Consider the following 71,288-nt stretch of genomic DNA (forward strand, 5'->3'; position numbering starts at 1 on the left):
TGTTAAGTCAGCAAAGCTAATGTAGAACTGTTCACAGAAAATGGTGATGAAAGTCTCTCGAGTTATTTCGATGAGAAGTGTTCATGATGCTAATACAATCGAAAGGATGAAGGTAGATTGGTAAATGTATTTGGTGACAGTTCTGTTCTAGCCCTGTGAGTGAAACCTGGATCTGATGGAATAAAAGGGACATTAACAATATCGATCTGAAATTGGACACGTGACAAGAAACAGAGCCATTATTGACAGTTGGCTTTTGAACTGGAGAAGGTTTCTCGTGAAATTAGCTTGAGGCTTGAGGTATGCAAGGTCAAGATAATTTAGGTAAAATACGGAAACGCTATCCTCATTAGCAGACAGTGAAAGGATTACAAGACGCAAATTAAACATTTTCGACAAGTGGTACAGGGGACTGGGAAGAAAAGTATTATAAACTGTGAACAACAAAGTTCTGGAGCACAACACTTACATCCAAAGACCGAAAACATCCAGGTCCTGATTAATCAGATTGCATTGTGGTGCTTTTCTGCAAAACATCCACTTGCAATATCCGACAAAAGAGTGACAAAACCCATCCCTGTCAGCCCAGGATAGAAAATCCGAAGGGATGAAGGTTTGCTTATTTTCTGAAGATTCACAAAACTAAGACTGGTTTTGGGGACTGTTTCCTTTCCACTCCCAGGAGCCACAGTGGTTGAGGCGTTGAGTTGGGGAAAGTAAAATGTGCCCGTGAGCAGCGTGTGAGGCTATTTCAGCTTCCGCTGTGACTTGACTCCGATGTTCTGAGGGACATTTATTGACGCGAGACAGTGAAAAGATTCTCATTCCCGCAGATCGGGAATTCAAACCGTATGCCGGCTTCAGGACAATGAGAAAGATTAATTGGGGTGTGTGAAGAAGCTGTGAGCTGCATTTCAAACAGGTAGGTGGAGACATTGCGCCCCTGGCCCTGTGCGTATCTAACGCCACCATGCTGCAGAATTCCTGTCCTCTGGTAACTGACTAACACGGACATGCGCAGCAATGGGAACATTCACAAGGTCAACAACCAAAGATAACCACCGTGACTGCTTCCCTTCCACAGTCCCAACTTTGTGAAGCAGTATCTTTCACTGGCAAAGGAAACACCCTTGTCCTCAGGTGCCTGCTTCATTTCGATCACGATTTCATGTCCCTCACTGTTCTCGTCTCATTTGCAGACACTTGTATCAAAAGAAGCTCTGCGGATATCTGCTTGTTCCACCCGAACAGGCAGTGGGTTGCAGATTCCCACCAGTCCCAATGTGAGTGAAATATTTTTCCCCCTCCACTGACTTGAATCTTAAAGAAGAAGCCGGGGAGCAAGCTCCGTTTCTTGTCGACGACATTTCTCATTTTGTAGTCGGCAGGGGTCACACCTGCGTGGGGAAACCGCAATGGGTTTCAAGTCCATCGCATAAACCACTCAGCCCACGAATACAGAACCACACTGACAGCTTCACTTCCCAGGTCTGTCTGCCTGCGGAGCTGAGAAAGAGTGAATCATCGCAGAGTTTGTTTGAATCTATTCACTTCAGTGATTCGAAAGGGTTAAATATCTGGACACTGCGAGTCTAGGTGTTTCATCGCAAAAGATGTAATGAACTTTCAGTTAAAACCAAATCTAGAAATTGCAGGAGGAACGGAGAAGGTCAGGCAACATCTATGGAAAGAGAATCAGACGCAGCATTTCAGAATTCCGTTTTCTCCGACAGGTGCTGTCAAACCTGCCGAGTTTCTCGTTTTTTGTCTCGGGTTCTCAGCATCCGCAGTCCCTAACGTTAGACAATAATACAACTCAGAAACCCCTTTGTGGAGGAGGTTTCCGTTTGGATATCATTCGCCTTATCCCATTACAGTTCACACAGCCGCGAAGCGAAGGGTGAGCAGCGAACTAAGCGTCCCTGGGTGGGCTCGAACCACCAACCTTTCGGTTAACAGCCGAACGCGCTGACCAATTGCGCCACAGAGACAGGCGATGTCGGAAGCTGCGCCATCGCTTAGGGGAGGCTATTAGTGAATTCATAATTCAGCCTGCCCCACCTAGAATTACAATTGTCGTCTATCACTTTTACTTTTCCTTAATAATGCCTGGGACATTCATTGTGGAGACACCGGGGACAGTCTGATGCCACCCTCTGCAGAAAGAGAGGGGGAAGAAACAGAACAGACATGAACTGTTGATCTCCGTTGTTACTCATAACGTAAAATCCTTGTAGTGCGATCACTTCCCTTAAGCATGAAAAGAAGGCGCTAGTTCCCCTTCAGCTTGTGGCGCAACTGTAGCGTGTCTGACTCCAGATCAATCGGTTGCGTGTTCAAATCGCGTCAGGCTCACTAAAAGTCTGCTTCTTACATTTCAAATCCAGGAATGATTACGTTCACTCCCGATATCTGTTGAGCCAAATGTTCGTTGCGGAAACTTCCGATCACACGTGAGGCTTTGCTGTCAGTTTGATTTGTGAACACTGTGTCAGGGAGGTGGTGTGCCCAGTGTTTCGGTAAATGCTCAGCTCCCCCCACTGTGAGAATGAAAACACAGCCGCTTCGTTCAGTTGGTGACAGCGCGGTGTGAATAACATTATACCGATGTTTTTACAACATAATCTAGAGATTACCAGTTGTGTGTTTCAATCTATCAGGAGGTCCCAGCTCATCCTGTCATAGCAGAGTGACAGCGAGTTCAGATAGAAATGTTTACCACCAACAACAAATTCTTTCCTCTCACTGGACACTGTTAAAATTATCTTTATTCAATAGAAGGAGCGGAAACTACAGTCTGACGGCCCCTCTCCACATTAACGGTGAGCCTGAATTGTATAAACGGTGTCAGTAAAATCCAATGGACGACACTGATTTGGTTTAATAGGCTTTTTTTGCCAAGCGTAATTCACCGAGAGGATGCTGCTGTGTGAAACAGTGTGGGGAGTTACTGCAGGGCCTCCTGCACATGGAACACACCGAAACTGATGTGTTTCACCTTCACCAGTTTATTCCGATCTCGGAGAAGAGAGGTTTGATGATTCGGATCATAGGAGGCCGACAGAGAGCAGGAGAAGAGCACTCAGACCTTCACAAGCTTGTCACCACAGTTGGGTCATCGTGGCCCGTGTATCAGTATGGGACAGTAATCTGCATCTACTGACTGGAAGCACAGCAAATTGGAGTGCTGGTGGGACTATCACACAGGAGGAAACGGCTTCGACAGATCAACTGGAGTGGCTCCCAATGCGCAACTCCGCTCACCTCAACTGAATAACTGTAAACAACTTACTCAGTGATTCAAATGAATACTCGGTTTTGAATCTGTATTGTGGCATGGACCTTCGAGAATTATGTCAAAACACCTTCATTGCTGTGATGGAGTATCCTGTTGGGCAGAATATATCCGTTGTCAAATTTCCTACGTTCTGTTGGTCCCACTCCGGTTTCACTCAGAATCACAAAATGTGTGACAGCGCAGACTGAGGCCTGCAGCCCACCTTAGCTCTGCTGGTTCAACACAATATGTAAATAAGTGTCTCATTCTGTCGCCTTCTCCCTGTAAATCTGCACATTGTTACATTGAACATGCCCACCGAATTCCCTTTGGTGTCCATTGAATCTGCCTCTTTGTCACTGTCAGACAGCAACTTACTGACCCCACTCCCTGTGCGAAAACGGTCTTCCTAATGTCACTTTTACTTATTTTCCTGATGACTTTCAATCTCTGCCAAATCGTTCTCGATCCTTTCTGGCCTGGGAGCATTTTCACTGCATTATTGCCTCTGTCTAAAACCCTCATGACGTGGAAAACTTCAATGAGGCCAGCTTTCAGCCGTCTGTTCTCCAAAGTGAGTTGCCCCAAACTTTCCAATCTCCCTTCATTGCTGACATTCCTCAGAACGATACCATTCACGTTAACATGTTCAGCGCCGTCTGCAAACACTTCACTTCCCCGCTTCCTGAAGTATCACACTCAGAATTGAGCGTAATACAGGTGGAAGATTCATTCAGACTCGGATTGCGCCGGCGAAAAATCTGCAGTACTTGTTTTCACTTTGAACATGCGTTTCCCTTCGCTGTGTTCACTGCAATGGCAGCTTTTGCGCCGTCCCTAATTCAGGCAGTCCGATCTCATTTAACGAAGCGTCTTTTTGAGAAAATTGATCGGGTATTTTTGCTCTGGTCAATTTAAGAAAAGATGGCTCGCCTGGGATTGGAACCCGGGAACTCTCACACGTCTGCATTCGCGAGAAGACCCAAAGCTAGAATCATATGCCAGACTAACGAGCCACCAGCCATGGGTGCAGCCACCTCCTGAAGCACCTGTGACTTGCTCAGTACGAAATACATTGTACATTGCTCCCAGAATTGCAAGCAAGGAAGAGTTTCAAGAACATCTGCTTCTCAATCTGTCTCTGCTCCCAGGACGCTGATGTTTGTCCCGTCCCCAGGGACCGGACTCTCTCCACTGGTGGATAATTGAACCATTTTATTTCTCCTTGCAAGCTGTCCTGGTGGAAGAAGGAGCCCACACGCTCTTCTGCTCTCTCTCACTAGTTGTTGAGGCAGGAGAAGTCAGTTACAGAAATGCGTAGGAAATGGGGAACTTTGAGCTTGTTCCAAAGGTCCTGTTAACGGAGAGACCGAAAGATGCTGTATTGTCGGGACCGAGAGAAATGGAGACCCTTCCCTCAGGTAAATTGATATGAGTGCATTTTTGTGCAGCCTGCTTGGTGTTCAGAATTTGTCTTGACACAGCAATCCTACAGAGAGTCTTTTATTACACGGGCGTCGGTTTCTTTACCGCAGGAAATGGACAAAAACAGCATGTGTTTCAACTTCACCGGTTCATTGCCATCTGAGAGAAGAGGTTTAACACTTGAGATCAGAACACACCGACAGAAAACTGGACAACACGACTCAGAGCTCCACAAGCGTGCCAGAATAACTGTGTAAATTTGAATTGTGTATCGATGTGACACATTGAGCTCAGATACACGAAGTTTTGGGAAGCAGATGACAAGGTAAAGGAGAGAGCAGAGCGCCGTTATAGGGAAGAGCTGCTGAAGACGACATTGAGTAAATAAGTGAAAATGGTTTCCCTTCTGGGTTGTGATCCTAACATGCACCCGCTGTGCCATTCTCCTGCATTGCACGGCAGCTTTCCCGAGTACTCAGTGAAAAGTATTCAGCTTTTCAGTTGGCGTGTGTCTTGCACGTTCGAGAATGAAATCAAAAGATCTTCACTGCTGTAGTGTCATGTGCTGTTGTGCAGACATATCGCCGATGTGCAAATATAAACTCAGGGGGTAATGTACACTGGAGACTCTGGAGACAAAGAAGAAACCATGATCTCATTCGACGTGACAGCACTGTTCACTTCAATTGACAAAACCCTAGCCAGAGAAACAATAGCCAACCTACTGGACATACATAACAGAACACAGGAGGCCGAACCTATCAACAAGGACGGCATACTTAAACTACTGGACCTGTGCCTCACTACACACTTTACATTCAACAATCAGATATGCGAACAAATCAACGGAACACCCATGGGATCACCAATCTCGGGACTCATAGCAGAGGCAGTTATGCAAAGGTTAGAACAAACAGCCCTACCACAAATCCAACCCAAACTCTGGATCAGATATGTCGATGACACCTTTGTAATCATCAAAAACACAGAAATAGAAAAAACACACAGAATCATCAACGCCACACTCACAGGAATCCGATTCACGAGAGAAGAGGAAAACGATAGCCAACTCCCATTCCTAGACGTGTTAGTAGAGAGAACACCTAACGGAGAATTCACCACAAGGGTACACAGGAAACTAACACACACAGACCAAGTCCTAAACTATGAAAGTAACCACCCCAACACACACAAACGAAGCTGCATCAGGACACTATTCAAAAGAGCCACAACACACTGCAGTACACCAGAACTGCGAAAAGAGGAAGAGGAACACCTATACAAGGTATTCGCAAAAACGGATACCCACGCAACTTTATCACCAGATGCCTAAGAGATAGACCACGGAACGAGGATATGCCACAACCAAAAGGACTAGCCACACTACCATATGTCAGGAGCGTCTCAGAACTGACAGCCAGACTACTGCGACCCTTAGGACTCATAACGGCACACAAACCAACAGCCACGCTCAGAGAACAACTTACTAGAACAAAGGACCCAATACCCAGCATGAGCCAAACTAACGTAGTTTACAAAATACCATGCAAGGACTGCACAAAACACTATATAGGACAAACAGGAAGACAGCTAACAATCCGCATCCATGAACATCAGCTAGCTACAAAACGACACGACCAGCTATCCTTAGTAGCCATACACTCAGACAACAAGCAACATGAATTCGACTGGGAAAGCACTACTATCATAGGGCAAGCCAGACAGAGAACAGCCAGAGAATTCCTAGAAGCATGGCATTCATCCCCAAACTCCATCAACAGACACATCGACCTGGACCCCATATACAAACCACTACAACGGACAGCTGAAACTGACACCTGGAAGCGGCAAGAACAAACCGCTATAAATACCGGAAGAAACATCAAAGAAGCGCTTCGCAGGAGGCTCCAGAGCACTGATGATGTCTCCTAGCCAGGGGATGAAACGTTTGCAACAAAAACTTCCAGCTCGGCGAACAGAACCACAACTCTGAGCCAGTTGAAACTTGCTCAGCGTGAAATACATTGCTCCAAGAATTGCAAAGCGTTTCCAGAACATCTGCTTGTCATTCTGTCCCCGGGGCGCTGATGTTTGTCTCATCCCCAGGAATTGGACTCTCTGTACTGGCAGATAATTAAACCATTTTGTTTCTACTCGCAAGCTGTTCTGGGGGTGAGGGAAGAGTCCATTCGCTCTTCTGCTGTCTCTCTCAATCACTTGAGGTGAGAGAAGTATCTGTTACACTAATGCGTGGGAAGTGAGTAACTTTGAATATGAATTTCCTCCAAAGGTCTATTATCGGAGAGATAGAAAGATGCTGTGCTGGCGAGACAGAGAGAAATGGACACCAAGCACTCTTCCCTCAAGTAAATTCACATTGTTGTACAGCCTGCTTGGTGTTCAGAAATCGTCTTCACGCAGCAATCTTACAGAAAGTCGATTGCAAAGTGGACATCGCTTTCTTTGCTGCGACTGCGCAGCAGTTAACATCTGAGTCCCAAGTGTCCCAGATGAAGAGAATCCGAGTGAAACCTTCACTCACTGAGAGTCATCCCCACGGCCCTGAGCTGAGGGACTGCAGGCAGTCCAACACGGAAGGGACGGTTAAAAATGAACCAGTTTTGCTCCTTCAGCCTCCCTGTCCCAGAGACAGGCAGTGGGACGGCATAAACACGTTGCACCATTCTCGCGCAGACAGAAGCCGTTCAGCCCATCGAGTCCACGGCGACTCTCTGCCACTTGCCTCTCTCTGAGGTGATTCACAATCAGTGATATCTGTCCTCATAGGAAGGAACTGTATCTGAGTGGTGATACGGTTTCTGACATACTTATCGTCTTGTCATTCACGTCCGACCCGGCGTGGCGATTAATGCAGGGAATGGATGGAAGTACAAGGCATGCGTTTCAACTTAATTAGCTCATTGGCATTGAGAAGAAGTGGTTTTGCGAATCAGTTCATAGGAAACCGACGAAGAACAGGAGAAGACCACTCAGACCTCCATAAAGCATGTTACTTGAATCGTGTGAGTTCCCCGAGAGTATCGGTATGATACAGGGTATTCAGACACTCAGGCAGTAGGTGCAAAGGCAAGATATAGAATATAGCACAGCCCCCGTTCAAAAGGAAGCCGCTCAAGGAGACATTGCACTACAGCGGAGGATGACTTCAATCCATCGACCTCGGGACTATGAGCCCAGCACACAACCACTACGCCACTCTGCTCCTACACGCCGAGAGTTTTCCACAGGTCCCTTCGAGACTGATGTCAAAGATCTCCTCTGCTATCGTATCATGTGCTGTTGCGCAGATGTATGGAAGCTCTGTAAATATAAACTTTTTCCTAACTTCCCACATTCTGTTGGTCGAATTGTGATTCCATTCTGAATCACAGCATGTGTCACAGCACAGACGGAGGCCATGCGGCCCACCTTCGCTCTGGTGGTTCGACACAGTAAGTAAACGTGGGTCTCTATTCGTATCATTCTCTTTCCTTCTCCATGTAATTCTGCACAGTGTTACTTTAAACATGACCACCGAATTCCCGTTTGCGTCTATTCAATCTGTCTCTTTGTCAGTGTCAGTTAGGGATTTACTGAACGCAACCACTCCCTGTACGAAAGCGTTCTTCCCAACGTCACTTTTAGTTCTTTTCCTCATGACTTGTTGCCGATCCTTTCAGGCGTGGGAGCATTTTGACTACATCACTTTCTCTGTCTAAACTTTGCATGACTTGGAAAGCTTCAACCAGGCCAGATTTCAAACTTCTCTTCTCCGAGGAGAGCTGTCCCAAATTTCCAATCTTGCTTCAGTGCTGACATTCCTTAAACACGGCACCACTGACGTCAACGCAATATTCCATCATTTCACTTCCTTGCCTTCTGCCCAATTTGTACTCCAAGCGGGAAAATCAATGACTGCAGATGCTGGAAACCAGATTCTGGATTAGTGGTGCTGGAAAAGCACAGCCGTTCAGGCAGCATCCGAGGAGCAGTAAAATCGACGTTTCGGGCAAAAGTCCACACTTTAGCGAAGGTACTTTTTGAGAAAGTTAACCGGGCACTCTTGCACAAGTCAGGAAACGCGGGCTCGTCCGGGATTTCGCGCAAGTCTACATAGTAGAAGACCCAAAGCGAGAATCATACCCCGAGACCAACGAGCCACACAGAGAGCACACAAGCACCCCCGCTCCACCTCTTTCACCAGCTGAGTCTTGCTCAGTGTGAAATACATTTGACAGTGCTTCAATGCGAGAAGTGTACAAAATAAGATAGGTGAACTTGCAGCGCGGGTTGGGACCTGGGATTTCGATGTTGTGGCTATTACGGAGACATGGATAGAACAGGGACAGAATTGGCTGTTGCAGGTTCCGGTGTTTAAATGTTTTAGTAGAGTCAGAGGTGGGGGTAAAAGAGGGGGAGGTGTGGCACTGCTTGTCAAGGATAGTATTGCAGCGGTGGAAAGACGATGGATGAAAACTCGCCATCTGAGGTAGTTTGGGCTGAGGTTAGAAATAGGAAAGGTGAGGTCACCCTGTTAGGTGTTTTCTACAGGCCTAATAGTCCTAGAGACGTAGAAGAAAGGATTGCAAGGGTGATTCAGGAGAAGAGTGAAAGTAATAGGGTGGTTGTTATGGTGGACTTTAACTTTCCAGATATTGACTAGGAAAGCTATAGCTCGAGTACTTTAGATGGGTCGGTGTTTGTCTAATGTGTGCAGGAGGGTTTCCTGATACAATATGTTGACAGGCCAACAAGAGGTGACACCATACTGGATTTGGTTCTGGGTAACGAATCAGGCCAGGTGTTTGAATTGGAGGTAGGTGAGCAATTTGGGGACAGTGACCACAATTCGGTGACTTTTACTCTGGTGATGAAGAAGGTTACGTGTGCACTGTAGGGCAAGAGTCATAGCGGGGGGCAGGGAAATTATGATGCGGTGAGGCATGACTTAGGATGCGTGGCTTGGAAAAGTAGGCTTCAAGGGAAGGACACAATCGATATGTGGAGCTTGTTCAAGGATCAACTATTGAGTGTCCTTGATAAGTATGTACCTGTCAGGCGGGGAGGAAAGGGTCGTGTGAGGGAGCCGTGGTTTAATAATGAATTGGAATCTCTTGTTAAAGCGTAGAGGGCGGCCTATGTAAAGATGAGGCGTGAAAGTTTCAATTGGGGCGATTGAGAGTTATAAGGTAGCCAGAGAGGATCTAAAGGGAGAGCTAAGAGCAGCAAGGAGGGGACATGAAAAGTCCTTGGTAGGATTAGGGAAAACCCAAAGGCTTTCTATAGGTATGTCAGGAATAAAAGAATGACTCGGGTAGGAATAGGTCCAGTCAAGGATAGTAGTAGGAAGTTGCGCATGGAGGCCGAAGAGATTGGGGAGACACTGAATGAATACTTTTCATCAGTATTCACTCAGGAACAGGACATTGTTGCCGATGTGAATATTGAGTCACAACTAATTAAAATGGATGGCTTTGAGGTACGTAGGGAAGAGGTATTGGAAATTCTGGAAAGGGTGAAAATAGTAAAGTCCCCTGGGCCCGATGGCATATGTGCTAGGATTCTCTGGGAAGCAAGGGAGGAGATTGCAGAGCCACTGGCCTTGATTTTTATGACGTCGTTTTCTACAGGAATAGTGCCAGAAAACTGGAGGATAGCAAATGTGGTTCCCTTGTTCAAGAACAGAAGTAGGGATAACCCTAGTAACAATAGGCCGGTGAGGCTCACTTCTGTTGTGGGCAAAGTCTCAGAGAGAATTGTAAGGGATAGGATTTATGAACATCTGGATAGGAATAATGTGATCAAGGATACTCAGCTTGGTTTTGTGAACAACGAAGAGCCGATGAGAAAGATGTATATAGTGTATTTAAGGAGAACAGGTACCTAATAAACCCAGTCCGCCGATTTCTCAATGATGCTTCCAAGTTGACTTCAAAAATTCGGTTTGTCCTTCCATTATTTCACGTTTGATTTTGTGAGTTTTAAAAACTTTCGCAATCTTCTGACTTGAGTATTGGAGTTGGGAAGTTACGTTGTGGCTGGACAGGACACTGGAATATTGTGGAGTACTTTTGGAATATTGTGTGCAATTCTGGATTCCCTCCTATCAGAAGGATATTGTGAAATTTGAAAGGGTTCTGAAGCTCCAATGAGTCCACAGAGAGGAGAGGCCCTTCTGCTGCCCTGAGTGCGGGAAGGCCTTTCGTGATTCCTCTGCCATGCGGACACACCAGTTGGTCCACACCCGGGACGGCTGTTCTCATGCCCTGAGTGTGAGATGGCTTTCAGCAGTTCTTCCCACCTGCTGAGACACCAGTGGATCCACACCGAGGAGAGGCCGTTCTTCTGCCCCGAGCGCAGGAAGGGCTTTGCTCTTTCTTCTGACCTGCTGGCCCACTGGTGGGTCCACATGGGGGAGAGGTTGTTCAGTTGCTCTAAGTACAGGAAGGCCTTCATCAAACCTCAGACCTGCATATCTTTGGACAGGACCACCCAGAGAAAGCCCACGCAGACACTGGGAGAATGTGCAAACTCCTCACAGACAGTCACCCATCTTCCGCAACTACACTGGCACCACCCCCCACCTTTTCCTCCGTTATATCGATGACTGTATCGGCGCTGCCTCGTGCTCCCACGAGGAGGCTGAACAGTTCATCAACTTTACCAACACCTTCCATCCCGACCTCAAATTCACCTGGACTGTCTCAGACTCCTCCCTCCCCTTCCTAGACCTTTCCATTTCTATCTCGGGCGACCGACTCAACACAGATATCTACTATAAACCGACTGACTCCCACAGCTACCTGGACTACACCTCCTCCCACCCTGCCCCCTGTAAAAACGCCATCCCATATTCCCAATTCTTTCATCTCCACCGCATCTGCTCCCAGGAGGACAAGTTCCAATACCGTACAGCCCAGATGGCCTCCTTCTTCAAGGACCGCAGATTCCCCACAGACCTGATCGACGATGCCCTCCACCGCATCTCCTCCACTTCCCGCTCCTCCGCCCTTGAGCCCCCCCCTTCAACCGCCACCAAGACAGAACCCCACTATTTCTCACCTACCACCTCACCAACCTCCGTATACAGTATAGCATCCGCTGTCATTTCCGCCACCTCCAAACGGCCCCCACCACCAGGGATATATTTCCCTCCCCTCCCCTATCAGCGTTCCACAAAGACCACTCCCTTCGCGACTCCCTCGTCAGGTCCACATCCCCCACCAACCCAACCTCCACTTCCGGCACCTTCCCCTGCAACCGCAGGAAATGCAAAACTTGCGCCCACACCTCCTCCCTTACCTCTCTCCAAGGCCCCAAGGGATCCTTCCATATCCTCCACAAGTTCACCTGTACCTCCACACACATCATCTATTGCGTCCGCTGCACCCGATGTGGCCTCCTCTATATTCCGCCTACTTGTGGAAGGCTTCAGGGAACACCTCTGGGACGCCCGGACCAACCAACTCAACCACCCCGTGGCTCAACACTTTAACTCTCCCTCCCACTCCACCGAGGACATGCAGGTCCTTGGACTCCTCCATCGCCAGAACATAACAACACGACGGTTGGAGGAAGAGCGCCTCATCTTCCGCCTGGGAACCCTCCAACCACAAGAAATGAACTCAGATTTCTTCAGTTTCCTCATTTCCCCTCCCCCAACATTGTCTCAGTCGGTTCCCTCAACTCAGCACCGCCCTCCTAACCTGCAATCTTCTTCCTGACCTCTCCGCCCCCACCCCACTCCGGCCTATCACCCTCACCTTGACCTCCTTCCACCTATCACATCTCCATCGCCCCTCCCCCAAGTCCCTCCTCCCTACCTTTTATCTTAGCCTGCCTGGCACACTCTCCTCATTCCTGATGAAGGGCTCTGGCCCGAAACGTCGAATTTCCTGTTCCTTGGATGCTGGCTAACCTGCTGTGCTTTAACCAGCAACACATTTTCAGCTTCAATCAGCTTGATGCGATTTGAACACGCAATTTTCTGGTCTGGAGTTAGACGCGCTACCATTGTGCCACAAGCTCACAGACAGCTCAGGAACTCTATTCATGCTTAAGGGAATTGATCGCACTACAATGATTTTATGTTATGAGTAACAACGGAGATCAACAGTTCATGTCTGTTCTGTCTCTCCTCCCTCTCATTCTGTCTCTCGAAACAATTTCCAACTCCACCTCAATAAAAAGCTGAAAGAACTGTGGATGCTGTAGATCAGAAACAAAAAAAAACAGTAGTTGCCGGTGACCCTTCCATAGAATTGATGGTGATTGGGAAAACGTTAGTTTATATGCAGGAGATATTGTGGGAGGAAGGCGGATGCAGTAAATCATAAATTAGGACAGACCCTAAAGCGAGGGAAGAACTGTTGAACAGGAAAGGGAGTTGATAACGATCCGCGTGGGAGGGTGAATGGAGACTGTTCGTGGCTAAGAATATGTAGTGTGTAATGACAGACTATGTGATAACAAGGCTTGGTTTGTATGGAAGGGACGAGACACTATGGAGTTCAGGCCCTAGAATTACTGAATTCGATATTGGGACCGGAGGGATGGATTGTCTCCAAGTGTAATATTCGGTGCTCTTCATTCTGCTGGTGCTGAGCTTCGCTGGGACACTACAGAAAACCTGAGACAGAGATGTCGGACAGGGAATAGGGTGGGGTGTGGAATTGGCAGGCAACTGGAATCTCAGGGTCTTTTTTGCGGGCAGAACGTAGATGTTCTGTGCAGCAGTCACCCAGTTTATGCTTCGTTTTCCCCATTGTAGATGAGACCACAAGGTGAGCAGCAAATGCAGTAGACTGGGTTGTGGGAAGTGCAGGTAAAGTGCCACTTCACCTGGAAGGTAAGTTTGGGCCTTTGGAGAGTGAGGAGGGTGCAGGTGAATGGGCTGGTGTCACACATTCGGCGGATGCAGGGGAAAGTGCTGTTGGACTATTGGGGTGGGAATGGGGTTGGGTTGATGGGAATGAAGGAAGAGTTGACCCCAGGTATAACTCCTGCCCATTTAATTATCCGCCAAATAGAGGAATTTGTTGAGTCTGTACAAGGAAATTTTCTAATTCTAAATGTGGATGTACAGACTGGCGAGGGTGCAAAACCTAAGTGTCAGCAACCATAATTCTATTAACGTTAGAATCGTGATTGAAAATAATATATCCGATCTAAAAGTTGAAGTTCTAAATTGGATGAAGACTCAGGTATTAGACAAGATCTTTCAAAAGCTGATTGGGGGCAGTTGTTCGCAGGTTAAAGGACTGCTGGAAAATGGGAAGCCTTCAAATATGAGATAACAAGAGTCCAGACACAGTATGTTCCTGTTAGGGTGAAAGGAAAGGCTGGTAGGTGTGGGGAATGCTGGATGACTAGAGAAAATGATATTTTGGTTAAGATAAAGAAGGATGCATACGTCAGGTATCGACAGAGCGATCGAGTGAATCCTTAGAGTATGAAGGCAGTACGAGCGTACATACGAGGGAAATCATGAGGGCAAAAAGGAGACATGAGATAGCTTTGGAAAATAGAGTTAAGGGTAACCCAAAGGGTTTTTTTATATATATACGTTGAGGGCAAAAGGATAACAAGAGAGAGAATAGGGCCCCTCCACACACGGCCTTTGTGTGGAGCTGCAGGAGATTGGGGGGGGGGGGGGGCGGTGCGGTGGATGCTGAACGGATATTGTGCATCAGTGTTTGCTATGGACAAGGGCATGGAAGATATAGAATGTGAGAAAGTAGATGGTGACATGTTGAAAAAATGTCCATATTACAGATGAGAAATTGCTGCATATCTTGAAAAGCATAGAAGTGGATAAATCCTAAGGACCTGATCAGGAGTACACTAAAACTCGGTGGGAAACTGGGGAAGTGATTGCTGGGCCTCTCACTGAGACATTTGTATCATCAATAGTCACAGGTGAGGTGCCGGAAGGCTAGAGGGTGGCTAACATGGTGCCACTATTTAAGAAAGGTGGTAAGGAAAAGCCAGGGAACTATAGACCAGTGAACCAGACATCCGTGAAGGGCAAGGTTTTGGAGAGAATCCTGAGAGATTGGATTTACATGTATTTGGAAAGGCAAAAATTGATTAGGGATAGCCAGCATGGCTTTATGCTTGGGAAATCATGTCTCACGAACATGATTGAGTTTTTGAAGAAGTACAATGTGGACTGATGAGGGCAGAGCGATGGACGTGATCTATATGGACTTCAGGAAGGCGTTCATCAAGGGTCCTCATGGGAGATTGGTGAGCAAGGTTTAATCGCATGGAATGCAGGGACAACTAGCCATTTGGATACAGAACTTGCTAGAAGGTAGAAGACAGAGGGTGTTGATGGAAGCTTTTGCTACACATTTTGGTATTTTGTGCTAGGTTTCTTTTGTAATTTACGAGGAGAAAGTGAGGACTGCAGGTGCTGGAGATCAGAGCTGAAAATGTGTTGCTGGAAAAACGCAGCAGGTCAGGCAGCATCCAAGGAGCAGGAGAATCGACGTTTCGGGCATGAGCCCTTCTTCAGGAATTTTTAACTATAAACTATAAAAATTCCCTTAGTTATATATTGTGAAGTGTGAAGGCATTGTGTTCGTCCCCAAGTTCGACCTGAGGCCACCCTTCCTCCATCCCAGTAACTCTGTTGACAGCCTTCATGTTACATTTAAAACTAGGATCGATAGATTCATGATCAGTTGGGGGATGAATAGTTACTGGAAAAGGGCAGGAGAGTGCATGTGGGGAATGTCAGATCAGCCACAATTCTATTGAATGGAGAAGTCGGCTCAAGGGGTTGAATGGCATTTTCCTATTCCTATTGCTTATGGTTCCCGAGCCCTCAACTCTGATACAGTGTCCTGGCTTCAGTATGTGCCATTACTGAGAGCGCTGATGTTCCCTTGTGTAATATCAACAACTTAGCAGCTGCTGAAACCTCTTGCTCCTCTGTTACCTCTAAACACAATAACACAATATGCCAATGTGTTCAGGGGAGGCAATGGCCGACTTTATTGTCAGCAGACTATTCACCCAAGTAATGTTCTGGGGACCTGGGTTCATAACCTGCCACGGCAGATGGTGGAATCTGAATTCAATAGAAATCTGGAATTAAAAGTCTAATGATGAAACCGTTGTGGTTTGTTGTAAAAATCTTATCTGGTTTCCTGCTGTCCAAACCTGATCTGATCTGATCTACATGTGATTTCAGATCCGCTGTCAGCTGGTTGAATCTTCACTGCCCTTTCAGTCAATTCTTAAAGCTCACCTTTTTTAACTATGATGTTGCCAGAATGATTTATAGACGGCATAGGCTGGGACTTTTTTTTCACTGGAGTGTAGAAGGTTATGGGTGGAGGTTATGGAGGTTTGTTAAATCATAAGGGACAAAGATAAGTTGAATAACCAGGGAGTTCAAAATTTGGGAGTATATTTTTAAGATGAGAGGGAGAAGATTTAAAATGGACGAGGGCGGGGGAACCTCTTTTTACATTGAAGGTGGTTCGTGTATGGAATGAACTGTCAGAGGAAGTGGTGGATGCAGGTAACGTTACAATGTTTAAAATTATTTGGATAAGTACATATGAGCCAAACACAGGAGTGTGGGTCTAATCTTCCCCCAGATATTCAAAGTGACAACCACTCAGAGGGGGGACAAGGCCATGCGATTCGTTGTTGTGCGGCATGTGTGACAGCTGCAACAAGACGTCCCAACTCCTGTGCTCAATGTTCTGACCAATGAAAACAAGCATGCCAAAAGCCTTCTACACCACCCTGTCTACCCACGACTCCATTTTCTAGGAACTAAAAACCCGTAACCCGAGATCTCTTGATTCAAAATGTTGCATATGAAAAAGATTTGCTGCTTGTTGGTAGACGTTAATATTTGGTGCATGTCTCTCCTCTAATTTGGTATCTTAGACTGAATGCCATCACTGATGAAGTCCAGTGTGCCAAAACCTGAACTTCAAAATCTCTCTGTTCAACGACACTCAAGGTCCTACCATTCACCATGTAAATCCGAACTTGGTTTGACTATACAAAATGTAAGACCTCATACTTAGCTATATTAAACTCCATTTGCCAATAACTTTAAACTTATGCAATCTAGTTCTGGACTCGCCCTCCCCAGGGAAAAGACCTTTTCAATTTACCCTATCCATGCCCTCATGATTTTATAAACATCTATAAAGTCACCCCTCATCCTTCAAAACTTCTGGGAAAATGACCCCAGTCGATTCAGCCTCTTCCTGTAGCTCAAACCCTCCAACCCTGTCAGCATCCTTGTAAATGTTTTCTGAATCCTTTCAAGTTTCACAACGTCCTTCCTGTAGCAGAGAGCCCAGAATTGCATGCAGTATTCCAACAGTGGTGTAATCAATGTCCTCTCTGAAGACGATTTAAAAAAATATACCTACAAGCAAATCAGGTTAGCTGGGCATGACTTTCACATAGCAGTTTGTTTTGGCTGTCCTTCATTAATCTATGTTTTTCTTCAGTTATGAGAAAATATTCTGTGGGATGTGATAATTGTGACCACATCCAACATTTGCTCATTAACCCTCATGGCCCTTGGACAGAGTAATTGTGACTACATGCTAGAAGGCAGTTGAGAGTCAACCACATTATAGTCGGTCTGGAGTCACAAGGTGTGTGTGTGTGTGTGTGTGTGTATGTGTGTGCGGGGTTCATGAATGGTAGGTTTCCTGCCTTAAAAAAGAAAGTTTCTCGAGAAACACAACAGTTCTGGTAGCATCTATGAAGAGACAACAGTGTTACTGCTTTGAGTCCAGTGGTCCTTCAAAACTTGACTGGATTCAAAACATCTCTCGAAAGATTCTGCCAAACCTGCTAAGTTTCCCCAGCAATTTTGCCTTTTGTTGCTGATCTCCAACATCTGCAATTCATTATTTTAGTGAATAACTGTTTCCTGTTTGCCAAGACCGAGAGAAACTCTCACTTCCAGATCTTTTAATTAGTTGAACATAAATTCTACCAGAAGCCATGATAGGATTTCAATTTGTGATCTCAGAAGACCTTGATCTCTGGGTTGCTCAATCATTATCACTGGATCCCAGTCTTCCTTTCAATGAAAGTGTTCTCCTGAATATTTTCCTTTATTTATTCATGGGATGTCGCACTTTGTCTCCCACTATTGTTCTGGTAAACATCAACTTCACTTTCCTGCTGTTTCCCCATAATCCTCAATTCCCTTTCTGATTAAAAAAAATCTTAGTTTTGAATGCACTTAACAATCCAGGCTCAACAGCTGTCTTAAACATGCAATCCCTTATTTGCAAGTTATTCCCTCAGGTTCTAAACTCACCCACAAGGGTTAACGTTCCCACATCTAGCCTGTCACATCTCCTCAGAATCTTGTTTGTGACAATAATGTTACCTCGAAATCTTCTAACTTCTAATAACCACAGGCCCAACCTATTCATTTCTCCTTATAAGACATTATTTCCATTCCTGATATCGTCCTGGTCAACCTTCTCTAGTCTGCCTCCAATGCCAGTATATCTTCCCTTAGCTAAAAGGCCCAGACCTTTTGCTTAACCTGTCGATATCCCTCTCCATGTCATCCTCACCACCTGCATTCCCATCATCTGTCTCTACTGCAGTCTTGGCAATAGTACATTCACTTCACTTTTCCAAGTAATTCATATACATATTGTAAATAATTTTGGCCCCAGCACTGATCCCTGTGCCACATTGCTAGTTACAAGTTGCGATCCTGAACATGCCTCTTATCCCTGCTGCATCATTGGTTAGCCAATCATCTACCCATACAAATAGACTGTCTCCAATATCATGTGAATATCATTGGCTCTGCCAGCAAGTCTTCCCAAACTGTCCTTGAAAAAGTGGTGATGAGCTGCCTCTTAAATTGCTTCACAAATATGATGTGGTCTATAATGAAGGTTCTGGATCGAGTTCCAGGATTTTGATCAATAACATCGAAGCAATGCGTCTATGTCACAGTTGGAATGTTGTGTTCACACTTATCTCCTCTTGCTAGTTGAAGTGATGGAGTGGAAGTTGCTCTTGAAGAGCCGCCACTCATATAATCAAGCCAGACAGATCGATTGTGGCCAGACACTCGGCCATTTTGACATCTCATCAATCTACATTCTTTCCATCCAAGTTTTAGTCACATCAAACTGCCACGCAATGCTGTTATGGCCTCAGTAAACTATAATAACGGGAAGATCGCTGGAATGATTTTCTACACCCGACTGCAATATAAACACAGATCATTGTTTCCAGTTTTGGTGGAACAAAAGACATTGTACTGGTGGATAATTACAGTTAGTGCAAACACCGCTAGCCATCGATAAATATTAATCCTGTTCACTTCAATGGCCAATTTCAATTCAGAAACCAAGTGCACTCGGCTGCTTGTAACATAGACAGCATGACAAAATGGCTGATAGGAGGAGAAATGGGACATTGAGGAGGAGTGAAATGTTTGCTTTTGGTCACCTCCACAATTGTTAGAAAAACAGGTTGAAAGGATTCTTAAAAGGTGGCTGAAGTAATGGTGTGGCTTAACACTTCAGACAGCGCAAAGTGGAAGACTACTTTCTAGTGGAAGAAAAAGACATTTCTTATTTCTGAAAGAACTGGGAAACAGAAGAGGGGATGAAATCTGACTTGGGAGCTATTTCCTATTTATTGAGGATGTTGCTTCATCACAGTCTTGGTTTAGAGCATAAGCTCTTGATCAGGAATAAAGGGTGGCCCAAGGGGACTGAGAGATAAATGGGAAGGAAGTGGGGCTGGAGGGAAGGTAACTGGGAGTGCAATAGATAGATGGAGGCAGCAATTGATGGTGATAAGTCAGAGATGAGGGTGGAGCAAATAGGTGAGAAGCAAGGTGGACAGGTTTGACAGGTCAAGAGATTGGTGTCGAATTGGAAGGTTGGATCTGAGACAAGGTACGGGAGAGGAAATGAGGAAAGTGATGAAATCTACATTGATCCCATGTGGTTGGAGGTTCCGAAGGCAGAAGATGAGGTGTTTTTCCTACAAGCGTCGGGGAGCAAGAGTTTGGCAGTGGAGGAGGCCCAGGACTTGAATGTCCTTGGTGGAATGGGAGGGGGAGTTTAAGTGTTCAGCCACAGGGCCGTTGGTCGTTTAGTGTCAGTGACCCAGATCTGTTCCCTGAAACGTTACGCTTGTTGGCATCCAGTGTCCCCAATGTGGATGAGACCATATTGCGAGCAATGGCCATTAACTTATGAATAGATTTCATAAATCTTAGCCTGCCAGAGTTATTTTCTTTCATTACATTAAAGAAAAATTTAATTAAATTGTGTGACTGCATGAAACGGTTTGTTGGTCAGATTTGAATCATCACTCCCAAATGAGACAATGCCATGAATATCAGTGAACTGCTCTTTTTGTTAAAAACCACAAGTTCTTGATTTATTTTCTCAACTTACTGGGATTCACATCTGCACATTCAATGTCAAACTCTGACATCAGAAATGAAATTACAGTATTAATTTTGACTTACAATATTCAAACAAACAAGTTAATGGCACACAGTGAATACCATGTCTGATTAATATGAAATTAAATTTGACCAAACAAATCTAACATCAAGATGGGAGATAAGAAATGGAGGAAGGGCAGAAGGCAAGAAATGCAGCATCATAGAAGGTGCTCCTCCAGGGAGTGTATTTTACCAACTACCACAGCTAAATATAAACACTCTGATATGATCCTCCGGTTTTAATGTAAACCATAGCCCCATACAGTAGGTACCATTTAAATGAGTAAAAAATGCAAGCCTTGAGCAAATCCAGCCTCCAGCCTTACCCCCCGCTTCTTGGTGCTTGGACCTTCCTCCAGTTCCGGGGGGTTGTTGAACCCCTGGGCTCCAGCTGCCACTCCTCCATTGAAGAAGCTTTTGGGAAACAGATGCAAAGGCAAGATACAGAACGGAGCACCTTTGCAAATGAAAGCAGCTTACAGAGACATCACATGGTTTTTAGCCATCGACCTCAAGGTTATCTACCCAGCATACTCACGCAGCACTACTGACAACATCGGTACACAAGGCAGTGACGAAATTTTTCAGCACACTGGCCTTCATCAGTTAGGGAATTGAGTACAGATGTTGGCAAGTTATGTTGTACTTATACAGGACGTGGATGAAGCTGCACCTGGAATATTGTGACCAGTTTTGGTCCCCTTGGTGTTCTGACTTCTGACTTTTTCAACTCTGCGTTTGTGTTGAACTTAATTGGATATTTTGTCTCACTTAGCATGTTTAAACAGTATCGCTCAGAGGCATTCATCTGAAACTTTTCAGGAGGTGAGCTCAACAAGATTGAAAAATTCCAAATTACTTGGAGTCTATTTTAAACTTACATCAGGACCAGTAGTCAGAGACACGTACAGCATTGAAACAGACCTATCGGTCCAACTTATCCATGCTGACCTGATATCCTAAATTAACCTAGTCCTAGTGGTTGTTGGGTGTAGGGGAGACAATTGCAGTCCAGCAGAAAACAAAAACAGCCCACCTACTCTCCCACTGCACCCAGTGTCAGAACTGCCAGAAGGTTCTGTCCTGGGGGGTGACCCAAGGCAGTGTCACCGGTGGGGTCGGATTGCTGGGAGCGCTGGTGCCCGCTCAGGTGCTTCTGCAAGTTGCAGGAAAACATGAATCTCTTCCCACACTCGGGCCAACTGAAGGGCATCTCCCCGGTGTGGACGGACTGGTGCCTCAGCAGGGCTGAGGAATTGCTGAAGGCCTTCCTGCACTTAGGGCAACTGAACGACCTCTCCCCCATGTGGACCCAGCAATGGGCCAGCAGGTCGGAAGAAAGAGCAAAGCACTTCCTGAACTCGGGGCAGAAGAACGGCCACTCCTCAGTGTGGACCCACTGTTGTCTCAGCAGGTGGGAAGAACTGCTGAAGGCAATCTCGCACTTAGGGCCAGAGAACAGCCTTCCCCGGTGTGGAAACAACTGGTGCGTCAGCAGGGCAGAGGAATCACTGAAGGCCTTCCCACACTCAGGGCAGCAGAAGGGCCTTTACCCCTCTGTGGACCCATTGGTGCTTCAGAACCCTTTCAGATTTCACAATATCCTTCAGATAGGAGGGAGACCAGAAATGCACTCAATATTAACCCAAAGTGGTCTAACCAATGTCCTCTACAACCACAACATAACTTCCCAACTCCAATACTCAGTCAGAGGATTCCAAAAGCTTTCAAAACGCACAAAAAACAAACAGGAAAGAATGGAGGACAAACCGAATTTTTGAGAGTCAGCTTGGAAGCATCACTGAGAAATCGTCGGACTGGGTTTATTGGGTACCCGTTCTCCTTAAATACACTATATACGTATTTCTCTTGTGCTCTTCCTAATTTCTCTGTGCTGCAGTGTGTCATGGCTCGTTGAAATAATGTCCTGACGCAGCTTCGTTTGTGGGTGTTGGGATGATTGCTTCTGTGGTTAACTATTTGGTTTGTGTTTGTTGTTTTTCTGTAGATGCTAGTTGAAGTTCCCCATTGATTGTTCGCTCTACTGTGACATTTAAGAATGGCACTTTGTTGTTGTTCTCTTCCTCTTCAAACCAGGAGCCCCCCTCAGGCCATAGTCTCACCACTTGGAAGACCAATATACAGACTAGTCAAAGGCCTCCACTGAAGACTAAAACACCAAGTCGAAGACTCACGCCACTCCATTTACTCCACCCAAGAATTCCTGAATATCAATGACCCGAAAATAGAAGAGGATGGAATAATGATGTCAGTTGACAAAGCAGCCCGGTTCACATCCATTAACATCAACGTGGCCAAAGAAAACTGAAGAAACTATTCGAAGAACCAAAGACACAAACACAGCACCAACTTCATCAGCAAAGATAGCACTGTCAAGCGCATGGAACTGTGCCTTAACCAAACACTTCATATTCAGTAACAAGCCCTACGAACAAATCAATGAAACACCCATGAAACCACCAGTATCAGGATTCCTAGCAGAAGCAATAATGCAGAGACTCGAACAAACAACCCTTCCAACGAGCCAACCCAAACTTTGGGTCAGCTACAGCGATGACACAGTCATCAAAAACTGAAACAAATTAGAGGAAACCTACAACACCATCAACAATCTCCTTACTGGCATAAAATTCACAAAATAGGAGAACAACAGCAAAGTGCCATTTCTCGATATCACAGTAGAGCGAACAGTCAATGGTAATATTCAAAACAGCGTCTACAGGAAGACAACACACGCGAACCAAGAACTTAGCTACAGGAGCAATCATCCCTAAACATACAAACAAGCCTGAATCAGGACACTATTTCAACGAGCCATGCACACTGCAGCAGCCAGTCACTACGAAGACCAATCAGTAACTATACAGCACATTTAAGGAGAATGGGTAGCCAAAAAATCCATTGAAAACTGCTTCCCTGACCGGGAATCGAACCCGGGCTGCGGCGGTGAAAGCGCCGAATCCTAACCACTAGACCACCAGGGAGATGCAGGTCCAGCTGACAGCTCTACTGTAAATTTCTTTCCTGCCCGGAAACCGAATCCGGGATGCAGTCGTAAGGCGGCTTTCACCTGTGCATCCAACAATGTCTTTTCTTGTATCCATTGCTCCCGATGCAGTCTCCTCTACTTTGGGGAGACTGGCGATTCCTCGCCAAGTCAAATCACAGCGCTTGAGGGAACATCTCCAGGACATCCGCACCAATCAACCCCATCGCCCTCTGGTCCAACATTTCAACGCCCCCTCCTACTCTACCGAGGGCATGCAGGTCCTTGGCCTCCTCCATCGCCGCTCCCTCCCCACCCGATGCCTGGAGGATGAACGCCTCATCTTCCGCCTCGGATAAATTTAACCCCAGGCCATCAATGTGGACTTCACCAGTTTCCTCATTTCCCCTCCCCCCACCTTACCTCAGTTCCAACCTTCCAGCTCAGGGCTGCCCTCATGACCTGTCCTACCTCCCAATCTCCCTTCCCACCTATCCGCTCCACCCTGCTCCCTGACCTGTCACCCCCATCCCCACCCCCGTTCAACTATTGTACTCTTTGCTACCTTCGGCCCAGCACCCCCCAATTTATCTCTCCACCCTGTTCCTGGAGATGGGACAAACAGCTGGCTCAGGGATAGCAGTCCACATTGCTCTCTTTGCCGCCAGTTCAGAGGGAGAACATTGGAAGGACAAAGAAGTGAATAATGATCTGTGTAGGAGGGTGACGAACTGTTAATGGAGACTATTCCTGGCTAACAATAAGTCGTGTGTAACAGCAGACGATGTATAACAAGGCTTAATTGCCGCTTAAAGGTCACCAATGATTCTGACTCTGCCACTCCCACAGGCAGCGCATTCCATGCCCCCACCACTCTCTGGGTAAAGAACCTACCCCTGACATCCCCCTTATACATTCCATCCTTCAACTTAAATTTATGTCCCCTTGTAACACTCTGTTGTACCCGGGGAAAAATTTTCTGACTGTCTACTCTATCTATTCCCCTGATCATCTTATAAACCTCTATCAAGTCACCCCTCATCCTTCGCCGTTCCATGGAGAAAAGGCCTAGCACTCTCAACCTGTCCTCGTACAACCTATTCTCCATTCCAGGCAACATCCTGGTAAATCTTCTCTGCACCCTCTCCAAAGCTTCCACATCTTTCCTAAAGTGAGGCGACCAGAACTGCACACAGTACTCCAAATGTAGCCTCACCAAGGTCCTGTACAGCTGCAACATCACTTCAGGACTCTTGAATTCAATCCCTCAGCTAATGAACGCTAATACACCATAGGCCTTCTTACAAGCTCTATCCACCTGAGTGGCAGCCTTCAAACATCTATGAACATAGACCCCAATATTCCTCTGCTCCTCCACCTTACTATGAACCCTACCGTTAACCCTATATTCCCATTCTTACTGGTCCTTCCAAAATGGACAACCTCACACTTGACAGGGTCAAAGTCCATCTGCCACTCCTCAGCCCAGCTCTGCATCATATCTAAGTCCCTTTGCAGCCGACAACAGCCCTCCTCACTATTCACAACTCCACCAATCTTCGTATCATCTGCAAATTTACTGACCAACCCTTCGACTTTCTCTTCCAAGTCATTAATAAAAATTACAAACAGTTACAATTTTGAAGTCGGTCGATGTTGAAGACTGGAGGTCTATAGGACCTCCAAGTGGAAAATGAGGCGTTGGTCTTCCATCTGGAGCTGAGCTTTACTGGAACACTGCTGCATGCCTGAGACAGAGATGTAGGCCAGAGAACAGGGTGGCGTGTTCAAGTGACAGGCAACCAGAAGCTCAGGGACATTTTTGCGGGCAGAACTGAGATGTTCTGCGAAGCAGTCACCCTGTTTATGCTTCATTCTACGTTGGTGAAACGACACTGTGAGCAGAGAATGCAGTAGACTAGGCTGTGGCAAATGTTCAGGTAAAGTTGCTTCGCCTGGAAGGATGTTCGAGCCCTTGGATATTCAGGAGGGAGCAGGTAAATGGGCAGGTGTTACACATTCGGCGGTTGCTGGGGAAAGTGCCTTGGGACAATGGGAGGTGGGTGTGGGGTGTTGCGAGTGAAGGAAGAGTGGACCCGAGGTGTAACGCTGCCCATTTACCTCCTCTCATATATAAACCCGTGAAGTTGAAAGAACATTCCATAGAATGATTCAGTACCACGTGACTCAAGAACTAATTCGTATTCATGTTCCGGGGCCAGCATCATTATTGTGTCACAGCAGCTGCAGGCCATCACCGCGGGCTCGTCCTATGACGTCACGGTGCGGTTGGACGCCTCCGGGACAGTTTATCAAAGAAACCTCCCTGTGGGTCAGGGCAGCCCTGCATCGGGAAGCACTGGGATGGCTAACCACTATCAGTTTACATGGGGAACATATCTCCACATTTCACAGCCTCGAGGCAAATTTCCCGTCCTTCTACTTAAAATTCAAGAACACTCAACCGAAATTCCCCAGGTAAGTTTGGAAGATTTTTTTCCAAGTGTTCGCAAAGTAAATCTAAGAGCATATTGTTAAAGTTTGAACATTGCGAGTGTTGAAATTGTGTGATTCTGAGCGAAATCACAGTTCGAAAAACAGAATGTGGGAACTTCGACAGAGTTTATACGATTTGCACGTCGGAGATATGTCTGCGGGTGCGTGATGGGAGCATAACCCAGGAGGGAAACTATCTGTCCCATTCACTCAATGTCATCTTTAGCAGCTTTCCCGTATGACGGCGCACTGTTCAGCACCTCGTCTTCTGATCTGCTTTCCAAAGATCGTCGACATAATTATTTCACATTGATATACTGGCCCAATGTGCACAGGTGAGATGGCACACTCGTGGAGGTCTGCGGGGTCTTCTCCTTTTCTGTGTATCCTATGTTGAGGAGGGCAATGCTTGTCACTGGTCACTCCGGTGTCAGAGAAAAGTTTAGAAACAAAACGGTTTAATTTTCTGCCAGTAGAGAGGGCCCGGTTCCTGGGGACGGGCAAACAGCAGCAGAGAGACTGAATGAGAAGCAGCTGTCCGGGAAAGTCTTTGCCGCTTGCAATTCTGAGAGCAATGTCAAATGTATTTCACACTGAGCAAGACTCAGCTGGTTCAAGAGGTAGGGCGGGGATGGATGGGGGTTCGATGTGTCGCTCGTTGGTCTCGGGGTATGATTCTCCCTTTGGGTCTTTTTCTATACAGACTTGCGAGAGATCCCGGACGAGCCCGCGTTTCATGGCTTGTACCAAAGTGCTTTCAAAAATTTCACAAAAAGTACCTTCGTTAAACGAGATTGGGCTCCTTGGAGTACGAGTGGTGCAGAAAGCAAGGAAGTGAAATGATTGGAGATAGCGTTAAACAGGTTGACGTGAGTGGTGCGATGTTTGAGGAATGTCAGTGATAAAGCTAGATTAGAAAATGCGAACAGCTCTCCTCGGAGAACGGAAGTTTGAAATCTGGCCTGAAGGAACTTTACCAAGTCATGCGGGGTCTCGACAGAGAAAGTAATGTAGTCAAAATGCTCCCACGCCTGAAAGGATCGGCTGGGTTTTTAAGTCTTGAGGAAAAGAACTAGAAGTGACATTAGGAAGAATGCTTTCGTACAGGGTGTGGTTGGGGTCAGAAAATCCCGATCTGACATTTACACAGAGGCATAGACGCAAAAGGGAAATTGGTGGTCATGTTTAAAGTAACAATGTGTAGAATTACATGGAGAAGGCAAGAGAATGATACGAATAGACACGCACATTTACTTACTGTTTCGAACCAGCAGAGCGAAGGTGGGCCGCATGGCCTCCGTCTGCGCTATGACACATGTTGTAATTCAGAATGAAAGCACAGTTCGACCAACAGAATGTGGGAATTTAGTAAAAACGTTTCTATTTACACAGCCTCCGTACGTCTGCGAAACAGCATATCACACGACAGCAGCGGAGGTCTTTGACATCAGTCTCGAACGTGCGAGCCGCGTGCCAGATGAAAAGCTGAATCGCTCTGTGGACAGGGCCCGGAGCGTGGCAGCAGAGTGGCGCAGCGGGAGCGTGCTGGGCCCATAACCCAGAGGTCGATGGATCGAAACCATCCTCTGCTATTATTCAATGTCACCTCGAGCTGATTTCCTTTGGATCGGTGCTCTCTTCTGCCAGCTGCATACCCGAATGGCAAATCCACTCCATGCAAGGTGCGTGGTTTTAGAGGTCTCAGTGGCATTCTGTTGTTCGGCGGTTTTTATTCTGAACTGGATCGCAAAACCAGTTCTCTGCGATGCCAATCAGTTAGTCAAGTTGAAACAAATGTCTTGCGGTTTCGTCCATTCCCTGCAGTAATTCGCTACCCTGGTTCAGACGTGAATGACAAGCATGTCAAAAACCTCATCACGACTCAGACACAGTTCCCCCACGATTAGGACGGATCCCACCGATTGTGAATAACCTCAGAGAGAGAGAGACAGGCAAACGGCGTGGATTCGATGGGTTGAACGGCTTGTGTCTACTCGAGAATGGTGCTACGTGTTTATGCCATCCCACTGCCTGTCTCTGGGACAGAGAGGCTGAGGGAGCAAAACTGGTTCATTTTTAACCGTCCCTTCCGTGTTGGACTGCCTGCAGTCCCTCAGCTCAGGGCCGTGGGGAGGACTCTCAGTGAGTGAAGGTTTCACTCGGATTCTCTTCATCTGGGACACTTGGGGCTCAGATGTTAACTGCTGCGCGGTAGCAACAAAGAAAGCGATGCCCACTTTGCTATAGACTTTCCGTAAGATTGCTGCGTGAAGACGATTTCTGAACACCAAGAAGGCTGCACAACAATGTGAATTTACCTGGGCGAAGAGTCCTCGGTGTCCATTTCTTTCTGTCCTTCCAGCACAGCATCTTTCCATCTCTCAGATAACAGACCTTTGGAGAAAGTTCACAATCAAAGTTGTTCATGTTCCCCGCATTAATGCAACTGACACCTCTCACCCCAACGGTTTCAGAGAGTGAGAGAGAGAGAGAGAGAGAGACTCTACCCGCCCCCACCCTACACCACGCCCCACCCCACCCCAGAACAACGTGCAAGTAGAAATAAATTGGTTTAATTATCGAGCAGTGGAGATAGTCCAGTTCCTGGGGATGAGACAAACATCAGCGCCCCGGGGACAGAATGACAAGCAGAAGTTCTGGAAACGCTTTGCTGCTTGCAATTCTTGGAGCAATGTGGAATGTACTTCACACTGAGCAACTTTCAGCTGGCTCAGAGTCTCCAATGTACATTGCTGTGTTTGCCGCCAGCTCAGAGAGAGAGAACAATAGGAAGGACGTAGGAGTGAATAACGATCCGCGTGAGAGGGCGAATAGCTGCTCATGGAGACTGTTAGTGGCTAACAATACGTAGTCTGTCATAGCCGACGAGGTGATAACAAGGAGTCGTTGGTGTGGTAGGGGTCAAGGACATGGGGGAGTTCAGGCCCTAAAGTTATGGAACTCGATATTGAAGACCGGAGGGCTGTAAGGTCTCCAAGTGGAAAATGAGTTGTTGTTCTTTCATCTGGAGCTAGAACACTGCTGCAAGCCTGAGACAGAGATGTTGGTCAGGGAACAGGGTGATGTGTTAAAGTGGCAGACAACCGCCAGGTCAGGGCCTTTTTCCTGCGGGCAGAACCGGGATGTTCTGCGAAGCAGTCACCCAGTTTATGCTTCATGCTACATTGGGGAAACGACACTGTGAGCAGCGAATGCAGTGGACTAGGTTGTGGCAAAAGTGCTGCTTTACCTGGCAGGTATGTTTGAGCCCTTGGATATTCAGGAGGGAGCCGGTAAATGGGCAGGTGTTGCACATTCGGCAGTTTCAGGCGAAAGCGACTTGGCACTATGGGAGGTGGGTGTGGGGTGTTGCGAGTGAAGGAAGAGTGGACCCGAAGTGTAACCCCTGGCACAACGGGTGCGTGTTGGGACCATAACCCACTCTCTCCTATTCACTCAATGTCGTCTTTAGCAGCTTTCCCTTATAACTGCGCTCTGTTCTGCACCTCGCCTTCTCATCTGCTTCCGAAAAAAGGCTTGGACATAAATATTTCACAGTGATATACTGGCCCAATGTGCACAGTCGAGTTGATACACTCGTGGAGATCTGCGTGGTCTTCTCCTGTTCTCTGTATCCCATGGTGAGGAGGGTAATGCTTGTCACTGGCCGCTCGGGTGTCATAGAAAAATTTCAAAACAAAATGTTTGAATTGTCTGCCAGTGGAGAGAGCCCGGTTCCTGGGGACGTGACAAACAGCAGCAGGGAGACTGAATGAGAAGCAGCTGTTCGGGAAACCCTTTGCCGCTAGCAATTCTTAGAGCAATCTCAAATGTATTTCATAGTGAGCACGTCTCAGGTCACTCAAGCGGTGTGGGGCATCGGTCGTGGGCCGGCTCTCTGGCTCGTTGGTCTAGGCGTATGATTCTCGCTTTGGGTGCTTCACTGTGATGAGTTGCGAGAGGTCCCGGGTTCAAATCCCGGACGAGCCCGAGGTTTTTCTAAAACTTGACTTGTGCAAAACTGCCTGATTAATTTTCTCAAAAAGCACCTTGGTGAAACGAGGTTGGGCTGTCTGGAGTACGGACAAGGCAGAAAACAGGGAAGTGAAATGGTTGGATGTCGTGTCGAACAGGTTGACGTGAGCTGTGCGGTGTTCGGGGAATGTCAGCAATGAAGGTAGATTGGAAAATTGGGACAGCTCTCCTCGGAGAACCGAAGTTTTCCAAGTCATGAGGGACCTAGAAACAGGAAATAATGTTGTGAAAATGTTCCCACACCTGAAAGGTCCACAACGATTCGGCCGAATTTTAAGGTCACCAGGAAAACAAGTAAAAATGACAGGAGGAAGAACGTTTTCGTACAGGGAGTGGTTAGTGTCAGTAAGTCCCTGTCGGACATTGACAAAGAGGAAGATTCAATGAACACAAAAGGGAATTCGGTGGTCACGTTCAGATGTGCAGATTTACGCTGAGAATGCGAGAGAATGAAACGAATAGACACACGTTGACTGAAGTATAGAACCAGCAGAGCGAAGGTGGGCCGCATGGCCTCCGTCTGCGCTGCGACACATGTTGTGATTCAGTGTGAAATCACAGTTCGACCGACAGAATGTGGGAATTTAGTAAAAACGTTTCTATTTACACAGCCTCCGTACGTCTGCGAAACAGCATATCACACGACAGCAGCGGAGGTCTTTGACATCAGTCTCGAACGTGCGAGCCGCGTGCCAGATGAAAAGCTGAATCGCTCTGTGGACAGGGCCCGGAGCGTGGCAGCAGAGTGGCGCAGCGGGAGCGTGCTGGGCCCATAACCCAGAGGTCGATGGATCGAAACCATCCTCTGCTATAATTCAATGTCACCTCGAGCTGATTTCCTTTGGATCGGTGCTCTCTTCTGCCAGCTGCATACCCGAATGGCAAATCCACTCCATGCAAGGTGCGTGGTTTTAGAGGTCTCAGTGGCATTCTGTTGTTCGGCGGTTTTTATTCTGAACTGGATCGCAAAACCAGTTCTCTGCGATGCCAATCAGTTAGTCAAGTTGAAACAAATGTCTTGCGGTTTCGTCCATTCCCTGCAGTAATTCGCTACCCTGGTTCAGACGTGAATGACAAGCATGTCAAAAACCTCATCACGACTCAGACACAGTTCCCCCACGATTAGGACGGATCCCACCGATTGTGAATAACCTCAGAGAGAGAGAGACAGGCAAACGGCGTGGATTCGATGGGTTGAACGGCTTGTGTCTACTCGAGAATGGTGCTACGTGTTTATGCCATCCCACTGCCTGTCTCTGGGACAGAGAGGCTGAGGGAGCAAAACTGGTTCATTTTTAACCGTCCCTTCCGTGTTGGACTGCCTGCAGTCCCTCAGCTCAGGGCCGTGGGGAGGACTCTCAGTGAGTGAAGGTTTCACTCGGATTCTCTTCATCTGGGACACTTGGGGCTCAGATGTTAACTGCTGCGCGGTAGCAACAAAGAAAGCGATGCCCACTTTGCTATAGACTTTCCGTAAGATTGCTGCGTGAAGACGATTTCTGAACACCAAGAAGGCTGCACAACAATGTGAATTTACCTGGGCGAAGAGTCCTCGGTGTCCATTTCTTTCTGTCCTTCCAGCACAGCATCTTTCCATCTCTCAGATAACAGACCTTTGGAGAAAGTTCACAATCAAAGTTGTTCATGTTCCCCGCATTAATGCAACTGACACCTCTCACCCCAACGGTTTCAGAGAGTGAGAGAGAGAGAGAGAGAGAGAGACTCTACCCGCCCCCACCCTACACCACGCCCCACCCCACCCCAGAACAACGTGCAAGTAGAAATAAATTGGTTTAATTATCGAGCAGTGGAGATAGTCCAGTTCCTGGGGATGAGACAAACATCAGCGCCCCGGGGACAGAATGACAAGCAGAAGTTCTGGAAACGCTTTGCTGCTTGCAATTCTTGGAGCAATGTGGAATGTACTTCACACTGAGCAACTTTCAGCTGGCTCAGAGTCTCCAATGTACATTGCTGTGTTTGCCGCCAGCTCAGAGAGAGAGAACAATAGGAAGGACGTAGGAGTGAATAACGATCCGCGTGAGAGGGCGAATAGCTGCTCATGGAGACTGTTAGTGGCTAACAATACGTAGTCTGTCATAGCCGACGAGGTGATAACAAGGAGTCGTTGGTGTGGTAGGGGTCAAGGACATGGGGGAGTTCAGGCCCTAAAGTTATGGAACTCGATATTGAAGACCGGAGGGCTGTAAGGTCTCCAAGTGGAAAATGAGTTGTTGTTCTTTCATCTGGAGCTAGAACACTGCTGCAAGCCTGAGACAGAGATGTTGGTCAGGGAACAGGGTGATGTGTTAAAGTGGCAGACAACCGCCAGGTCAGGGCCTTTTTCCTGCGGGCAGAACCGGGATGTTCTGCGAAGCAGTCACCCAGTTTATGCTTCATGCTACATTGGGGAAACGACACTGTGAGCAGCGAATGCAGTGGACGAGGTTGTGGCAAAAGTGCTGCTTTACCTGGCAGGTATGTTTGAGCCCTTGGATATTCAGGAGGGAGCCGGTAAATGGGCAGGTGTTGCACATTCGGCAGTTTCAGGCGAAAGCGACTTGGCACTATGGGAGGTGGGTGTGGGGTGTTGCGAGTGAAGGAAGAGTGGACCCGAAGTGTAACCCCTGGCACAACGGGTGCGTGTTGGGACCATAACCCACTCTCTCCTATTCACTCAATGTCGTCTTTAGCAGCTTTCCCTTATAACTGCGCTCTGTTCTGCACCTCGCCTTCTCATCTGCTTCCGAAAAAAGGCTTGGACATAAATATTTCACAGTGATATACTGGCCCAATGTGCACAGTCGAGTTGATACACTCGTGGAGATCTGCGTGGTCTTCTCCTGTTCTCTGTATCCCATGGTGAGGAGGGTAATGCTTGTCACTGGCCGCTCGGGTGTCATAGAAAAATTTCAAAACAAAATGTTTGAATTGTCTGCCAGTGGAGAGAGCCCGGTTCCTGGGGACGTGACAAACAGCAGCAGGGAGACTGAATGAGAAGCAGCTGTTCGGGAAACCCTTTGCCGCTAGCAATTCTTAGAGCAATCTCAAATGTATTTCATAGTGAGCACGTCTCAGGTCACTCAAGCGGTGTGGGGCATCGGTCGTGGGCCGGCTCTCTGGCTCGTTGGTCTAGGCGTATGATTCTCGCTTTGGGTGCTTCAGTGTGATGAGTTGCGAGAGGTCCCGGGTTCAAATCCCGGACGAGCCCGAGGTTTTTCTAAAACTTGACTTGTGCAAAACTGCCTGATTAATTTTCTCAAAAAGCACCTTGGTGAAACGAGGTTGGGCTGTCTGGAGTACGGACAAGGCAGAAAACAGGGAAGTGAAATGGTTGGATGTCGTGTCGAACAGGTTGACGTGAGCTGTGCGGTGTTCGGGGAATGTCAGCAATGAAGGTAGATTGGAAAATTGGGACAGCTCTCCTCGGAGAACCGAAGTTTTCCAAGTCATGAGGGACCTAGAAACAGGAAATAATGTTGTGAAAATGTTCCCACACCTGAAAGGTCCACAACGATTCGGCCGAATTTTAAGGTCACCAGGAAAACAAGTAAAAATGACAGGAGGAAGAACGTTTTCGTACAGGGAGTGGTTAGTGTCAGTAAGTCCCTGTCGGACATTGACAAAGAGGAAGATTCAATGAACACAAAAGGGAATTCGGTGGTCACGTTCAGATGTGCAGATTTACGCTGAGAATGCGAGAGAATGAAACGAATAGACACACGTTGACTGAAGTATAGAACCAGCAGAGCGAAGGTGGGCCGCATGGCCTCCGTCTGCGCTGCGACACATGTTGTGATTCAGTGTGAAATCACAGTTCGACCGACAGAATGTGGGAATTTAGTAAAAACGTTTCTATTTACACAGCCTCCGTACGTCTGCGAAACAGCATATCACACGACAGCAGCGGAGGTCTTTGACATCAGTCTCGAACGTGCGAGCCGCGTGCCAGATGAAAAGCTGAATCGCTCTGTGGACAGGGCCCGGAGCGTGGCAGCAGAGTGGCGCAGCGGGAGCGTGCTGGGCCCATAACCCAGAGGTCGATGGATCGAAACCATCCTCTGCTATTATTCAATGTCACCTCGAGCTGATTTCCTTTGGATCGGTGCTCTCTTCTGCCAGCTGCATACCCGAATGGCAAATCCACTCCATGCAAGGTGCGTGGTTTTAGAGGTCTCAGTGGCATTCTGTTGTTCGGCGGTTTTTATTCTGAACTGGATCGCAAAACCAGTTCTCTGCGATGCCAATCAGTTAGTCAAGTTGAAACAAATGTCTTGCGGTTTCGTCCATTCCCTGCAGTAATTCGCTACCCTGGTTCAGACGTGAATGACAAGCATGTCAAAAACCTCATCACGACTCAGACACAGTTCCCCCACGATTAGGACGGATCCCACCGATTGTGAATAACCTCAGAGAGAGAGAGAGACAGGCAAACGGCGTGGATTCGATGGGTTGAACGGCTTGTGTCTACTCGAGAATGGTGCTACGTGTTTATGCCATCCCACTGCCTGTCTCTGGGACAGAGAGGCTGAGGGAGCAAAACTGGTTCATTTTTAACCGTCCCTTCCGTGTTGGACTGCCTGCAGTCCCTCAGCTCAGGGCCGTGGGGAGGACTCTCAGTGAGTGAAGGTTTCACTCGGATTCTCTTCATCTGGGACACTTGGGGCTCAGATGTTAACTGCTGCGCGGTAGCAACAAAGAAAGCGATGCCCACTTTGCTATAGACTTTCCGTAAGATTGCTGCGTGAAGACGATTTCTGAACACCAAGAAGGCTGCACAACAATGTGAATTTACCTGGGCGAAGAGTCCTCGGTGTCCATTTCTTTCTGTCCTTCCAGCACAGCATCTTTCCATCTCTCAGATAACAGACCTTTGGAGAAAGTTCACAATCAAAGTTGTTCATGTTCCCCGCATTAATGCAACTGACACCTCTCACCCCAACGGTTTCAGAGAGTGAGAGAGAGAGAGAGAGAGAGAGACTCTACCCGCCCCCACCCTACACCACGCCCCACCCCACCCCAGAACAACGTGCAAGTAGAAATAAATTGGTTTAATTATCGAGCAGTGGAGATAGTCCAGTTCCTGGGGATGAGACAAACATCAGCGCCCCGGGGACAGAATGACAAGCAGAAGTTCTGGAAACGCTTTGCTGCTTGCAATTCTTGGAGCAATGTGGAATGTACTTCACACTGAGCAACTTTCAGCTGGCTCAGAGTCTCCAATGTACATTGCTGTGTTTGCCGCCAGCTCAGAGAGAGAGAACAATAGGAAGGACGTAGGAGTGAATAACGATCCGCGTGAGAGGGCGAATAGCTGCTCATGGAGACTGTTAGTGGCTAACAATACGTAGTCTGTCATAGCCGACGAGGTGATAACAAGGAGTCGTTGGTGTGGTAGGGGTCAAGGACATGGGGGAGTTCAGGCCCTAAAGTTATGGAACTCGATATTGAAGACCGGAGGGCTGTAAGGTCTCCAAGTGGAAAATGAGTTGTTGTTCTTTCATCTGGAGCTAGAACACTGCTGCAAGCCTGAGACAGAGATGTTGGTCAGGGAACAGGGTGATGTGTTAAAGTGGCAGACAACCGCCAGGTCAGGGCCTTTTTCCTGCGGGCAGAACCGGGATGTTCTGCGAAGCAGTCACCCAGTTTATGCTTCATGCTACATTGGGGAAACGACACTGTGAGCAGCGAATGCAGTGGACTAGGTTGTGGCAAAAGTGCTGCTTTACCTGGCAGGTATGTTTGAGCCCTTGGATATTCAGGAGGGAGCCGGTAAATGGGCAGGTGTTGCACATTCGGCAGTTTCAGGCGAAAGCGACTTGGCACTATGGGAGGTGGGTGTGGGGTGTTGCGAGTGAAGGAAGAGTGGACCCGAAGTGTAACCCCTGGCACAACGGGTGCGTGTTGGGACCATAACCCACTCTCTCCTATTCACTCAATGTCGTCTTTAGCAGCTTTCCCTTATAACTGCGCTCTGTTCTGCACCTCGCCTTCTCATCTGCTTCCGAAAAAAGGCTTGGACATAAATATTTCACAGTGATATACTGGCCCAATGTGCACAGTCGAGTTGATACACTCGTGGAGATCTGCGTGGTCTTCTCCTGTTCTCTGTATCCCATGGTGAGGAGGGTAATGCTTGTCACTGGCCGCTCGGGTGTCATAGAAAAATTTCAAAACAAAATGTTTGAATTGTCTGCCAGTGGAGAGAGCCCGGTTCCTGGGGACGTGACAAACAGCAGCAGGGAGACTGAATGAGAAGCAGCTGTTCGGGAAACCCTTTGCCGCTAGCAATTCTTAGAGCAATCTCAAATGTATTTCATAGTGAGCACGTCTCAGGTCACTCAAGCGGTGTGGGGCATCGGTCGTGGGCCGGCTCTCTGGCTCGTTGGTCTAGGCGTATGATTCTCGCTTTGGGTGCTTCACTGTGATGAGTTGCGAGAGGTCCCGGGTTCAAATCCCGGACGAGCCCGAGGTTTTTCTAAAACTTGACTTGTGCAAAACTGCCTGATTAATTTTCTCAAAAAGCACCTTGGTGAAACGAGGTTGGGCTGTCTGGAGTACGGACAAGGCAGAAAACAGGGAAGTGAAATGGTTGGATGTCGTGTCGAACAGGTTGACGTGAGCTGTGCGGTGTTCGGGGAATGTCAGCAATGAAGGTAGATTGGAAAATTGGGACAGCTCTCCTCGGAGAACCGAAGTTTTCCAAGTCATGAGGGACCTAGAAACAGGAAATAATGTTGTGAAAATGTTCCCACACCTGAAAGGTCCACAACGATTCGGCCGAATTTTAAGGTCACCAGGAAAACAAGTAAAAATGACAGGAGGAAGAACGTTTTCGTACAGGGAGTGGTTAGTGTCAGTAAGTCCCTGTCGGACATTGACAAAGAGGAAGATTCAATGAACACAAAAGGGAATTCGGTGGTCACGTTCAGATGTGCAGATTTACGCTGAGAATGCGAGAGAATGAAACGAATAGACACACGTTGACTGAAGTATAGAACCAGCAGAGCGAAGGTGGGCCGCATGGCCTCCGTCTGCGCTGCGACACATGTTGTGATTCAGTGTGAAATCACAGTTCGACCGACAGAATGTGGGAATTTAGTAAAAACGTTTCTATTTACACAGCCTCCGTACGTCTGCGAAACAGCATATCACACGACAGCAGCGGAGGTCTTTGACATCAGTCTCGAACGTGCGAGCCGCGTGCCAGATGAAAAGCTGAATCGCTCTGTGGACAGGGCCCGGAGCGTGGCAGCAGAGTGGCGCAGCGGGAGCGTGCTGGGCCCATAACCCAGAGGTCGATGGATCGAAACCATCCTCTGCTATTATTCAATGTCACCTCGAGCTGATTTCCTTTGGATCGGTGCTCTCTTCTGCCAGCTGCATACCCGAATGGCAAATCCACTCCATGCAAGGTGCGTGGTTTTAGAGGTCTCAGTGGCATTCTGTTGTTCGGCGGTTTTTATTCTGAACTGGATCGCAAAACCAGTTCTCTGCGATGCCAATCAGTTAGTCAAGTTGAAACAAATGTCTTGCGGTTTCGTCCATTCCCTGCAGTAATTCGCTACCCTGGTTCAGACGTGAATGACAAGCATGTCAAAAACCTCATCACGACTCAGACACAGTTCCCCCACGATTAGGACGGATCCCACCGATTGTGAATAACCTCAGAGAGAGAGAGAGACAGGCAAACGGCGTGGATTCGATGGGTTGAACGGCTTGTGTCTACTCGAGAATGGTGCTACGTGTTTATGCCATCCCACTGCCTGTCTCTGGGACAGAGAGGCTGAGGGAGCAAAACTGGTTCATTTTTAACCGTCCCTTCCGTGTTGGACTGCCTGCAGTCCCTCAGCTCAGGGCCGTGGGGAGGACTCTCAGTGAGTGAAGGTTTCACTCGGATTCTCTTCATCTGGGACACTTGGGGCTCAGATGTTAACTGCTGCGCGGTAGCAACAAAGAAAGCGATGCCCACTTTGCTATAGACTTTCCGTAAGATTGCTGCGTGAAGACGATTTCTGAACACCAAGAAGGCTGCACAACAATGTGAATTTACCTGGGCGAAGAGTCCTCGGTGTCCATTTCTTTCTGTCCTTCCAGCACAGCATCTTTCCATCTCTCAGATAACAGACCTTTGGAGAAAGTTCACAATCAAAGTTGTTCATGTTCCCCGCATTAATGCAACTGACACCTCTCACCCCAACGGTTTCAGAGAGTGAGAGAGAGAGAGAGAGAGAGAGACTCTACCCGCCCCCACCCTACACCACGCCCCACCCCACCCCAGAACAACGTGCAAGTAGAAATAAATTGGTTTAATTATCGAGCAGTGGAGATAGTCCAGTTCCTGGGGATGAGACAAACATCAGCGCCCCGGGGACAGAATGACAAGCAGAAGTTCTGGAAACGCTTTGCTGCTTGCAATTCTTGGAGCAATGTGGAATGTACTTCACACTGAGCAACTTTCAGCTGGCTCAGAGTCTCCAATGTACATTGCTGTGTTTGCCGCCAGCTCAGAGAGAGAGAACAATAGGAAGGACGTAGGAGTGAATAACGATCCGCGTGAGAGGGCGAATAGCTGCTCATGGAGACTGTTAGTGGCTAACAATACGTAGTCTGTCATAGCCGACGAGGTGATAACAAGGAGTCGTTGGTGTGGTAGGGGTCAAGGACATGGGGGAGTTCAGGCCCTAAAGTTATGGAACTCGATATTGAAGACCGGAGGGCTGTAAGGTCTCCAAGTGGAAAATGAGTTGTTGTTCTTTCATCTGGAGCTAGAACACTGCTGCAAGCCTGAGACAGAGATGTTGGTCAGGGAACAGGGTGATGTGTTAAAGTGGCAGACAACCGCCAGGTCAGGGCCTTTTTCCTGCGGGCAGAACCGGGATGTTCTGCGAAGCAGTCACCCAGTTTATGCTTCATGCTACATTGGGGAAACGACACTGTGAGCAGCGAATGCAGTGGACTAGGTTGTGGCAAAAGTGCTGCTTTACCTGGCAGGTATGTTTGAGCCCTTGGATATTCAGGAGGGAGCCGGTAAATGGGCAGGTGTTGCACATTCGGCAGTTTCAGGCGAAAGCGACTTGGCACTATGGGAGGTGGGTGTGGGGTGTTGCGAGTGAAGGAAGAGTGGACCCGAAGTGTAACCCCTGGCACAACGGGTGCGTGTTGGGACCATAACCCACTCTCTCCTATTCACTCAATGTCGTCTTTAGCAGCTTTCCCTTATAACTGCGCTCTGTTCTGCACCTCGCCTTCTCATCTGCTTCCGAAAAAAGGCTTGGACATAAATATTTCACAGTGATATACTGGCCCAATGTGCACAGTCGAGTTGATACACTCGTGGAGATCTGCGTGGTCTTCTCCTGTTCTCTGTATCCCATGGTGAGGAGGGTAATGCTTGTCACTGGCCGCTCGGGTGTCATAGAAAAATTTCAAAACAAAATGTTTGAATTGTCTGCCAGTGGAGAGAGCCCGGTTCCTGGGGACGTGACAAACAGCAGCAGGGAGACTGAATGAGAAGCAGCTGTTCGGGAAACCCTTTGCCGCTAGCAATTCTTAGAGCAATCTCAAATGTATTTCATAGTGAGCACGTCTCAGGTCACTCAAGCGGTGTGGGGCATCGGTCGTGGGCCGGCTCTCTGGCTCGTTGGTCTAGGCGTATGATTCTCGCTTTGGGTGCTTCAGTGTGATGAGTTGCGAGAGGTCCCGGGTTCAAATCCCGGACGAGCCCGAGGTTTTTCTAAAACTTGACTTGTGCAAAACTGCCTGATTAATTTTCTCAAAAAGCACCTTGGTGAAACGAGGTTGGGCTGTCTGGAGTACGGACAAGGCAGAAAACAGGGAAGTGAAATGGTTGGATGTCGTGTCGAACAGGTTGACGTGAGCTGTGCGGTGTTCGGGGAATGTCAGCAATGAAGGTAGATTGGAAAATTGGGACAGCTCTCCTCGGAGAACCGAAGTTTTCCAAGTCATGAGGGACCTAGAAACAGGAAATAATGTTGTGAAAATGTTCCCACACCTGAAAGGTCCACAACGATTCGGCCGAATTTTAAGGTCACCAGGAAAACAAGTAAAAATGACAGGAGGAAGAACGTTTTCGTACAGGGAGTGGTTAGTGTCAGTAAGTCCCTGTCGGACATTGACAAAGAGGAAGATTCAATGAACACAAAAGGGAATTCGGTGGTCACGTTCAGATGTGCAGATTTACGCTGAGAATGCGAGAGAATGAAACGAATAGACACACGTTGACTGAAGTATAGAACCAGCAGAGCGAAGGTGGGCCGCATGGCCTCCGTCTGCGCTGCGACACATGTTGTGATTCAGTGTGAAATCACAGTTCGACCGACAGAATGTGGGAATTTAGTAAAAACGTTTCTATTTACACAGCCTCCGTACGTCTGCGAAACAGCATATCACACGACAGCAGCGGAGGTCTTTGACATCAGTCTCGAACGTGCGAGCCGCGTGCCAGATGAAAAGCTGAATCGCTCTGTGGACAGGGCCCGGAGCGTGGCAGCAGAGTGGCGCAGCGGGAGCGTGCTGGGCCCATAACCCAGAGGTCGATGGATCGAAACCATCCTCTGCTATTATTCAATGTCACCTCGAGCTGATTTCCTTTGGATCGGTGCTCTCTTCTGCCAGCTGCATACCCGAATGGCAAATCCACTCCATGCAAGGTGCGTGGTTTTAGAGGTCTCAGTGGCATTCTGTTGTTCGGCGGTTTTTATTCTGAACTGGATCGCAAAACCAGTTCTCTGCGATGCCAATCAGTTAGTCAAGTTGAAACAAATGTCTTGCGGTTTCGTCCATTCCCTGCAGTAATTCGCTACCCTGGTTCAGACGTGAATGACAAGCATGTCAAAAACCTCATCACGACTCAGACACAGTTCCCCCACGATTAGGACGGATCCCACCGATTGTGAATAACCTCAGAGAGAGAGAGAGACAGGCAAACGGCGTGGATTCGATGGGTTGAACGGCTTGTGTCTACTCGAGAATGGTGCTACGTGTTTATGCCATCCCACTGCCTGTCTCTGGGACAGAGAGGCTGAGGGAGCAAAACTGGTTCATTTTTAACCGTCCCTTCCGTGTTGGACTGCCTGCAGTCCCTCAGCTCAGGGCCGTGGGGAGGACTCTCAGTGAGTGAAGGTTTCACTCGGATTCTCTTCATCTGGGACACTTGGGGCTCAGATGTTAACTGCTGCGCGGTAGCAACAAAGAAAGCGATGCCCACTTTGCTATAGACTTTCCGTAAGATTGCTGCGTGAAGACGATTTCTGAACACCAAGAAGGCTGCACAACAATGTGAATTTACCTGGGCGAAGAGTCCTCGGTGTCCATTTCTTTCTGTCCTTCCAGCACAGCATCTTTCCATCTCTCAGATAACAGACCTTTGGAGAAAGTTCACAATCAAAGTTGTTCATGTTCCCCGCATTAATGCAACTGACACCTCTCACCCCAACGGTTTCAGAGAGTGAGAGAGAGAGAGAGAGAGAGAGACTCTACCCGCCCCCACCCTACACCACGCCCCACCCCACCCCAGAACAACGTGCAAGTAGAAATAAATTGGTTTAATTATCGAGCAGTGGAGATAGTCCAGTTCCTGGGGATGAGACAAACATCAGCGCCCCGGGGACAGAATGACAAGCAGAAGTTCTGGAAACGCTTTGCTGCTTGCAATTCTTGGAGCAATGTGGAATGTACTTCACACTGAGCAACTTTCAGCTGGCTCAGAGTCTCCAATGTACATTGCTGTGTTTGCCGCCAGCTCAGAGAGAGAGAACAATAGGAAGGACGTAGGAGTGAATAACGATCCGCGTGAGAGGGCGAATAGCTGCTCATGGAGACTGTTAGTGGCTAACAATACGTAGTCTGTCGTAGCCGACGAGGTGATAACAAGGAGTCGTTGGTGTGGTAGGGGTCAAGGACATGGGGGAGTTCAGGCCCTAAAGTTATGGAACTCGATATTGAAGACCGGAGGGCTGTAAGGTCTCCAAGTGGAAAATGAGTTGTTGTTCTTTCATCTGGAGCTAGAACACTGCTGCAAGCCTGAGACAGAGATGTTGGTCAGGGAACAGGGTGATGTGTTAAAGTGGCAGACAACCGCCAGGTCAGGGCCTTTTTCCTGCGGGCAGAACCGGGATGTTCTGCGAAGCAGTCACCCAGTTTATGCTTCATGCTACATTGGGGAAACGACACTGTGAGCAGCGAATGCAGTGGACTAGGTTGTGGCAAAAGTGCTGCTTTACCTGGCAGGTATGTTTGAGCCCTTGGATATTCAGGAGGGAGCCGGTAAATGGGCAGGTGTTGCACATTCGGCAGTTTCAGGCGAAAGCGACTTGGCACTATGGGAGGTGGGTGTGGGGTGTTGCGAGTGAAGGAAGAGTGGACCCGAAGTGTAACCCCTGGCACAACGGGTGCGTGTTGGGACCATAACCCACTCTCTCCTATTCACTCAATGTCGTCTTTAGCAGCTTTCCCTTATAACTGCGCTCTGTTCTGCACCTCGCCTTCTCATCTGCTTCCGAAAAAAGGCTTGGACATAAATATTTCACAGTGATATACTGGCCCAATGTGCACAGTCGAGTTGATACACTCGTGGAGATCTGCGTGGTCTTCTCCTGTTCTCTGTATCCCATGGTGAGGAGGGTAATGCTTGTCACTGGCCGCTCGGGTGTCATAGAAAAATTTCAAAACAAAATGTTTGAATTGTCTGCCAGTGGAGAGAGCCCGGTTCCTGGGGACGTGACAAACAGCAGCAGGGAGACTGAATGAGAAGCAGCTGTTCGGGAAACCCTTTGCCGCTAGCAATTCTTAGAGCAATCTCAAATGTATTTCATAGTGAGCACGTCTCAGGTCACTCAAGCGGTGTGGGGCATCGGTCGTGGGCCGGCTCTCTGGCTCGTTGGTCTAGGCGTATGATTCTCGCTTTGGGTGCTTCACTGTGATGAGTTGCGAGAGGTCCCGGGTTCAAATCCCGGACGAGCCCGAGGTTTTTCTAAAACTTGACTTGTGCAAAACTGCCTGATTAATTTTCTCAAAAAGCACCTTGGTGAAACGAGGTTGGGCTGTCTGGAGTACGGACAAGGCAGAAAACAGGGAAGTGAAATGGTTGGATGTCGTGTCGAACAGGTTGACGTGAGCTGTGCGGTGTTCGGGGAATGTCAGCAATGAAGGTAGATTGGAAAATTGGGACAGCTCTCCTCGGAGAACCGAAGTTTTCCAAGTCATGAGGGACCTAGAAACAGGAAATAATGTTGTGAAAATGTTCCCACACCTGAAAGGTCCACAACGATTCGGCCGAATTTTAAGGTCACCAGGAAAACAAGTAAAAATGACAGGAGGAAGAACGTTTTCGTACAGGGAGTGGTTAGTGTCAGTAAGTCCCTGTCGGACATTGACAAAGAGGAAGATTCAATGAACACAAAAGGGAATTCGGTGGTCACGTTCAGATGTGCAGATTTACGCTGAGAATGCGAGAGAATGAAACGAATAGACACACGTTGACTGAAGTATAGAACCAGCAGAGCGAAGGTGGGCCGCATGGCCTCCGTCTGCGCTGCGACACATGTTGTGATTCAGTGTGAAATCACAGTTCGACCGACAGAATGTGGGAATTTAGTAAAAACGTTTCTATTTACACAGCCTCCGTACGTCTGCGAAACAGCATATCACACGACAGCAGCGGAGGTCTTTGACATCAGTCTCGAACGTGCGAGCCGCGTGCCAGATGAAAAGCTGAATCGCTCTGCGGACAGGGCCCGGAGCGTGGCAGCAGAGTGGCGCAGCGGGAGCGTGCTGGGCCCATAACCCAGAGGTCGATGGATCGAAACCATCCTCTGCTATTATTCAATGTCACCTCGAGCTGATTTCCTTTGGATCGGTGCTCTCTTCTGCCAGCTGCATACCCGAATGGCAAATCCACTCCATGCAAGGTGCGTGGTTTTAGAGGTCTCAGTGGCATTCTGTTGTTCGGCGGTTTTTATTCTGAACTGGATCGCAAAACCAGTTCTCTGCGATGCCAATCAGTTAGTCAAGTTGAAACAAATGTCTTGCGGTTTCGTCCATTCCCTGCAGTAATTCGCTACCCTGGTTCAGACGTGAATGACAAGCATGTCAAAAACCTCATCACGACTCAGACACAGTTCCCCCACGATTAGGACGGATCCCACCGATTGTGAATAACCTCAGAGAGAGAGAGAGACAGGCAAACGGCGTGGATTCGATGGGTTGAACGGCTTGTGTCTACTCGAGAATGGTGCTACGTGTTTATGCCATCCCACTGCCTGTCTCTGGGACAGAGAGGCTGAGGGAGCAAAACTGGTTCATTTTTAACCGTCCCTTCCGTGTTGGACTGCCTGCAGTCCCTCAGCTCAGGGCCGTGGGGAGGACTCTCAGTGAGTGAAGGTTTCACTCGGATTCTCTTCATCTGGGACACTTGGGGCTCAGATGTTAACTGCTGCGCGGTAGCAACAAAGAAAGCGATGCCCACTTTGCTATAGACTTTCCGTAAGATTGCTGCGTGAAGACGATTTCTGAACACCAAGAAGGCTGCACAACAATGTGAATTTACCTGGGCGAAGAGTCCTCGGTGTCCATTTCTTTCTGTCCTTCCAGCACAGCATCTTTCCATCTCTCAGATAACAGACCTTTGGAGAAAGTTCACAATCAAAGTTGTTCATGTTCCCCGCATTAATGCAACTGACACCTCTCACCCCAACGGTTTCAGAGAGTGAGAGAGAGAGAGAGAGAGAGAGACTCTACCCGCCCCCACCCTACACCACGCCCCACCCCACCCCAGAACAACGTGCAAGTAGAAATAAATTGGTTTAATTATCGAGCAGTGGAGATAGTCCAGTTCCTGGGGATGAGACAAACATCAGCGCCCCGGGGACAGAATGACAAGCAGAAGTTCTGGAAACGCTTTGCTGCTTGCAATTCTTGGAGCAATGTGGAATGTACTTCACACTGAGCAACTTTCAGCTGGCTCAGAGTCTCCAATGTACATTGCTGTGTTTGCCGCCAGCTCAGAGAGAGAGAACAATAGGAAGGACGTAGGAGTGAATAACGATCCGCGTGAGAGGGCGAATAGCTGCTCATGGAGACTGTTAGTGGCTAACAATACGTAGTCTGTCATAGCCGACGAGGTGATAACAAGGAGTCGTTGGTGTGGTAGGGGTCAAGGACATGGGGGAGTTCAGGCCCTAAAGTTATGGAACTCGATATTGAAGACCGGAGGGCTGTAAGGTCTCCAAGTGGAAAATGAGTTGTTGTTCTTTCATCTGGAGCTAGAACACTGCTGCAAGCCTGAGACAGAGATGTTGGTCAGGGAACAGGGTGATGTGTTAAAGTGGCAGACAACCGCCAGGTCAGGGCCTTTTTCCTGCGGGCAGAACCGGGATGTTCTGCGAAGCAGTCACCCAGTTTATGCTTCATGCTACATTGGGGAAACGACACTGTGAGCAGCGAATGCAGTGGACTAGGTTGTGGCAAAAGTGCTGCTTTACCTGGCAGGTATGTTTGAGCCCTTGGATATTCAGGAGGGAGCCGGTAAATGGGCAGGTGTTGCACATTCGGCAGTTTCAGGCGAAAGCGACTTGGCACTATGGGAGGTGGGTGTGGGGTGTTGCGAGTGAAGGAAGAGTGGACCCGAAGTGTAACCCCTGGCACAACGGGTGCGTGTTGGGACCATAACCCACTCTCTCCTATTCACTCAATGTCGTCTTTAGCAGCTTTCCCTTATAACTGCGCTCTGTTCTGCACCTCGCCTTCTCATCTGCTTCCGAAAAAAGGCTTGGACATAAATATTTCACAGTGATATACTGGCCCAATGTGCACAGTCGAGTTGATACACTCGTGGAGATCTGCGTGGTCTTCTCCTGTTCTCTGTATCCCATGGTGAGGAGGGTAATGCTTGTCACTGGCCGCTCGGGTGTCATAGAAAAATTTCAAAACAAAATGTTTGAATTGTCTGCCAGTGGAGAGAGCCCGGTTCCTGGGGACGTGACAAACAGCAGCAGGGAGACTGAATGAGAAGCAGCTGTTCGGGAAACCCTTTGCCGCTAGCAATTCTTAGAGCAATCTCAAATGTATTTCATAGTGAGCACGTCTCAGGTCACTCAAGCGGTGTGGGGCATCGGTCGTGGGCCGGCTCTCTGGCTCGTTGGTCTAGGCGTATGATTCTCGCTTTGGGTGCTTCACTGTGATGAGTTGCGAGAGGTCCCGGGTTCAAATCCCGGACGAGCCCGAGGTTTTTCTAAAACTTGACTTGTGCAAAACTGCCTGATTAATTTTCTCAAAAAGCACCTTGGTGAAACGAGGTTGGGCTGTCTGGAGTACGGACAAGGCAGAAAACAGGGAAGTGAAATGGTTGGATGTCGTGTCGAACAGGTTGACGTGAGCTGTGCGGTGTTCGGGGAATGTCAGCAATGAAGGTAGATTGGAAAATTGGGACAGCTCTCCTCGGAGAACCGAAGTTTTCCAAGTCATGAGGGACCTAGAAACAGGAAATAATGTTGTGAAAATGTTCCCACACCTGAAAGGTCCACAACGATTCGGCCGAATTTTAAGGTCACCAGGAAAACAAGTAAAAATGACAGGAGGAAGAACGTTTTCGTACAGGGAGTGGTTAGTGTCAGTAAGTCCCTGTCGGACATTGACAAAGAGGAAGATTCAATGAACACAAAAGGGAATTCGGTGGTCACGTTCAGATGTGCAGATTTACGCTGAGAATGCGAGAGAATGAAACGAATAGACACACGTTGACTGAAGTATAGAACCAGCAGAGCGAAGGTGGGCCGCATGGCCTCCGTCTGCGCTGCGACACATGTTGTGATTCAGTGTGAAATCACAGTTCGACCGACAGAATGTGGGAATTTAGTAAAAACGTTTCTATTTACACAGCCTCCGTACGTCTGCGAAACAGCATATCACACGACAGCAGCGGAGGTCTTTGACATCAGTCTCGAACGTGCGAGCCGCGTGCCAGATGAAAAGCTGAATCGCTCTGTGGACAGGGCCCGGAGCGTGGCAGCAGAGTGGCGCAGCGGGAGCGTGCTGGGCCCATAACCCAGAGGTCGATGGATCGAAACCATCCTCTGCTATTATTCAATGTCACCTCGAGCTGATTTCCTTTGGATCGGTGCTCTCTTCTGCCAGCTGCATACCCGAATGGCAAATCCACTCCATGCAAGGTGCGTGGTTTTAGAGGTCTCAGTGGCATTCTGTTGTTCGGCGGTTTTTATTCTGAACTGGATCGCAAAACCAGTTCTCTGCGATGCCAATCAGTTAGTCAAGTTGAAACAAATGTCTTGCGGTTTCGTCCATTCCCTGCAGTAATTCGCTACCCTGGTTCAGACGTGAATGACAAGCATGTCAAAAACCTCATCACGACTCAGACACAGTTCCCCCACGATTAGGACGGATCCCACCGATTGTGAATAACCTCAGAGAGAGAGAGAGACAGGCAAACGGCGTGGATTCGATGGGTTGAACGGCTTGTGTCTACTCGAGAATGGTGCTACGTGTTTATGCCATCCCACTGCCTGTCTCTGGGACAGAGAGGCTGAGGGAGCAAAACTGGTTCATTTTTAACCGTCCCTTCCGTGTTGGACTGCCTGCAGTCCCTCAGCTCAGGGCCGTGGGGAGGACTCTCAGTGAGTGAAGGTTTCACTCGGATTCTCTTCATCTGGGACACTTGGGGCTCAGATGTTAACTGCTGCGCGGTAGCAACAAAGAAAGCGATGCCCACTTTGCTATAGACTTTCCGTAAGATTGCTGCGTGAAGACGATTTCTGAACACCAAGAAGGCTGCACAACAATGTGAATTTACCTGGGCGAAGAGTCCTCGGTGTCCATTTCTTCTGTCCTTCCAGCACAGCATCTTTCCATCTCTCAGATAACAGACCTTTGGAGAAAGTTCACAATCAAAGTTGTTCATGTTCCCCGCATTAATGCAACTGACACCTCTCACCCCAACGGTTTCAGAGAGTGAGAGAGAGAGAGAGAGAGAGAGACTCTACCCGCCCCCCCCCTACACCACGCCCCACCCCCACCCCAGAACAACGTGCAAGTAGAAATAAATTGGTTTAATTATCGAGCAGTGGAGATAGTCCAGTTCCTGGGGATGAGACAAACATCAGCGCCCCGGGGACAGAATGACAAGCAGAAGTTCTGGAAACGCTTTGCTGCTTGCAATTCTTGGAGCAATGTGGAATGTACTTCACACTGAGCAACTTTCAGCTGGCTCAGAGTCTCCAATGTACATTGCTGTGTTTGCCGCCAGCTCAGAGAGAGAGAACAATAGGAAGGACGTAGGAGTGAATAACGATCCGCGTGAGAGGGCGAATAGCTGCTCATGGAGACTGTTAGTGGCTAACAATACGTAGTCTGTCATAGCCGACGAGGTGATAACAAGGAGTCGTTGGTGTGGTAGGGGTCAAGGACATGGGGGAGTTCAGGCCCTAAAGTTATGGAACTCGATATTGAAGACCGGAGGGCTGTAAGGTCTCCAAGTGGAAAATGAGTTGTTGTTCTTTCATCTGGAGCTAGAACACTGCTGCAAGCCTGAGACAGAGATGTTGGTCAGGGAACAGGGTGATGTGTTAAAGTGGCAGACAACCGCCAGGTCAGGGCCTTTTTCCTGCGGGCAGAACCGGGATGTTCTGCGAAGCAGTCACCCAGTTTATGCTTCATGCTACATTGGGGAAACGACACTGTGAGCAGCGAATGCAGTGGACTAGGTTGTGGCAAAAGTGCTGCTTTACCTGGCAGGTATGTTTGAGCCCTTGGATATTCAGGAGGGAGCCGGTAAATGGGCAGGTGTTGCACATTCGGCAGTTTCAGGCGAAAGCGACTTGGCACTATGGGAGGTGGGTGTGGGGTGTTGCGAGTGAAGGAAGAGTGGACCCGAAGTGTAACCCCTGGCACAACGGGTGCGTGTTGGGACCATAACCCACTCTCTCCTATTCACTCAATGTCGTCTTTAGCAGCTTTCCCTTATAACTGCGCTCTGTTCTGCACCTCGCCTTCTCATCTGCTTCCGAAAAAAGGCTTGGACATAAATATTTCACAGTGATATACTGGCCCAATGTGCACAGTCGAGTTGATACACTCGTGGAGATCTGCGTGGTCTTCTCCTGTTCTCTGTATCCCATGGTGAGGAGGGTAATGCTTGTCACTGGCCGCTCGGGTGTCATAGAAAATTTCAAAACAAAATGTTTGAATTGTCTGCCAGTGGAGAGAGCCCGGTTCCTGGGGACGTGACAAACAGCAGCAGGGAGACTGAATGAGAAGCAGCTGTTCGGGAAACCCTTTGCCGCTAGCAATTCTTAGAGCAATCTCAAATGTATTTCATAGTGAGCACGTCTCAGGTCACTCAAGCGGTGTGGGGCATCGGTCGTGGGCCGGCTCTCTGGCTCGTTGGTCTAGGCGTATGATTCTCGCTTTGGGTGCTTCACTGTGATGAGTTGCGAGAGGTCCCGGGTTCAAATCCCGGACGAGCCCGAGGTTTTTCTAAAACTTGACTTGTGCAAAACTGCCTGATTAATTTTCTCAAAAAGCACCTTGGTGAAACGAGGTTGGGCTGTCTGGAGTACGGACAAGGCAGAAAACAGGGAAGTGAAATGGTTGGATGTCGTGTCGAACAGGTTGACGTGAGCTGTGCGGTGTTCGGGGAATGTCAGCAATGAAGGTAGATTGGAAAATTGGGACAGCTCTCCTCGGAGAACCGAAGTTTTCCAAGTCATGAGGGACCTAGAAACAGGAAATAATGTTGTGAAAATGTTCCCACACCTGAAAGGTCCACAACGATTCGGCCGAATTTTAAGGTCACCAGGAAAACAAGTAAAAATGACAGGAGGAAGAACGTTTTCGTACAGGGAGTGGTTAGTGTCAGTAAGTCCCTGTCGGACATTGACAAAGAGGAAGATTCAATGAACACAAAAGGGAATTCGGTGGTCACGTTCAGATGTGCAGATTTACGCTGAGAATGCGAGAGAATGAAACGAATAGACACACGTTGACTGAAGTATAGAACCAGCAGAGCGAAGGTGGGCCGCATGGCCTCCGTCTGCGCTGCGACACATGTTGTGATTCAGTGTGAAATCACAGTTCGACCGACAGAATGTGGGAATTTAGTAAAAACGTTTCTATTTACACAGCCTCCGTACGTCTGCGAAACAGCATATCACACGACAGCAGCGGAGGTCTTTGACATCAGTCTCGAACGTGCGAGCCGCGTGCCAGATGAAAAGCTGAATCGCTCTGCGGACAGGGCCCGGAGCGTGGCAGCAGAGTGGCGCAGCGGGAGCGTGCTGGGCCCATAACCCAGAGGTCGATGGATCGAAACCATCCTCTGCTATTATTCAATGTCACCTCGAGCTGATTTCCTTTGGATCGGTGCTCTCTTCTGCCAGCTGCATACCCGAATGGCAAATCCACTCCATGCAAGGTGCGTGGTTTTAGAGGTCTCAGTGGCATTCTGTTGTTCGGCGGTTTTTATTCTGAACTGGATCGCAAAACCAGTTCTCTGCGATGCCAATCAGTTAGTCAAGTTGAAACAAATGTCTTGCGGTTTCGTCCATTCCCTGCAGTAATTCGCTACCCTGGTTCAGACGTGAATGACAAGCATGTCAAAAACCTCATCACGACTCAGACACAGTTCCCCCACGATTAGGACGGATCCCACCGATTGTGAATAACCTCAGAGAGAGAGAGAGACAGGCAAACGGCGTGGATTCGATGGGTTGAACGGCTTGTGTCTACTCGAGAATGGTGCTACGTGTTTATGCCATCCCACTGCCTGTCTCTGGGACAGAGAGGCTGAGGGAGCAAAACTGGTTCATTTTTAACCGTCCCTTCCGTGTTGGACTGCCTGCAGTCCCTCAGCTCAGGGCCGTGGGGAGGACTCTCAGTGAGTGAAGGTTTCACTCGGATTCTCTTCATCTGGGACACTTGGGGCTCAGATGTTAACTGCTGCGCGGTAGCAACAAAGAAAGCGATGCCCACTTTGCTATAGACTTTCCGTAAGATTGCTGCGTGAAGACGATTTCTGAACACCAAGAAGGCTGCACAACAATGTGAATTTACCTGGGCGAAGAGTCCTCGGTGTCCATTTCTTTCTGTCCTTCCAGCACAGCATCTTTCCATCTCTCAGATAACAGACCTTTGGAGAAAGTTCACAATCAAAGTTGTTCATGTTCCCCGCATTAATGCAACTGACACCTCTCACCCCAACGGTTTCAGAGAGTGAGAGAGAGAGAGAGAGAGAGAGACTCTACCCGCCCCCACCCTACACCACGCCCCACCCCACCCCAGAACAACGTGCAAGTAGAAATAAATTGGTTTAATTATCGAGCAGTGGAGATAGTCCAGTTCCTGGGGATGAGACAAACATCAGCGCCCCGGGGACAGAATGACAAGCAGAAGTTCTGGAAACGCTTTGCTGCTTGCAATTCTTGGAGCAATGTGGAATGTACTTCACACTGAGCAACTTTCAGCTGGCTCAGAGTCTCCAATGTACATTGCTGTGTTTGCCGCCAGCTCAGAGAGAGAGAACAATAGGAAGGACGTAGGAGTGAATAACGATCCGCGTGAGAGGGCGAATAGCTGCTCATGGAGACTGTTAGTGGCTAACAATACGTAGTCTGTCATAGCCGACGAGGTGATAACAAGGAGTCGTTGGTGTGGTAGGGGTCAAGGACATGGGGGAGTTCAGGCCCTAAAGTTATGGAACTCGATATTGAAGACCGGAGGGCTGTAAGGTCTCCAAGTGGAAAATGAGTTGTTGTTCTTTCATCTGGAGCTAGAACACTGCTGCAAGCCTGAGACAGAGATGTTGGTCAGGGAACAGGGTGATGTGTTAAAGTGGCAGACAACCGCCAGGTCAGGGCCTTTTTCCTGCGGGCAGAACCGGGATGTTCTGCGAAGCAGTCACCCAGTTTATGCTTCATGCTACATTGGGGAAACGACACTGTGAGCAGCGAATGCAGTGGACTAGGTTGTGGCAAAAGTGCTGCTTTACCTGGCAGGTATGTTTGAGCCCTTGGATATTCAGGAGGGAGCCGGTAAATGGGCAGGTGTTGCACATTCGGCAGTTTCAGGCGAAAGCGACTTGGCACTATGGGAGGTGGGTGTGGGGTGTTGCGAGTGAAGGAAGAGTGGACCCGAAGTGTAACCCCTGGCACAACGGGTGCGTGTTGGGACCATAACCCACTCTCTCCTATTCACTCAATGTCGTCTTTAGCAGCTTTCCCTTATAACTGCGCTCTGTTCTGCACCTCGCCTTCTCATCTGCTTCCGAAAAAAGGCTTGGACATAAATATTTCACAGTGATATACTGGCCCAATGTGCACAGTCGAGTTGATACACTCGTGGAGATCTGCGTGGTCTTCTCCTGTTCTCTGTATCCCATGGTGAGGAGGGTAATGCTTGTCACTGGCCGCTCGGGTGTCATAGAAAAATTTCAAAACAAAATGTTTGAATTGTCTGCCAGTGGAGAGAGCCCGGTTCCTGGGGACGTGACAAACAGCAGCAGGGAGACTGAATGAGAAGCAGCTGTTCGGGAAACCCTTTGCCGCTAGCAATTCTTAGAGCAATCTCAAATGTATTTCATAGTGAGCACGTCTCAGGTCACTCAAGCGGTGTGGGGCATCGGTCGTGGGCCGGCTCTCTGGCTCGTTGGTCTAGGCGTATGATTCTCGCTTTGGGTGCTTCACTGTGATGAGTTGCGAGAGGTCCCGGGTTCAAATCCCGGACGAGCCCGAGGTTTTTCTAAAACTTGACTTGTGCAAAACTGCCTGATTAATTTTCTCAAAAAGCACCTTGGTGAAACGAGGTTGGGCTGTCTGGAGTACGGACAAGGCAGAAAACAGGGAAGTGAAATGGTTGGATGTCGTGTCGAACAGGTTGACGTGAGCTGTGCGGTGTTCGGGGAATGTCAGCAATGAAGGTAGATTGGAAAATTGGGACAGCTCTCCTCGGAGAACCGAAGTTTTCCAAGTCATGAGGGACCTAGAAACAGGAAATAATGTTGTGAAAATGTTCCCACACCTGAAAGGTCCACAACGATTCGGCCGAATTTTAAGGTCACCAGGAAAACAAGTAAAAATGACAGGAGGAAGAACGTTTTCGTACAGGGAGTGGTTAGTGTCAGTAAGTCCCTGTCGGACATTGACAAAGAGGAAGATTCAATGAACACAAAAGGGAATTCGGTGGTCACGTTCAGATGTGCAGATTTACGCTGAGAATGCGAGAGAATGAAACGAATAGACACACGTTGACTGAAGTATAGAACCAGCAGAGCGAAGGTGGGCCGCATGGCCTCCGTCTGCGCTGCGACACATGTTGTGATTCAGTGTGAAATCACAGTTCGACCGACAGAATGTGGGAATTTAGTAAAAACGTTTCTATTTACACAGCCTCCGTACGTCTGCGAAACAGCATATCACACGACAGCAGCGGAGGTCTTTGACATCAGTCTCGAACGTGCGAGCCGCGTGCCAGATGAAAAGCTGAATCGCTCTGTGGACAGGGCCCGGAGCGTGGCAGCAGAGTGGCGCAGCGGGAGCGTGCTGGGCCCATAACCCAGAGGTCGATGGATCGAAACCATCCTCTGCTATTATTCAATGTCACCTCGAGCTGATTTCCTTTGGATCGGTGCTCTCTTCTGCCAGCTGCATACCCGAATGGCAAATCCACTCCATGCAAGGTGCGTGGTTTTAGAGGTCTCAGTGGCATTCTGTTGTTCGGCGGTTTTTATTCTGAACTGGATCGCAAAACCAGTTCTCTGCGATGCCAATCAGTTAGTCAAGTTGAAACAAATGTCTTGCGGTTTCGTCCATTCCCTGCAGTAATTCGCTACCCTGGTTCAGACGTGAATGACAAGCATGTCAAAAACCTCATCACGACTCAGACACAGTTCCCCCACGATTAGGACGGATCCCACCGATTGTGAATAACCTCAGAGAGAGAGAGAGAGAGAGAGACAGGCAATCGGCGTGGATTCGATGGGTTGAACGGCTTGTGTCTACGCGAGAATGGTGCTACGTGTTTATGGCGTCCCACTGCCTGTCTCTGGGACAGAGAGGCTGAGGGAGCAAAACTGGTTCATTTTTAACCGTCCCTTCCGTGTTGGACTGCCTGCAGTCCCTCAGCTCAGGGCCGTGGGGAGGACTCTCAGTGAGTGAAGGTTTCACTCGGATCTCTTCATCTGGGACACTTGGGGCTCAGATGTTAACTGCTGCGCGGTAGCAACAAAGAAAGCGATGCCCACTTTGCAATAGACTTTCCGTAAGATTGCTGCGTGAAGACGATTTCTGAACACCAAGAAGGCTGCACAACAATGTGAATTTACCTGGGCGAAGAGTCCTCGGTGTCCATTTCTCTGTCCTGCCAGCACAGCATCTTTCTATCGCTCAGATAACAGACCTTTGGAGAAAGTTCACAATCAAAGTTGTTCATGTTCCCCGCATTAATGCAACTGACACCTCTCACCCCAACGGTTTCAGAGAGTGAGAGAGAGAGAGAGAGAGAGAGACTCTACCCGCCCCCCCCCCACCCCCCCCCCCCCCCCCCCCCCCCACCCCAGAACAACGTGCAAGTAGAAATAAATTGGTTTAATTATCGAGGAGTGGAGATAGTCCAGTTCCTGGGGATGAGACAAACATCATCGCCCCGGGGACAAAATGACAAGCAGAAGTTCTGGAAACGCTTTGCTGCTTGCAATTCTTGGAGCAATGTGGAATGTACTTCACACTGAGCAACTTTCAGCTGGCTCAGAGTCTCCAATGTACATTGCTGTGTTTGCCGCCAGCTCAGAGAGAGAGAACAATAGGAAGGACGTAGGAGTGAATAACGATCCGCGTGAGAGGGCGAATAGCTGCTCATGGAGACTGTTAGTGGCTAACAATACGTAGTGTGTCACAGCAGACGAGGTGATAACAAGGAGTCGTTTGTGTGGAAGGGGTCAAGGACATGGGGGAGTTCAGGCCCTAAAGTTATGGAACTCGATATTGAAGACCGGAGGGCTGTAAGGTCTCCAAGTGGAAAATGAGTTGTTGTTCTTTCATCTGGAGCTAGAACACTGCTGCAAGCCTGAGACAGAGATGTTGGTCAGGGAACAGGGTGATGTGTTAAAGTGGCAGACAACCGCCAGGTCAGGGCCTTTTTCCTGCGGGCAGAACCGGGATGTTCAGCGAAGCAGTCACCCAGTTTATGCTTCATGCTACATTGGGGAAACGACACTGTGAGTAGCGAATGCAGTGGACTAGGTTGTGGCAAAAGTGCTGCTTCACCTGGCAGGTATGTTTGAGCCCTTGGATATTCAGGAGGGAGCAGGTAAATGGGCAGGTGTTACACATTCGGCGGTTGCAGGCGAAAGCGACTTGGCACTATGGGAGGTGGGTGTGGGGTGTTGCGAGTGAAGGAAGAGTGGACCCGAAGTGTAACCCCTGGCACAACGGGTGCGTGTTGGGACCATAACCCACTCTCTCCTATTCACTCAATGTCGTCTTTAGCAGCTTTCCCGTATAACTGCGCTCTGTTCTGCACCTCGCCTTCTCATCTGCTTCCGAAAAAAGCTTGGACATAAATATTTCACAGTGATATACTGGCCCAATGTGCACAGTCGAGTTGATACACTCGTGGAGATCTGCGTGGTCTTCTCCTGTTCTCTGTATCCCATGGTGAGGAGGGTAATGCTTGTCACTGGCCGCTCGGGTGTCATAGAAGAGTTTCAAAACAAAATGGTTGAATTATCTGCCAGTGGAGAGAGCCCGGTTCCTGGGGACGTGACAAACAGCAGCAGGGAGACTGAATGAGAAGCAGCTGTTCGAGAAACTCTTTGCCGCTAGCAATTCTTAGAGCAATCTCAAATGTATTTCATAGTGAGCACGTCTCAGGTCACTCAAGCGGTGTGGGGCATTCATCGCGCGCCGGCTCGCTGGCTCGTTGGTCTAGGCGTATGATTCTCGCTTTGGGTGCCTTACTGTGATGAGTTGCGAGAGGTCCCGGGTTCAAATCCCGGACGAGCCCGAGGTTTTCCTAAAACTTGACTTGTGCAAAACTGCCTGATTAATTTTCTCAAAAAGCACCTTGGTGAAACGAGGTTGGGCTGTCTGGAGTACGGACAAGGCAGAAAACAGGGAAGTGAAATGGTTGGATGTAGTGTCGAACAGGTTGACGTGAGCTGTGCGGTGTTTGGGGAATGTCAGCAATGAAGGTAGATTGGAAAATTGGGACAGCTCTCCTCGGAGAACCGAAGTTTTCCAAGTCATGAGGGACCTAGAAACAGGAAATAATGTTGTGAAAATGTTCCCACACCTGAAAGGTCCACAACGATTCGGCAGAATTTTAAGGTCACCAGGAAAACAAGTAAAAGTGACAGGAGGAAGAACGTTTTCGTACAGGGAGTGGTTAGTGTCAGTAAGTCCCTGTCGGACATTGACAAAGAGGAAGATTCAATGAACACAAAAGGGAATTCGGTGGTCACGTTCAGATGTGCAGATTTACGCTGAGAATGAAACGAATAGACACACGTTGACTTAAGTATAGAACCAGCAGAGCGAAGGTGGGCCGCATGGCCTCCGTCTGCGCTGCGACACATGTTGTGATTCAGTGTGAAATCACATCACAGTTCGACCAACAGAATGTGGGAATTTAGTAAAAACGTTTCTATTTACACAGCCTCCGTACGTCTGCGAAACAGCATATCACACGACAGCAGCGGAGGTCTTTGACATCAGTCTCGAACGTGCGAGCCGCGTGCCAGATGAAAAGCTGAATCGCTCTGTGGACAGGGCTCAGAGCGTGGCAGCAGAGTGGCGCAGCGGGAGCGTGCTGGGCCCATAACCCAGAGGTCTGCTATTATTCAATGTCACCTCGAGCTGATTTCCTTTGGATCGGTGCTCTCTTCTGCCAGCTGCATACCCGAATGGCATGTAGCATATCGATGCACTCGCCAAATCCACTCCATGCAAGGTGCGTGGTTTTAGAGGTCTCAGTGGCATTCTGTTGTTCGGCGGTTTTTATTCTGAACTGGATCGCAAAACCAGTTCTCTGCGATGCCAATCAGTTAGTCAAGTTGAAACAAATGTCTTGCGGTTTCGTCCATTCCCTGCAGTAATTCGCTACCCTGGTTCAGACGTGAATGACAAGCATGTCAAAAACCTCATCACGACTCAGACACAGTTCCCCCACGATTAGGACGGATCCCACCGATTGTGAATAACCTCAGAGAGAGAGAGAGACAGGCAATCGGCGTGGATTCGATGGGTTGAACGGCTTGTGTCTACGCGAGAATGGTGCTACGTGTTTATGGCGTCCCACTGCCTGTCTCTGGGACAGAGAGGCTGAGGGAGCAAAACTGGTTCATTTTTTACCGTCCCTTCCGTGTTGGACTGCCTGCAGTCCCTCAGCTCAGGGCCGTGGGGAGGACTCTCAGTGAGTGAAGGTTTCACTCGGAGTCTCTTCATCTGGGACACTTGGGGCTCAGATGTTAACTGCTGCGCGGTAGCAACAAAGAAAGCGATGCCCACTTTGCAATAGACTTTCCGTAAGATTGCTGCGTGAAGACGATTTCTGAACACCAAGAAGGCTGCACAACAATGTGAATTTACCTGGGCGAAGAGTCCTCGGTGTCCATTTCTCTCTGTCCTGCCAGCACAGCATCTTTCTATCGCTCCGATAACAGACCTTTGGAGAAAGTTCACAATCAAAGTTGTTCATGTTCCCCGCATTAATGCAACTGACACCTCTCACCCCAACGGTTTCAGAGAGTGAGAGAGAGAGAGAGAGAGAGAGAGAGACTCTACCCGCCCCCCCCCCACCCCCCCCCCCCCCCCCCCCCCCCACCACCCCCAGAACAACGTGCAAGTAGAAATAAATTGGTTTAATTATCGAGGAGTGGAGATAGTCCAGTTCCTGGGGATGAGACAAACATCATCGCCCCGGGGACAAGATGACAAGCAGAAGTTCTGGAAACGCTTTGCTGCTTGCAATTCTTGGAGCAATGTGGAATGTACTTCACACTGAGCAACTTTCAGCTGGCTCAGAGTCTCCAATGTACATTGCTGTGTTTGCCGCCAGCTCAGAGAGAGAGAACAATAGGAAGGACGTAGGAGTGAATAACGATCCGCGTGAGAGGGCGAATAGCTGCTCATGGAGACTGTTAGTGGCTAACAATACGTAGTGTGTCATAGCAGACGAGGTGATAACAAGGAGTCGTTTGTGTGGTAGGGGTCAAGGACATGGGGGAGTTCAGGCCCTAAAGTTATGGAACTCGATATTGAAGACCGGAGGGCTGTAAGGTCTCCAAGTGGAAAATGAGTTGTTGTTCTTTCATCTGGAGCTAGAACACTGCTGCAAGCCTGAGACAGAGATGTTGGTCAGGGAACAGAGTGATGTGTTAAAGTGGCAGACAACCGCCAGGTCAGGGCCTTTTTCCTGCGGGCAGAACCGGGATGTTCTGCGAAGCAGTCACCCAGTTTATGCTTCATGCTACATTGGGGAAACGACACTGTGAGCAGCGAATGCAGTGGACTAGGTTGTGGCAAAAGTGCTGCTTCACCTGGCAGGTATGTTTGAGCCCTTGGATATTCAGGAGGGAGCAGGTAAATGGGCAGGTGTTACACATTCGGCGGTTGCAGGCGAAAGCGACTTGGCACTATGGGAGGTGGGTGTGGGGTGTTGTGAGTGAAGGAAGAGTGGACCCGAAGTGTAACCCCTGGCACGACGGGTGCTTGTTGGGACCATAACCCACACTCTCCTATTCACTCAATGTCGTCTTTAGCAGCTTTCCCTTATAACTGCGCTCTGTTCTGCACCTCGCCTTCTCATCTGCTTCCGAAAAATGCTTGGACATAAATATTTCACAGTGATATACTGGCCCAATGTGCACAGTCGAGTTGATACACTCGTGGAGATCTGCGTGGTCTTCTCCTGTTCTCTGTATCCTATGGTGAGGAGGGCAATGCTTGTCACTGGCCGCACGGGTGTCAAAGAAGAGTTTCAAAAGAAAATGGTTGAATTATCTGCCAGTGGAGAGAGCCCGGTCCCTGGGGACGTGACAAACAGCAGCAGGGAGACTGAATGAGAAGCAGCTGTTCGAGAAACTCTTTGCCGCTAGCAATTCTGAGAGCAATCTCAAATGTATTTCATAGTGAGCACGTCTCAGGTCACTCAAGCGGTGTGGGGCATCCGTCGTGGACCGGCTCTCTGGCTCGTTGGTCTCGGCGTATGATTCTCGCTTTGGGGCTTTGCTGTGATGAGTTGCGAGAGGTCCCGGGTTCAAATCCCGGACGAGCCCGAGTTCTTTAACGTGACTTGTGCAAAACTGCCTGATTAATTTTCTCAAAACGCACCTTGGTGAAACGAGGTTGGGCTGTCTGGAGTACGGACAAGGCAGAAAACAGGGAAGTGAAATGCTTGGAGGTAGTGTCGAACAGGTTGACGTGTGAACCGAAGTGATGTGGGACCGAGAAAAAGGGAGGTATAATGACTTTATGTAGGACGTTTTCGTGCAGAGAGTGTTTCGGGTCAGATTTACACAGTTGCGCTGGCACCCTTGTGGAGCTCTGAGTTGTCTTGTCCTCTTCTGTCGGTGTGTTCTGACCTCAAGTGTGAAACCTCTTCTCTCAGATGGTAATGAACTGGTCAAGGGTTGAAACACGTGACTTGCTGTTTTTGTCCATTTCCTGCGGTAAAGAAACAGACGCCCGTGTAACAAAATACTTTCTGCAGGATTGCTGTGTCAAGGCAAATTCTGAACACCAAACAGGCTGCACAAGAAGGCACTCGTATCAATTTACCTGAGGGAAGACTCTCCGGTCTCCATTTCTGTCTGTCCCGATAGCACATCACCTTTCCATTTCTCCCATAACAGATCTTTGGAGCAAGTTCAAAGTTGTCCTTTGATGCATTCGTCTCCTACCTCAAGTGATAGTGATAGAGAGCAGAAGAGCGAATGGGCTCTGCCTTCCACCAGCACAGCGTACAAGTAGAAACAAAATGGTTCAATTATCCACTAGTGGAGAGAGCCCGGTCCCTGGGGACGGGACAAACAGCAGTGTTCTGGGAGCAGGAGACAGATCGACAAGCAGATGTTCTTGAAACGCTTTGCTGCTTGAAATTCTGGGAGGAATGTACAATGTATTTCATACTGAGCAAGTCTCAGCTGCTTCTGGAGCTGGCTGCGCCCATGGCATGTGGCTCGTTGGTCTCAGGCTATGAACAGGTTGACGTGAATGGTGCCGTGCCTGAGGAGTGTCAGCAATGAAGGTAGATTGGAAAGTTGGGACAGATCTCCTTGGACCTGTGGTTCTGTGGAGGAGGATCATAAGACACAGAATATAGAATAAAAGATTATAGTGTCATGTAACATAATGATATATTGAAGAAACCTAGATTGATGTAGAGTCTTTCATCTTTTAAAACGGGTTGTAGATTTCGATTCATTAATCTGTAAATCCCAGAACGTTTTAAAAGTCACATTCTCCAGGTAACTTAAGGTTTATAAAAGGAGGTGACACCTCAGGTCAGACAATGCATGAAAACTGTGAGGGTACGGTCTCTCTGTATCCTAACCTTGAGTGAGACTGGTTCTATTTCCAAATATATAATCCTGCAAACGCAGATTCACCCCAAATACTTCTCTATGTGAGTACATGCATGAGAGAGAGTGGTTGAGTTTGCGTGTGCATGCTCGGTACAGTGTGTGTATGTGTGTGTGATGGAGTATAAGCATGTGAGATGGTGTGTGCGTGGGTTTGAGTGTGGGGTTATGTTACTGTGTGTCTGAGAGAGAGAGCATGTCTATCAGTGAGGGTCTGCACGAGCGTGTGAGTATGTAAGAGAGTGTGCTTGTATGTGTGAGAGTATATTGTGTTGCTGGGTCTCCTGTAGTGTGACATGTACCCAGCGTCTCGGCTGAGGCCATCCTCATGTGTTCTAAACTTGGCTATCAGCCTCTGCTCGGCCACTAGATCAAAGAGGGCTGAGGCACGAGAAAGGACCGGCGGGGGCACTGGTGGTGGTGGAGAAGGGAGAGAAATGGAGAGGAGACAGAGGTTGGGGAGTAGAGAATGACTGGGGTTCAGAGGGTTGGGGAGAGAATCGGGGTGCAGTGTGAAAAGGGGAGAAAGGGCAGGGGGCAGTGGGTGGGGAGAAAATGGACAAGGGGCAGAATGTGAAGTGAGAGACAGCACAAATCCCACCTTCCCCAGGACTGGTGTCAGTGTCCCACGAACTGGAACCCACTGGTCCCACAGCAGATTTGGGGTAATCATTTCTCAATATAAGCATGGCTAAGGCATATCATCCCGACAGGCCATTCACACCGACCTTCCCAACAGCATCCCACCCAGACCCACTCATTTACGCTGCAGCTCTGCAGTTCCCCATGGCTATTTTCTGATGAAGGGTTTTGCCGAAAACATCGATTCTCCTGCTCCTTTTCCAGCACACAGCCTCGACCCTAATCTCCAGCATCTGCCGTCCTCACTTTCGCCCTGTAAGGGGTGAATGTTATATTCCTAGTCTTTTAAATCTTTTAAAATCTTTTCCCCTCACCCTAAACCTATACCCTGTAGTTTTGGAATACCTCTATCCTGGGGAAAAGACAGAAACATTGAGCAGCCAGACAAAATGCAAAAGGAATAACATGTCAAGGCACAGGGAAAAAACATTTCGACAAAAAATTGCTTTGGTATTTTTCTCTCGTATTCGCAGTTGGACACTTAAAATTTGTCATGATGTGGACTTGCCCGTGATGGACTGGGGTGTACCAAGTTAAAAATCACACAACAGCAGGTTACAGTCCAATCGGCTTGTTTGGAAGCACTAGCTTTCGGAGCGCCGCTCCTTCATCAGGCGGGTGTGGAGTATAAGATCATAAATTCTGTGTCTTACGATCTTACACTCCACAATCACCTGGTGAAGGAGCAGCGCTCTGAAAGCTAGTGCTTCCAAATCAGTCTGTTGGACTATAACCAGGTGTTTTGTGATTTTTAACTTTAAAATCTGTAACAAATTCCTGCATACTGAGCATGCTCCGCGGTGTCAGCAAGCACTGCGCATGACCGCCGGTGTCAGCAAAACACTGCGCGTCTTCCTTGGTGCCCGCAGAAACTGCGCGTCAGCTCCTTTCCATGGACCAATGAAGAACCTTGGAGGACCGGAAAGAGACTGGTCCTCCTGCCAATCAGGGCCGCCCATTGTCGAAATGTGCAGGTTGGACCGTGAGTTCTGAAGTTGCTGCTGCTCCTTCCTCTGTGAACTTTACTCCAGACTGTAACTTCCTTCCTCTGTCTAACTTTTGTGAGTACAACAGTCTGTTTATCACCACTTTATCCATTTTTTGTTTCATTCTGGGGTTCAATTGTTAATACGCAGCAACTGAAAGGAAAGAGTGAATTGAGGTGGGGGAGGTGTGTGTGTGCGACAGACTCTGGAAAAGTTGATCCAGGTCTGTGTCGCAATTTGCAAACACATGGCAAATGAAGTGACACAATCTATAGCCTTTGATGTTAAAAAAAACGCAGAGAAGAGGCGCATTGTTTAAATGGTGACATGTTGAGATGTGGCGAAAGTGAGATGATGGAGATCAGAGTTGAAAAGTGTGGCGCTGGAAAAGCACAGGAGGTCAGTCAGGAACTGAGGAGGAGGAGAGTCAATGTTTTGGGCACGAACCCTTCATCAGGAATGATGTGTGGATGGACAAAGGGGCCTCAGCATCCTTCTACACCAGTCACTGCCTGTTGTCAGTCAGGAGCAGCAAGCAATCAGCAAGGCCAATGATATATTAGCAAGAGAAGTTGAGTTCACAAGTGGCGATGTCTTCCTGCAGTTAGGTCAGCCATTGAATGTATTCAACGCTGAGTTCACTTGACTTTGAAGAACAAAGAAGTGGGTGGGTATTGGGGAAGGTAAGAAACTGGTTTTAAGACCAGTATTGAAAATGTGTTGCTGGTTAAAGCACAGCAGGTCAGGCAGCATCCAAGGAACAGGAGATTCAACGTTTCGGGCAAAAGCTCTTCATCAGGAATGAGGAAAGTGTGTCCAGCAGGCTAAGATAAAAGGTAGGGAGGAGGGACTTGGAGGAGGGGCGATGGAGATGTGATAGGTAAGAGTTTCTGTGCAGAGGAGATGACCTGGGGGGTGCAGTGAGAGAGAGATTCACTGAAATCCTTGTAGAGGGAGGAAGAGAGCTTCTTCAAGGAAGGCATCCTTGCAAGATGATTCGCAGTAGGTTAAAATCTTCGAGTAAAAAGTGAGGACTGCAGATAGTTACAGTCATAAAGCACAGGAACAGACCATTAAGTCCAACTAGTCCATGCTGACTGTGTTCTGAAACTAAACTAGTCCCACCTGCCAGTGTTTGGTCCAGACTCTCTGAACCTTTCCTATTACAATTGCAACATTTAAGAGGCATTTGGACGGGTATATGAATAGGAAGGGTTTGGAGGGATATCGGCCGGGTGCTGGCAGGTGGGACTAGATTGGGTTGGGATATCTTGTCGGCATGGACGGGTTGGACCGAAGGGTCTGTTTCCATACTGTACACCTCTATGACTCTATGTACTTATCCAAATGTCTTTTAAACACTGTAACTGTACCTGTATCCACCACCTCCCCTGGACATTGATACCACATGAGAACCATTCTCTGTCTTAAAATAAAAAGGTGCCCCTCATGTCTTTTTAAAATGCCTGCCCATACTCCCAATTTCTTCGTCTCCGCCGCATCTGCTCCCAGGAGGACCAGTTCCAATACAGTAAAACCCAAATAGCCACCTTCTTCAAAGACCGCAATTTCCCCCCAGATGTGATTGATGATACCCTCCACACCATCTCCTCCACCTCCCGCTCCTCCGCCCTTGAGCCCCGCCCCTCCGATCGCCACCAGGACAGAACCCCACTGGTCCTCACCTACCACCCCACCAACCTACACCCGGACAAACCAACCCAACCACCCCGTGGCTCAACACTTCAACTTCTCCTCCCACTCTGCCAAGGACATGCAGGTCCTTGGACTCCTCCATCGCCAGACCATAGCAACACAACGGCTGGAGGAAGAGCACCTCATCTTCTTCCTAGGAACTCTCCAACCACAAGGGATGAACCTAGATTTCTCCAGTTTCCTCATTTTCCCTCCCCCCACCTTGTCCCAGTCAAATCCCTCGAACTCAGCACCGCCTTCCTAACCTGCAATCTTCTTCCTGACATCTCCACCCCCATCCCCTCTCTGGCCTATCACCCTCACCTTGACCTCCTTCCACCTATCGCATTTCCATGGCCCCTCCCCCAAGTCCCTCCTACCTACCTTTTATCTTAGCCTTCTGGACATGCTTTCCTCATTCCTGAAGAAGGGCTCATGCCAGAAACGTCGATTTTCCTGCTCTTTGGATGCTGCCTGACCTGCTGCGCTTTTCCAGCAACACATTTTCAGTTTTGCAAGGAAGTGTACAAACAACTGAACAGGAACACGACAGGCAACTACCAGCTGATCTGACCAAAAAATACAACCATGAACTGACAACATTCATCAAGACTTCTGATCCAATCCTTCCAGAAGCTCAGCATCCACAGACTATTTGAATCCGTGGACGTGTCAGTATTCTACACCAGCATTCCTCACGATGATGGCATCTCGGTAACAGCCTCAGTACTCAATACCAACAACTGCCAATCTCTGAGCACTGTCCTACAACTCATCCGCTTCATTCTCAACCACAACATTTTCACCTTTAACAACCAATTCTTTATCCAGACACATGGAACAGCCATGGGGACCAAATTTGCACTCCAGTATGCCAACGCTTTCATGCACAGTTTCGAACAAGGCTTCTTTTCTGCACAGGACCTCCAATCAACACTATACAGCAGATATATTGATGACATTTCTTCCTCTGGACCCATGGTGAGGAGTCACTGAAACAACGATACTGTGATATTAACAAGTTTCATCCCACCATCACACTCGCCACACTATTTAGTATCTGTCTCATTTTTGAACACATGCAGCTCTATCAAGAATGGATGTCTCAGCACTTCTCTATACCGCAAAACCATGGATAACCTGACAGTGCTACACTTCTCTAGTGAAACATATTAAAACAGCCATCCCCTCTGGACAAGCCCTGTTCAGGTGAGGAGGAACGTGACAGACACTTGGAAGTACACAAGCATGCTCTCATAAGAACGGGGTGCAATGTTCAACTCATCAACTGCCAGTTCCAATGTGTCACAGCAAGAAACTGTAATGACTTATTTTAGGAGACAGACACGAGCTGCAACCAAAATGGTACCCTTTGTTGTCCAGTACTTCTCAGGAGCCGAAGCACTCCGCCACGTTCTTCGCAGCCTGCAACACATTATTGATGAGGATGAGCAGCTCGCCAAGACCTTCCCCACGCCTCCACTTCTCGCATTCAAACAACCACCAAACTTTAAACAAATAGTTGTTCGCAGAAAACCACCTGGCCTTCAGGACAACACGATACAACTCTGTCACGGCAGATGATGAAAGACGTATCAGAGTGTTGACACGATTAGCACCATTACACATGGGAACACCACCCACCATGAGTGTAGCAGGTACTCATGTGACTTAGCCAGCATTGTTTATCTCATATGCTGCAGGCAACGATGCCCTGAGTCTTGGTATATTGATGAGACCAAGCAGAGGCTACAGCAACAAATGAATGGACACTGCACAACAATCACCAGCCAGGCGTGTTCCCTCCCAGTCGGGGAACATTACAGGAGTCCAGGACATTCAGCCTTGGATCTTCGGGTGACCATCCTTCAAGGTAGACTTCAGGATAGGCAAAAAAGGAAAGTGTGATAGCCAAGTTCAATACCCATGGAGATGGCCTCAACCAGGACGTTGGGTTCATGTCACACTACAGGTGACCCCACTACACTATACATTCTGTCTCTCACTCACTCACTCTCACACACACACACCTTCAAGCCAACACAATCACACAGACTCTCTCATACACATGCACTCTCTCAAATGCTCTCTCTCTCTCTCACACATACACCCTCTCACAGACTTATACTCCATTATACTCTCTCACACACATATAATCACTCGGTTTCTCCTGCGCACACACACACACACACACACACACAAGTTTGTGGGTTGAATTTGTACTTGCAGAATCGCATTTTATTTTGCACAAAAACGCATACATGTAAGATTCTGTAATACCACGATAGAAATAGAATCCGTCTGACCTAACATTGCGACACAGACAGACTTTAGCTTAACACCTTCAATGCATTATCTGATTGAGATGACACCTATTGTTAAAAGCTATCTTGAGAACGTAACTTTTGAAAAGTTCTGGGATTTACAGATGTAGGAATCAAAACTAACATGGTCATTCTAAAAGGTGGTAGAGGTCAGCTGAAGTTGTTTAATATTACATCCCATGACACTGCAATCCTGTTGCTATAAAGTCTGTGTGTTTTGATTCTGCTCCACAACGAACCGATGAAGAAGCAGCGCTTAGAAAACTAGTGATTCCAAATGAACCTGTTGGGCGACAACGTGGCATTGTGTGATTTTTAACTTTGAAAATCTGTCAGTAATGCCAACATCTCCGTACTGCGCATGCTACTCGGTGTCAGCAACGCAGTGCGCATGTTCCATGGTGTCAGCAAAATATTACGCATGCTCACGCAAAAGCGGAAGCACTCCGTGATCTTGTTTTGATGGACCAATGAGAAGCTCTGGAGGACCGGATGGAGACTGGTCCTCCTGCCAATCACAGCAAACCCATTGTCTGGATGCGGAAGTAGGACCATGAACTTCTGAAGTTGCTGCTGCTGCTCCTCTCTCCCTGAAAGAAGATTGAGCTTCACCCCAGACTGCAACTTCCTTCCTCTCTCCAACATCTGTGAGTACAGCACGCTCTTTTCTCAACCCCTTTTCCATTCCGGGGTTCAGCTGTTGACTTGCAGGAACTGAAGGGAAACGGAGTGAATCCAGGGAGGGGAGAGACTCTGGGAAAGTTAGTCCAGGTCTTTTTCAATGGAAAATACAGGAGAATTGACATTTCAGGCTCGAGCCTTTCATTAGAAATGATGTGTGAATATACAATAGGGCCTCTGCGTCCTTCTAATCCAGTCAGTGCAAGTTGTCAGACAGGTGCAGCAAGTAGCGAGCAAGGCAAGTGGGATATTGGCAAGAGGAATTGAGTTGAGAAGTGAGGACGCCTTCCTGCAGTTTGGGAGTAATTGAATATCTCCAAGGCTGAGTTCATCTGCTTATTGAACAACAAAGAAGTGATGGTTATGGGGGAAGGCAAGACCAGTACAGATCAGTTACAGAAACAGACCCTTCAGTCCAACTAATCCATGCTGACTATGTTCTCAAACTAAACTGGACCCACCTGCCTGTGTTTAACCTATATCCCTCTGAATCTTTTATATTGGAGTCATAGAGATGTACAGCACAGAAACAGACCCTTCGGTCCAATTTGTCCATGCCTACCAATTATCCTAATCTAGTTTATTTACCAGCCCTGGGCCCATATCCTTCGAACCCCTTCTATTATAGCTGGGTGGGTGGGGGGGGGGGGGAGGGAGAGAAGAGAAATGGCGATCCTCATGTCCTTTTAAAATCTTTCTCCCTCTTTCTTTCAAAAATTTGCTCCGTAGACTTGAGCCCCCAGCCAAGATAAAGGATTTTGGCCATTCACCTCATCTATACCCTCACGATTTTATAATCCTCCTCTGCTCCAGTGGAAAAAATTCCAGCCTATTAACCTGAATGTAGGTATATTCATGGCAGGTCAGGCAGCATCCAAGGAGCAGCCTGACCTGCTGTGTTTTTCCAGCACCACTCTAATCTAGACTCTGGTTTCCAGCATGTGCAGTCCTTGTTTTACCCTTTTACGTAGGTATACTCATATCTACTTATGATCTGTTCAATGCTGGTGCAAACCCGACAGGCGAAATGGCCTATTCCTGCTCCCAATTTGCACACTCCTAGTCCAGGACAGCAAGAGACCATAAAACACAGGAGCAGAAATTAGGCCTCTCAGCCCATCAGGGCTGCTCCACTATCAAGTTCTGGCTGATAAGTTTCTCAATCCCCTTTCTCCCTGTAACCCTCGACCCCCTTGATCCTCAAGAACCATCTACCTCCATCTTAAATCTACTCCGTGACCTGGCCTCCACAGCCTTCTGTAGCAATGAATTCCACATATTCACCACTCACCGGCTGAAAATGTTTCACCTTATCTTTGTTCTAAAAGATATTCCTTTTACTCTGATGCTGTGCCCTCAGGTCCTAGACTCTCCTATAAATAGGAACATCTTCCCCTGAACTCTGTCCAGGCCAGTCAGAATTCTGTCTGTTTCAATTAGATCTCCACCTCCCCCGAGTGTGGGCCTGTTAATCAGCATGAACCACACCCTTCAGGATGAGTTACAGCAGGAATTAGGTTCAGCAAAGTCAGAATGGAGGAAGTGTGTGTGGGATGGAGATTCTCAGCTTTTAGGGGATGAGAGAGGAAACAAAGTTCAATACAAATTAGAATTGATCGGTGGGCTGATGGGTCAAGGAGTGGCAGAATGAGTTTAATTTAGATAAATGTGAGGTGTTTCATTTTGTAAGGCAAATCAGGGCACGACTTACATAGTTAAAGGGGAGTGTTGCTAAACAAAGTGTCCTTGCAGGTTCATAATTCCTTGAAAGTGGAATTGCAGGGAGACAGGATAGTGAAGAAGGCATTTGGTACACTTTCCTTTTTGGGTCAGAGCATTGAGTACAGGTGTTGGGAGGTCATGTTAGGCCACTTTTGGAATACTGTGTGCAATTCCAGTTGCCGCCCTCTGGTAGAATGTTGTGAAACTTAAAAGGGTTCAGAAAAGCTTTACAAAGATGTAGGCAGAGTTGGAGGGTTTGAGCGATAGGAAGATGCTGAATACACCAGAGATAATTTCCCTGGAGCATTGGAGGCTGATGGGTGACCTTACAGAAGTTTATAAAGGGTATGGATAGGTTGGATTGCCAAAATCTTTTCCCCATGGTAGGCGACTCCAAACCTAGAGGGCATCGATTTCACGTGAAAGGGGAAAGATCTAAAACGGACCTGAGGGTCAACTTTTTCACACGGGGGTAGTGCATGTTTGGAATGAGCTGTCAGAGGAAGTGGGGAGGCTGCTACAATTACAACGTTTAAAAGGCATCTGGATGGGTATGTGAATAAGAAGGATTTAGAGGGATACAGGCCAAATGCTGGCAAATGGGATTAGACCAGTTTAGGATATCTGGTCAGCATGGATGAGTTGGACTGAAGGCTGTGTTTCTGTGCTGTATGACTTTAATCATCTTACGTGAAAGCAGAAGTGTTGTTGTGAAGACTGGAGTTTCAGAGCAGCTTTCAAAGATGTTTTGCCTTTACTGGAAGCAGAAGAAGTTACAATGAAACCTTTCATTGGTGAGACAGCAACTGAGTACATGAGTACGTCTAGGATTTTGGTGGAATGTGGGAATTCATTGCACTGTGGGGGTGAGCAGTAAGGACAGTGTGCTGATTGGGGTGCCCAGTGAAGGGCTAGGTGGATTTTTGAGTTAAACTGCTCATTTCTGTCAGCCTCCGATGTTTTGTTTCCAATGCTGTCCATCAGAAGGAGCGGTGAATGAGTAACTGGTCTTGTTAGAAGCCTTACAGTTTTCAGTACTGCAGGAATTGCATTATTTCATCAGCATTGTAAAGGTTACTGGCAGCAGCAGGAGGTATGGGCTGTATTCACTAGAAATGATTAAGCATTTAGATAACATACATACAAGGGGAGGGGGGTCTTGTCTTTTGATTTGCAGAAGGTGGGAGATTCTGGGAGCTGTGATCTAAGGCAAACACAACTGCGGTAAATCATAGAAGTCCTACAGTGTGGAAGCAGGCCAATCAGCCCATCAAGTCCATTCTGACCCCTCCAAAGAGTATCCTGCTCCCGTCCCCATCCCTCGGGGAATCAAGGGTAGTCGGGATAATGCAAGTAAGAGCTGAGATGATGGATAGATCAGCCATGATCTTAATAAATGGTGAAGCAGGCTCAACAGGCCCAATGGCTTACTCCTGCTTCTATTACGATGAAACTATAACCCTGCATTTCCCATTGGCTAACCCACCTAACCTGTACATCCCTGGGCACTATGGGCAATTTAGCAAGGCTAATCCAACTCAAGGTAGATAAGCAATGGAGTGATGTGGAAAATGGACATCAGAGAACAATAGAAAGGAACAAGGAGAATAAACGTACCAGCAATTAAAACTGGATTCAAAAGATTACAAACAATAAAACTAAAAGGTCAGTATTTGACTGTGTGCTTGTTATGAAGGGGTAGAGGTACTGTACCTTTAAGAGAGTTTTAAAAAATCGAGCAGAACAAAGTGTTATAAACAAGATGAGAATGTAATATTTGGTCAACACAAATAGAGCAACTGGGTTGCCATGAGGCACAAACAAATTTAAATTTGGCCAATCAGTTTAAATTTTGCCCCAAAATACCAAAGTCCAATCAAGTTTGAATTAAGTATTTTGATAATATTAACACCAATAAAATGATTTATGTTTTGGACTATAAAACCGGGCATTTTTATGAGTTTTAATATTCTCTGTTGGACATAAAGAGTAAACTTGTTAATTTTTACTTTAAATATTTACCTTTGGGATAGTTATTTGCCTCTTGAACTTTTACATATTACTGCATGGGGTGAATCATCTCTATATTGCTGGTTTAATTTAGCAGAGGGGGTTACCCGTGTCGTAATAGCGCTGCAACATAACAAAAGTGAATGAATTGACTGCTCACATTGAAGAGAATAATTATGATCTGAGACTCCTTACAGAGACATAGCTTCAGGATGACAAGGATTGGATCCTAAATATTGAGGGGAGATGTGGCATTCATGTCGAATGGGAAGCTAGGTAAAGGTAGAGGGTTGACACTGCTAATCAAAGCACTGACCACAGGGCAGTCTGGTGTCGGCTCGGATTTCAGGTCCTGGTTTCTTTGTCCTTGGTTGATCTTCCTGTTCCCACACAGTTGTTGTCTGTTCTCAGCTGTGCTTCATTTCTGCTGAAGCTTTAACCTCCTTTGACACCTTTCGGGACAATAAAACATTCACTCAATCAAAGTCCAACCTACAATCTCCCAGCCTGTAAACCATCCAGACACCGAGTATCATCATACCAGAAAATATAACAAAAAAGGTGAAAAATTAGAATTAAATAGGTGCTTGTGTCTGTTCATTGGCAAGTAAACTAGAAATAGGGGTCTGCTAGGATTCTTGTAGTGCCCTAATTGAAGAATTCTCTCTCCCTTACGTCTAAGTATTAGTACCCAGCTATGATTTATAACAATATTTACATCAACAGAAATGAAGCATCTGTTATGCAATAGACATAGAGATATACAGTATGGAACTAGACTTTTTCTCTCTCTCATGTGCGCGTGCGTGCGCGCACACACACACATACACACACACACACACACACACACACACGTCTATGGGGTGAATTTGTATTTGCAGATACATTGTGCAT

The 71,288-nt window shown here is 47.9% G+C and overlaps 11 non-coding genes across 11 annotated transcripts; 9 read left to right on the forward strand and 2 right to left on the reverse strand.

The window, feature by feature from the left end:
- Nucleotides 1-1,917: 1,917 nt before the first annotated feature.
- trnan-guu (transfer RNA asparagine (anticodon GUU)) lies at nt 1,918-1,991 on the reverse strand. Its single transcript has one exon. It is a non-coding gene; the product is annotated as a tRNA-Asn (tRNA).
- A 21,134-nt stretch (nt 1,992-23,125) lies between these two features.
- On the reverse strand, nt 23,126-23,197 carry trnae-uuc (transfer RNA glutamic acid (anticodon UUC)). The gene has a single exon. It is a non-coding gene; the product is annotated as a tRNA-Glu (tRNA).
- A 4,018-nt stretch (nt 23,198-27,215) lies between these two features.
- trnam-cau (transfer RNA methionine (anticodon CAU)) lies at nt 27,216-27,287 on the forward strand. Its single transcript has one exon. It is a non-coding gene; the product is annotated as a tRNA-Met (tRNA).
- A 3,182-nt stretch (nt 27,288-30,469) lies between these two features.
- trnam-cau (transfer RNA methionine (anticodon CAU)) lies at nt 30,470-30,541 on the forward strand. The gene has a single exon. It is a non-coding gene; the product is annotated as a tRNA-Met (tRNA).
- A 3,184-nt stretch (nt 30,542-33,725) lies between these two features.
- On the forward strand, nt 33,726-33,797 carry trnam-cau (transfer RNA methionine (anticodon CAU)). Its single transcript has one exon. It is a non-coding gene; the product is annotated as a tRNA-Met (tRNA).
- Nucleotides 33,798-36,983: 3,186 nt separating this feature from the next.
- Nucleotides 36,984-37,055, forward strand: trnam-cau (transfer RNA methionine (anticodon CAU)). The gene has a single exon. It is a non-coding gene; the product is annotated as a tRNA-Met (tRNA).
- A 3,186-nt stretch (nt 37,056-40,241) lies between these two features.
- trnam-cau (transfer RNA methionine (anticodon CAU)) lies at nt 40,242-40,313 on the forward strand. The gene has a single exon. It is a non-coding gene; the product is annotated as a tRNA-Met (tRNA).
- Nucleotides 40,314-43,499: 3,186 nt separating this feature from the next.
- trnam-cau (transfer RNA methionine (anticodon CAU)) lies at nt 43,500-43,571 on the forward strand. The gene has a single exon. It is a non-coding gene; the product is annotated as a tRNA-Met (tRNA).
- Nucleotides 43,572-46,757: 3,186 nt separating this feature from the next.
- On the forward strand, nt 46,758-46,829 carry trnam-cau (transfer RNA methionine (anticodon CAU)). Its single transcript has one exon. It is a non-coding gene; the product is annotated as a tRNA-Met (tRNA).
- A 3,185-nt stretch (nt 46,830-50,014) lies between these two features.
- trnam-cau (transfer RNA methionine (anticodon CAU)) lies at nt 50,015-50,086 on the forward strand. The gene has a single exon. It is a non-coding gene; the product is annotated as a tRNA-Met (tRNA).
- A 3,186-nt stretch (nt 50,087-53,272) lies between these two features.
- trnam-cau (transfer RNA methionine (anticodon CAU)) lies at nt 53,273-53,344 on the forward strand. The gene has a single exon. It is a non-coding gene; the product is annotated as a tRNA-Met (tRNA).
- The last annotated feature ends 17,944 nt before the right edge of the window (nt 53,345-71,288 follow it).

The sequence above is a fragment of the Hemiscyllium ocellatum genome (genome assembly GCF_020745735.1).
Source record: "Hemiscyllium ocellatum isolate sHemOce1 chromosome 27 unlocalized genomic scaffold, sHemOce1.pat.X.cur. SUPER_27_unloc_7, whole genome shotgun sequence".
Lineage (NCBI taxonomy): Eukaryota > Metazoa > Chordata > Chondrichthyes > Orectolobiformes > Hemiscylliidae > Hemiscyllium > Hemiscyllium ocellatum.